This window comes from Salvia splendens, chromosome 19, assembly GCF_004379255.2.
Source record: "Salvia splendens isolate huo1 chromosome 19, SspV2, whole genome shotgun sequence".
Taxonomy (NCBI): domain Eukaryota; kingdom Viridiplantae; phylum Streptophyta; class Magnoliopsida; order Lamiales; family Lamiaceae; genus Salvia; species Salvia splendens.
In genome coordinates, this window is record NC_056050.1 from 7,119,222 (window position 1) to 7,189,998 (window position 70,777).

At 40.5% G+C, this 70,777-nt stretch overlaps 6 protein-coding genes, 1 non-coding gene and 1 pseudogene across 8 annotated transcripts in view; 3 read left to right on the forward strand and 5 right to left on the reverse strand.

The window, feature by feature from the left end:
* Positions 1-6,034: 6,034 nt before the first annotated feature.
* LOC121779361 (acetylajmalan esterase-like) lies at positions 6,035-7,995 on the forward strand. Its single transcript, XM_042176690.1, has 4 exons — positions 6,035-6,354; positions 6,442-6,654; positions 6,987-7,135; positions 7,461-7,995. Exons 1-4 carry the CDS (start codon positions 6,096-6,098, stop codon positions 7,929-7,931), a joined length of 1,092 nt encoding a protein of 363 aa, XP_042032624.1. The 5' UTR covers positions 6,035-6,095; the 3' UTR covers positions 7,932-7,995.
* Positions 7,996-10,992: 2,997 nt separating this feature from the next.
* Positions 10,993-12,158, reverse strand: LOC121778946. The gene is made up of 3 exons (XM_042176324.1): positions 12,057-12,158; positions 11,556-12,012; positions 10,993-11,258 (listed from the first exon to the last, which is right to left on the reverse strand). The coding sequence occupies exons 1-3, from the start codon at positions 12,156-12,158 to the stop codon at positions 10,993-10,995; spliced, it is 825 nt and encodes a 274-aa protein (XP_042032258.1).
* Positions 12,159-34,059: 21,901 nt separating this feature from the next.
* Positions 34,060-35,836, reverse strand: LOC121778947 (protein ACCELERATED CELL DEATH 6-like). Its single transcript, XM_042176325.1, has 5 exons — positions 35,725-35,836; positions 35,614-35,677; positions 35,397-35,478; positions 35,045-35,325; positions 34,060-34,636 (listed from the first exon to the last, which is right to left on the reverse strand). The coding sequence occupies exons 1-5, from the start codon at positions 35,834-35,836 to the stop codon at positions 34,060-34,062; spliced, it is 1,116 nt and encodes a 371-aa protein (XP_042032259.1).
* A 1,657-nt stretch (positions 35,837-37,493) lies between these two features.
* LOC121778948 (GDSL esterase/lipase At5g03980-like) lies at positions 37,494-37,952 on the forward strand. The gene has a single exon (XM_042176326.1). The coding sequence runs from the start codon at positions 37,494-37,496 to the stop codon at positions 37,950-37,952; it is 459 nt and encodes a 152-aa protein (XP_042032260.1).
* Positions 37,953-39,032: 1,080 nt separating this feature from the next.
* On the reverse strand, positions 39,033-42,754 carry LOC121778546 (floricaula protein-like). The gene is made up of 3 exons (XM_042175920.1): positions 42,209-42,754; positions 41,292-41,653; positions 39,033-39,508 (listed from the first exon to the last, which is right to left on the reverse strand). Exons 1-3 carry the CDS (start codon positions 42,615-42,617, stop codon positions 39,143-39,145), a joined length of 1,137 nt encoding a protein of 378 aa, XP_042031854.1. The 5' UTR covers positions 42,618-42,754; the 3' UTR covers positions 39,033-39,142.
* A 4,133-nt stretch (positions 42,755-46,887) lies between these two features.
* Positions 46,888-50,896, forward strand: LOC121778949 (annotated as a pseudogene).
* LOC121780479 lies at positions 47,449-47,555 on the reverse strand. Its single transcript, XR_006046023.1, has one exon. It is a non-coding gene; the product is annotated as a small nucleolar RNA R71 (small nucleolar RNA).
* Positions 50,897-68,508: 17,612 nt separating the features above from the next.
* The window catches only part of LOC121778193 (phosphatidylinositol transfer protein 3-like), an 8,002-nt gene continuing 5,733 nt past the window's right edge, over positions 68,509-70,777 (reverse strand). Inside the window, exons 1-5 of one of the 2 annotated variants that reach the window (XM_042175498.1) lie at positions 70,670-70,777; positions 69,380-69,638; positions 69,269-69,305; positions 69,074-69,179; positions 68,509-68,988 (exon numbers count right to left, since the gene is read on the reverse strand). The exon at positions 70,670-70,777 is cut by the window's right edge and continues 847 nt beyond it. In XM_042175498.1, coding sequence (XP_042031432.1) covers positions 68,761-68,988; positions 69,074-69,179; positions 69,269-69,305; positions 69,380-69,638; positions 70,670-70,753 — 714 coding nt within the window. In that variant the 5' untranslated portion in view covers positions 70,754-70,777 and the 3' untranslated portion in view covers positions 68,509-68,760. The remainder of the gene's footprint in view (positions 68,989-69,073; positions 69,180-69,268; positions 69,306-69,379; positions 69,639-70,669) is intronic. The other variant, XM_042175496.1, reaches the window with a different exon arrangement.

A 70,777-nucleotide genomic window follows, 5' to 3' on the forward strand; every position in this document is an offset into this window, starting at 1 on the left:
AATGATAGTTTTGTCAGATAGAATGATACTTTCAGCTGATAGAATTATGGGTATTTTTGGTGTATAAAATGACATTTTTGTTTAATAAAATGATACTTTTACCTGATAAAATGATAATCTAAGCGGATAAAATGACAGTAACCTTATAAAAATGATAGTTTAGCTGAAGAAATTGCATATAAACTGATAAAATGATACTTTAACGTGACAAAATGACCTAAAACTGATAAAATGATAGTTTTTCCGGATAGAATGATACTTTCAGCCGATAAAATGATACTCTGAATGATAAAATGATACTCTGAATTTCGCCAAATATCACGTAAAATGATAAAATGATTGGTTTATTGCATAGAATGATAGTTTTGCCGGATAGAATGATACTCTGAGTTGATAAAATGATACTCTGAATTTCGCCAAATATCACGTAAAATGATAAAATGATAGGTTTATTGCATAGAATGATAGTTTTGCCGGATAGAATGATACTCTGAGTTGATAAAATGATACTCTTGACTGATAAAATGATACTCTGAATTTCGCTAAATATCACGTAATATGATAAAATGATAAAATGATAGTTTTGCCGGATAGAATGATACCTTCAGCCGATAGAATGATAGTTTTGCCGGGTAGAATGATACTCTGAGTTGATAAAATGATACTTTTGACTGACTGATAAAATGATAAAATGATAGGTTTATTGCATAGAATGATAGTTTTGCCGGATAGAATGATACTCTGAGTTGATAAAATGATACTCTGAATTTCGCCAAATATCACGTAAAATGATAAAATGATAGGTTTATTGCATAGAATGATAGTTTTGCCGGATAGAATGATACTCTGAGTTGATAAAATGATACTGTTGACTGATAAAATGATACTCTGAATTTCGCCAAATATCACGTAAAATGATAAAATGATAAAATGATAGTTTTGCCGGATAGAATGATACTTTCAGCCGATAGAATGATAGTTTTGCTGGGTAGAATGATACTTTCAGCCGATAGAATGATAGGTATTTTTTGTGTATAAAATGACATTTTTGTTTAATAAAATGATACTTTTACCTTATAAAATGATAATCTAAGCGGATAAGATGACAGTAACCTTATAAAAATGATAGTTTAGCTGAAGAAATTGCATATAAGCTGATAAAATGATACTTTAACGTGACAAAATGACATAAAACTAATAAAATGATAGTTTTTCCGGATAGAATGATACTTTCAGCCGATAGAATGATAGTTTTGTCAGATAGAATGATACTTTCAGCTGATAGAATTATGGGTATTTTTGGTGTATAAAATGACATTTTTGTTTAATAAAATGATACTTTTACCTGATAAAATGATAATCTAAGCGGATAAAATGACAGTAACCTTATAAAAATGATAGTTTAGCTGAAGAAATTGTATATAAACTGATAAAATGATACTTTAACGTGACAAAATGACATAAAACTGATAAAATGATAGTTTTTCCGGATAGAATGATACTTTCAGCCGATAAAATGATACTCTGAATGATAAAATGATACTCTGAATTTCGCCAAATATCACGTAAAATGATAAAATGATTGGTTTATTGCATAGAATGATAGTTTTGCCGGATAGAATGATACTCTGAGTTGATAAAATGATACTCTGAATGATAAAATGATACTCTGAATTTCGCCAAATATCACGTAAAATGATAAAATGATAGGTTTATTGCATAGAATGATAGTTTTGCCGGATAGAATGATACTCTGAGTTGATAAAATGATACTCTTGACTGATAAAATGATACTCTGAATTTCGCCCAATATCACGTAATATGATAAAATGATAAAATGATAGTTTTGCCGGATAGAATGATACTTTCAGCCGATAGAATGATAGTTTTGCCGGGTAGAATGATACTCTGAGTTGATAAAATGATACTTTTGACTGACTGATAAAATGATAAAATGATAGGGTTATTGCATAGAATGATAGTTTTGTCGGATAGAATGATACTCTGAGTTGATAAAATGATACTTTTGACTGAGTGATAAAATGATAAAATGATAGGTTTATTGCATATAATGATAGTTTTGCCTGATAGAATGATACTCTGAGTTGATAAAATGATACTTTTGACTGACTGATAAAATGATAAAATGATAGGGTTATTGCATAGAATGATAGTTTTGCCGGATAGAATGATACTCTGAGTTGATAAAATGATACTCTGAATGATAAAATGATACTCTGAATTTCGCCAAATATCACGTAAAATGATAAAATGATAAAATGATAGGTTTATTGCATAGAATGATAGTTTTGCCGGATAGAATGATACTCTGAGTTGATAAAATGATACTCTTGACTGATAAAATGATACTCTGAATTTCGCCAAATATCACGTAATATGATAAAATGATAAAATGATAGTTTTTCCGGATAGAATGATACTTTCAGCCGATAGAATGATAGTTTTGCCGGGTAGAATGATACTCTGAGTTCATAAAATGATACTTTTGACTGACTGATAAAATGATAGGGTTATTGCATAGAATGATAGTTTTGTCGGGTAGAATGATACTCTGAGTAGATAAAATGATACTTTTGACTGAGTGATAAAATGATAAAATGATAGGTTTATTGCATAGAATGATAGTTTTGCCGGATAGAATGATACTCTGAGTTGATAAAATGATACTTTTGACTGACTGATAAAATGATAGGGTTATTGCATAGAATGATAGTTTTGCCGGATAGAATGATACTCTGAGTTGAGAAAATGATACTTTTGACTGAGTCATAAAATGATAAAATGATAGGTTTATTGCATAGAATGATAGTTTTGCCGGATAGAATGATACTCTGAGTTGATAAAATGATACTTTTGACTGACTGATAAAATGATAAAATAATAAAATGATAGGTTTATTGCATAGAATGATAGTTTTGCCGGATAGAATGATACTCTGAGTTGATAAAATGATACTCTGGATGATAAAATGATACTCTGAATTTCGCCAAATATCACGTAAAATGATAAAATGATAGCTTTATTGCATAGAATGATAGTTTTGCCGGATAGAATGATACTCTGAGTTGATAAAATGATACTCTTGACTGATAAAATGATACTCTGAAATTCGCCAAATATCACGTAAAATGATAAAATGATAAAATGATAGTTTTGCCGCATAGAATGATACTTTCAGCCGATAGAATGATAGTTTTGCCGTGTAGAATGATACTTTCAGCCGATAGAATGATAGGTATTTTTTGTGTATAAAATGACATTTTTGTTTAATAAAATGATACTTTTACCTTATAAAATGATAATCTAAGCGGATAAGATGACAGTAACCTTATAAAAATGATAGTTTAGCTGAAGAAATTGCATATAAGCTGATAAAATGATACTTTAACGTGACAAAATTACATAAAACTGATAAAATGATAGTTTTTCCGGATAGAATGATACTTTCAGCCGATAGAATGATAGTTTTGTCAGGTAGAATGATACTTTCAGCCGATAGAATGATGGGTATTTTTGGTGTATAAAATGACATTTTTGTTTAATAAAATGATACTTTTACCTGATAAAATGATAATCTAAGCTGATAAAATGACAGTAACCTTATAAAAATGATAGTTTAGCTGAAGAAATTGCATATAAGCTGATAAAATGATACTTTAACGTGACAAAATGACATAAAACTGATAAAATGATAGTTTTTCCGGATAGAATGATACTTTCAGCCGATAAAATGATACTCTGAATGATAAAATGATACTCTGAATTTCGCCAAATATCACGTAAAATGATAAAATGATAGGTTTATTGCATAGAATGATAGTTTTGTCGGATAGAATGATACTCTGAGTTGATAAAATGATACTCTGAATGATAAAATGATACTCTGAATTTCGCCAAATATCACGTAAAATGATAAAAATGATAGGTTTGTTGCATAGAATGATAGTTTTGCCGGATAGAATGATACTCTGAGTTGATAAAATGATACTCATGACTGATAAAATGATACTCTGAATTTCGGCAAATATCACGTAAAATGATAAAATGATAGTTTTGCCGGGTAGAATGATACTTTCAGCCGATAGAATGATAGGTATTTTTTGTGTATAAAATGACATTTTTGTTTAATAAAATGATACTTTTACCTTTTAAAATGATAATATAAGCGGATAAAATGACAGTAACCTTATAAAAATGATAGTTTAGCTGAAGAAATTGCATATAAGCTGATAAAATGATACTTTAACGTGACAAAATGACTTAAAACTGATAAAATGATAGTTTTTCCGGATAGAATGATACTCTGAGTTGATAAAATGATACTTTTGACTGACTGATAAAATGATATATGTTAGGTTTATTGCATAGAATGATAGTTTTCCCGGATAGAATGATACCCTGGGTTAATAAAATGATACTTTTGACTGACTGATAAAATGATAAAATGAGCGAAATTCAGAAATTAAATGAGCGAAATTTGGATACGTAAATTTTATCATGAGCGAAATGACATATTTACCCCCGCGCTTTTTTTTATGAAGTAAATCAAAGTTTTTATCTAGACCGCGTGATTTTAAAAATGTGTGGTCCAGATTTAGTTATAGGGTTATTACGGAAATTGGGGTTATCATTATAACGCACCCCTATATATATATATATATATATATATATATATATATATATATATATATATATATATTTGTCTCTTATATGACATAAATTTGAAGAATAAATTTTTATTATGTGATTACATATTTTATTATAACTACTATTCTTATGAGAAAACATTTTTAATTATCAAATGTGTAATCTAAAATATGTTGGCATTATCAAATATTAACTAAAACGACGTCATGTTTTAGGCTGCGAAACAATATAATACTCATACTAGAGTAAATAATTTCTTTTGTTGATGGTTGCGAAACAATATAATACTCATACGAGTAAATAATTTATTTTGTTGAGTTATGATTTATATTAATTTACGCTAAGGAGGGAATAACAATTAGTCAAAGAACGGATCAAACAGATCAAATTTTGATCTCCAAAGCAATTATCAAATACAAATCTAATACTATCAAAAGATAATTGTATAGACACTTCAACTTTTCTCCTTTTTATATATCAAAATATTCACAAGAATATAATGGGACATAAAAACCCTAACCCTAAATAACAAAAAGAATTCGAATTTTGCCTCCAAATAAAATTGCATTAAGTTTCACCAAGGGCAAAAGGAATGCAAGGAGGAGTTTTGGAATCTTGAGGAAGAACAGCGACAGGCGGCAGATTTGTTCGCTCGTACATCGTGTATACAACATCCAGTTTGCACAAGAAACACATGTTCCCGCTTGGTTCTAAAACAGAATTTTCTTCAAAACCTACATAATTAAACAAGATCAACACATGTGTATAGGAAGTTAATTAAATCTTGTTTATCATATTCTAGTTAATGCAAACAAGACGAATCATACCTTTCCATTTTACATGATCATGAGGCTTAGGTTGAGTAATACGCAGAGAGTTTTTCTCATATGGATCGTCCATGCTGTATTTCTCTTGGTTGCTTTGTTCTCTCCTGTATTGTTGTTAGAATTCTAGTTTGTTATAGATATGCTTTAACTAGTATTTAAATTAGACTCAAATATGTTTAACCTATTAAAATTCTGGCAGCTAATTATTAACTACTAGTATTTAAATTCTGACAGCTATTTAACCCCTTTCTGTGTTAGAAATGGAAAACATATAATTAAATAGAATAAATAAGTTGTATTTATTTTCCTTTTTAAAATACTTTTACATGTACTCGTAATGTTTCACGATCCCTTGTAATACGCATAAAAATAATACTAATACACACTATTATCTTCAACATAAAATTAAATACTATTTATCATTTAAAAAATCTAACTATTCCATATATCAATGCTAATCCTATCAAACTTCGAATTTGATAAGCCACTTATAAATATTGGTGTTTGTCTTTTTCTTGGGATAACTTGAAATTCGATAAGCCTCTTATATACATTAGTGTTTGTCTCTTTCTTGTGATAATCCACTTTAGGTTTTTGTCGATGGCGTTTAAAGCTATATTCAGTGTTTTGGTTATTTTTTGTTTGGTTTTTTCTGTTGGTGCTGTTCGTAACGTTTTGGGGTATTGCCACTTCAACGAAATTTATCAATTTGGTGATTCAATGAGCGATGTTGGAAATTTAATTAGAGAGTATCCCGTTGGGGCCTCCACAAACTTCGCGAGACTGCCGTACGGTCAAACGTTCTTTGAGGAAGCTACAGGGCGTTGCTCCAATGGCCTTTTAATGATCGACTATATTGGTAAGATTAATATTAATTTGTTTTGGTTAATTATTATAGTTGCTTTTAATTTAATTAGAATCACAATTGTTAATATATGATGAACAGCAATGGCTGTTGGGCTTCCTTTGCTTCCACCGTACAAACACATGGGGACTTGGTTCGGGAAAGGAGTCAACTTTGCTGTGGCTGGTTCGACCGCATTGTCGTCTGAGGCGTTGGCTGCTCATAACATAACGAATCCGGTGACAAATAGTTCTCTTGGCGTTCAATTGGATTGGATGGACTCCTACTTCAGTTCCACCAGCCTTGATGAGATAGGTAAATAATACTCCTTCCGTCCCATGCTACTCGCACTTTTCATTTTAGGCCGTAAATTTGGGATTGATTTTTTTGTGTAATTAAAAAAGAATTTTAGGTGTAATGAGACATCACTTAATAAAAGAGCTCTTAACTTAAACTAACATATTAATTAAATGCATTAATTATAACTTAAATTATAAATAGTGTAAGGACTTTGTGACGAGCCGAAAAGCAAACGTGCGAGTAGCACGGGACGGAGGGAGTATATATCCTTTGTTTTACTATCTACTCTATATATATGTAGTAGAATAATTAATATGGAGAGTATTTGGATTGGTGAGTATATATAGATCGTTTGAAGAAACTCCGGAGTGCTCTGTTCATGGTGGGAGAAACCGGTGGGAATGATTACAACTACGCCATCTTTCAAAGGAAACAAATGGAGGAATTAAAAAGCATGGTTCCTCAAGTGGTTGAAGCCGTGATTAATGGAACTAAGGTGAGTTGATATATTGATATTGCCATGCATCAATTAGAGAAAAGTTGCCATGCATTGTCATTTTTCAAGAATATCAAATTAATAATCACTTTTCTACCTTTGCAATTCCTGATTAATATTTCGTATCCAAAATTTTGCATTCTTCTATATTATGGTGGTAAGTTGGCTAGATGATTCATTGAATATATATTGATAAAACGAACAAAAAAAATACAAACAAATTTAATCAAAATTTTAATCAATTGTAAAAAGTAGAAAAGTTATGGTTTAATTTGCTATTTAATTAGTTATGGACTGAAAGTTATGATTATGAATATCTTTGCAGAGAGCCATAGAGATGGGGGCAGTAAGATTGGTTGTTCCGGGAAACTTTCCGATCGGTTGCCTTCCGATATACAAAACAGCATTCCAAGGCGCACCCCTTAACGAACAAAATTGCGTGACGGAGCTGAATGAATTTGCAGAGTACCACAACAAGCTTCTGCAAGAAGCCATCCTCAAACTCAAACAAGAGAATCCCAATATTGTCATAGTCTACGGCGACTATTACAATGCTTACCAAGATCTCCTCCGAAAAGGAAAAGAGAGAGGATATGAGGTCGAGAAGGCTTGCTGTGGAATAGGAGGGAAATACAACTTCGATTTGGGAAGAATGTGTGGAGGAGCTAATGTCAGCTTGTGTGAAGATGTTGATCGACATCTGAGTTGGGATGGCATCCACATGACTCAGCAAAGCTACAAACACATGGCCGCATGGTTGATACCACGCTTCTTTGCTCAACTCGCCTGCTTTTGATCATTTATCACTTTCTTTTCAATTTCTTGCTTTTTTATCATTCATTTTATTTTTCGATTCCAAATTTTTGTGCTAATAAATTAAATTTATTACAGTTTGTTTTTGGATATTTTTTGTGCATTACTCCTTTTTTTTCTCTATCCTCTACTATTTACTTTCTGCATGCTCCCAAACAATTATAACTACATAAAGAAATATATTCAAAACTAGTATGTATTGGTGTCGAGGGAATTCTATGTGTATAGACTCATGTATTAAATCTAAGTGATATTTTTAAGATAATGACACACTAAAAAAGTTACGGATCTCAGATTGAATGTATTATACTAGTCCTATGTCAACCATATTATGTGTAATTAAGAGTCAATGTCAAATTTTAGTTTATTTTTATGATTTAAACTTAGTAATTTAATATTTCAATTTCAAAATTTATAGGACAGACTAGATCTTGAACAAACTTCATGATTTAAATGACAATTAACCTAATTTTAAAATAATTAAAATTTTATTACTTCAAATTCAATTACATAAAATTATAACTACAATATATGTTGAATTTCATTATACATTATTTGTTCTCTTTAGTAGTGGGCTAATATAAGTTTGAATGTATAATTTGGAGGAAAGAAGAGGTTGGACTAAAAAAAAAATATGCGACGTAGAAATAGAGATGACAGTTATTCCCGTTAATGTGTTTCCTTTATCACAGCGCAAAGCAAAGCTGTTTCGTTTATTCTTGCCAATATGGTTAAGTAAAGCCCTTCTCTTCTTTAATTGCAAACCCTAAACTATATATATATATATATAAAAGCAAAGCCCGCTCTCTCTTTTATTCTTCAGAATTTGGTTTAAGAAGAAAACAAAACCCCTTTTCTTCTTTAATTGTAAACCCTAAACTATATATAATCCCTCGCCATCTTCATTACTTTCCCTTTTCCTTGAATATCATTGCTTCTTCAAGCTAATTTGTTAGCAATGTTAGGAGAGGAAGAGGCATTGAATTTGAATCCATTCGGAGATGGAATTGCATGGGTTAGGGCCGTGGGATATTTGATACACAAGCACTCAACAAGAATGAAATATGGAGGATAAGTATTAATAGGCTTCTCACACAAGGATTACAAAATACACAAAAGTGCTTCAGCACTACACGATTTCTTTCTCTCCATCTAACTATGAGCTACAGCTCTTTTCTTCTAACTCTCTCAATTCTTTTTCTTGATTGATTATACAATCAACAACTACACCCCTATTTATACATATTCAAATATAATAAAATAGTCAACTATTGCTAGCTACTATACACATCTCCATTACGTGGCTCATTAGCTTAATTAGGAAGATATTGCATGTAATCCACTAGTTCTACACATCTCCATTACGTGGCTCATTAGCTTAATTAGGAAGATATTGCATGTAATCCACTAGTTCCACCGCCTGATAGAAGTATTCACTAGTTTACACCACTAAGATAAGGTGGTGATGCAACAACTTCATCACCACTCCTTAATTGTGAAGTAATTGAGTTAATAATTTCAACATGCTCCCTTAAGCTCAATTGTTCACGGTTTTCATGCCGGGCATAAATTCCAATCTTCTGCTTGTATTCTTTCGCCACCAACCTCACCTTGTATCTTTGCACTTCACCATTGGCATTTTTCTTTGTTTTGTACACCCATTTCACACCAATTGCTTTTCGGCCTTCTGGTAGCGTTGTCAACGACCAAGTATCATTTTTCTCGATCGCATTGATTTCTTCGTCCATTGCAATCTTCCATTTCCTGTCTTGTGTAGCATCTGCATAAGCAATAAGATCAGCATTCATATGAAAACAAACAAGATTAACATTTTCCTCCACAGCTTCATCAACTTCTTCGGTAGGTTCATATATATCATTCAGACTGCGCATTCTTCTAGGCCTTACACCTGGACCTTGAGAAGATGTAGGTGACTCTGGTTCTTCAATTTCACGTGCATCTTCTTGCTGATCAAGTACAATTCCTGGCGTGCTTTCATTTTTCTTATCCTCTCAGTTCCATGTTTAATCTTCTTCAAACACCACATCGCTACTTATGATCACCTTCTTCGTAAGTGGGTTATACAACTTATAACCCATTACCCGATCACCATATCCCACGAAGATACACTTTTCACCTTTGTCATCAAGCTTGATTCTTCGAGCTTCGGGAATTTTGGCATAAGCAATGCAGCCAAAAACTCTCAGGTGCGCAAGACTGGGCTTGAACTAACTCCATGCTTCTTCGGGCGTCATGTTGCGAACACTTTTGGTTGGACATCGATTCAAGAGATACACTGTTGTTGCGACAGCTTCAGCCCAAAATTCTAGAGGTAAGTCCTTCCCTTTGATCATACTCCTCGCCATATCAAGAATTGTCCGGTTCTTCCTTTCAGCAACACCATTCAATTAGGGAGTATATGGAGGTGTAAGCTGGTGAATGATTCCATGTTCCTTGCAAAATTTTTCGAACAGATCGGATGTGAACTCGCCACCTTGGTCGGATCTGAGAACTTTAATATAGTGTCCACTCTGTCTTTCAACAAGAATTTTGAACTCTTTGAAAATATCAAACACCTCTGATTTCCTTTTCAAGAAATACACCCAAATCTTTATGGAATAATCATCAATGAAAGTAAAAAATTACTGATTACCTCCGGTAGAAACAGGCTTCAGAGGACCACAAACGTCTGTATGAACGATCTCCAATGGGCGTGATGCTCTCCATCTCATTTCTTTGGAAAAACTTGGCATGTGATGTTTTCCCAGTATGCAACCTTCGCAAACTTCTTCAGGATGATCAATATGCGGCAAGCCTTTCACCATATTCTTTGTGGATAGGAGCTTTAAACCACCAAAATTCAGATGTCCAAGACGCAAATGCCATAACCACAATTCATCTTTAACAATAGCATTCATGCACTTCAACGTATCATATTTCATATTCAATGCAAATAATCTATTTTTGGACATCTTCACACCGGCAACCAAATTACCACTAGCATCATTCATAGCAAGATAAGAATTCTTGATACTCACATCAAATCATTTCTCCAGCAATTGACCAAGACTCAAAATATTACTTTTCATGGCAGACACATAATAGACGTCATATATAAAACCATGATTTCCATTCTTCCGCTTAATCAAGATATTACATTTTCCTTGCACCGCAACTTTTGAGGAATCTTCAAAAGTAACATCCCCATAAGATGTCTTCTTCAGCTCCACGAAGAGTTCTTTATTCCCGCACATGTGATTACTCGCTCCAGTATCCAAGTACCACGTGCTACACTGATCACCTTCAAGCCCTTTATGAGTAAAAAGAGAGGTTGAAATTACCTACTCATCATCATCTCCACCTTCGTCATAATTGACTTGTTGATTGGACCTGGTATTTTCGGCTGTTGGACACTCATAACTACAATGCCCGAATTCGTGACAAGTGTAGCACTCAAAATTTGCTTTATTAAACCCTGGTTGATTGTAGGTTTGAGAATAACCGCCTCAGTATTGTCCTCTTCCTCGTCCTCGTTGTCCATAAGAATTTCGACCTCTGCCTTGATAGGTGGAATTTTGATGTCCTCCCTCGTTTTGATAATTCTGACCTCGTCCTCCTTCACACTGGTAATTCTGGTCGCGTCCTCCTCGACCTCGATTGTATCCACTACGTGATATCTCGGGCTCAAACTTCTTATCTTCTTGTATTGACATCTTCGCTTGTAGCATATGCTCAAGTGACAGAGTGGTCTTTTTCTTCATGCGTTGCTCGTGGACTTCCAAGCTGCTCTGCAACTGGTCGATAGACATGGTGTTGAGATCTTTTGATTCTTCGATAGCCGCCACGGCGTGCTCAAATTTCGACGTCAAAGAACGAAGAATTTTCTCAATGACACGAACATCTTCAATTATCTCCCCTTGCCTTTTCATTTGATTCACAATAACTAATATTTTTGTGAAATAGTCTGAAATGCTCTCTGTTTCAGAAATGGCCAAACTTTCAAACTCGCCACGTAGGATCTGCAGTCGAACTCGTATCGCCTTATCAACGCCGGTGAAAGAATTCTTCAGAATCTCCCAAGCTTGTTTGACATGATGGTTGCACTTACTTTCTCGAACATGGTTTCATCAATACCTTGATAGATATTGAACAATGCCTTCTTGTCTCGTTTCCTTGCGTCTCTGAGGGCGTTCTTCTGGTTGTTCGTCATGGCATCTTCGGCTTCTTGGGAGGCAGGTTCGGTGTAGCCATCTTGAACAATATCCCAAACTATTGTGATTGCAAGAAGACTCGCATTTGAATACTCTAATTTCCAAAATTGTGTTTCTCCATGAAACGATGAGATTTCTCCTCAGGGTGTTTAGGTGTCGTTCAAGCAAGGATATATCCTACTGGTCAGGATAGCGATCCTAACTAAGCCTAGACCCTGGTTTCGTTCAAGCAAGGATATATCCTCTTCTACTAATCAGTATAGTGGTGGTAAGGGTCGAATCCCACAGAGATGGTGCGTTAAAACTATTGTGGTGATATTCTGGATGGTTTGGTTAGCTACCACGCTCGGGTTGAGTCTTTACCTAGGCAAGAACTTAAAGGTAATTTCCTACTGACTAGAATGGGGAAAGAAGTGTAGGGGTGCAGCTGTGTACGTGGAAATAGGGAGACATTTTTGTAACAGAAAATATTTGGAAGGTACGGGATTCTATTTTGGGCTAGACAGAATATTCAGAGGGTGGTGGTAGTCAAGGTGACTAGGCTGACAGATCTGCAGGTTATAACTAAAAGTAAAGGACAAAAAGCAAAAAGCATCTAAAAAACAAAGTGGTCCCCAACATTAGACAGGGACATCATCTTCTTCAACAACACAAACTAAAATCAGAAAATAATTCCAGATTCAACACGGAAACACAGTTTATCAATTCGCGAACACAGATCCACAAATAAGAACACCAAATCTGAAATCAAAACACAGAAAATACAACTCCGCGTACTGGTCAGCAGGAAAATGAAAATGAACTCAAACAAGACTTCACATGCAGCGATTCACTCACGATCAATAGTTCCACATTTAACTAAAGGAATTTTGACGGAAACAAAGAAAGGAAAGTTTCGGCACTTAAAACACCAAGGAATCTTAGATCTGAGCTAACCAGGCGGAATAGAAAGGAAAATAAATCAACACAATAACCGAAACGGAAATCAACTTCATAGCATAAACACGTTCAGATCTTCCACAAGTACTTCAAAAGCAGAAAATATCTAAAAGCAACAAAGATCCAACGTGAAGAAAGCAAGTAAATTAAACTACGAAAGCGAATAAAAGTGTTTCGCCACTCCGGGCGATGAAATCCCTAAGCTACGGTCTTGCTGGCTGGAACGGACGATTTGGAACTCCGGGAACATCTAGATCTTCAAGTGACCATGGCAGTGGCGAGAAATGAGATTCTGGACTGGGCTGAAGGACTGAACTCCGAGAGAATTCTACCTAAGAGTGATGATGATGATTCCGATCCTCTTTTCTTTCTCCAAGTGGCTTCCTTTTATAGGGAGGCTTACCCTTGATTTTTAGGGTAAGACCTTGCGGTGAGATGACTTCTTTGCCCTTAATTGTGATCGAGCAGTCCCAGCTATCCTCCTTCTCCATCTCGAGCCATATTTGCATGTATACCGGTCAGTACGTAATCGTCCTGACGCCCTTTTCACTTGAAGTGTCTGAAACTCTGCCTTCTGGCTAGAATGCTTACCCTGCACGCTTAAGCAACTAGTTTTTGCAGATATAATTCAATTACGCACATCATACTGACCAGTAACCTAGGCCTAGAATACGACTTATCAAACTGCTCACACTTACCACATGCTTGTCCTCAAGCGTGAAGAACAAACAAAAACGAATAAGTCGAATTCTAGCCTGGTTACTCCCCTGACCGACTCTACCTAAACTAGACTCGACGTAAAGAAAAACACTTGGTCAAACACAGAAACACACAAACACAAATAAAACAAAAACACAAAGATTTGGGCTATATTTTCAACCATCCCTTACCTCGGGATCTGGTGCAATCCGGCCTTAGACAGCCTTGAACTCCTGCCACCCCCCCATTCCTTCCTGGTCAGTACATCTGTTTGTCAAGATCGCCCAAACTCTCGGCCAAACACTAGATTCACTCGGTCTCTCATACCTCACCAGGAATGTTAGGACCGCATTCTCTCAATATGCTCAACCACACTTGCTTCGGACTTAGATCTCACGTGCAGCTACTGAAGGACTTAAAGGCTTGTAATGGGGCTATTGGGTTGCAGCGTTTTGGGGTAGATGTTCCTAAGGCTCTAAGTTTTCAAAATTTCTACTTTATTAATGCGGGAGAACTGTGTGCTGTAGGCTTTTGATTAGTTGCTTTTTAGCTGGCGCTTCTGGCTTGGGTCTCCAACTGTTCAGTATCATCTTGTGGCTTTGCCACCCTTATTCCTTCTCTTTTTTTGTGGTCAAGTTTCTGACCATTTTTCTCCACAATCTTCTCTCTCTCTTTTTTTTTTTGTGGTTTCGCCACCCTTATTCCTTCTTCTTCTCCCTTTTTTTTTCTTTTTGTGGACCCGGGATAACTCCCTGGTCGATTTTCTTCCGAACCTTCTTGCCCAGCTGGAGTCTGCTTCCTTGTACATCTTTCTGGCCAGTAGGCTTCATTCGCCTCACGCACAGTCCCAGTGGCTAGGGGTATTTATCTGGGTAAAAGAGTTAGGAAAAAAGGTTCTAAGGGTGGTTTTTTTTTTTTTTTTTTTTTTCAGATGGGGGGTTTCCTACTGCCTTCAGTCTTTGCTACCCGTGGTCACTTCATCCTAGGCAATTTGTGGCAGCCTCTCTTTCTTTTCCATATATGTGGAAAGTGGTTCCACTTAAAGCTTATAACTCACATTTTAAGAGGGCTTTCGCGCTTGGCTCTAAGTATGGGCTTTTCTCTCATACTCACATCATCTATCCTGACTAGGAGGTACTAGGGAGGGTGGTTTCGGTTTTCCAGCACGTCTTATCTCCCTCAGTTCCCTTCACCGTCAGCTCAAGACGGATGAGTTTTAAGCCCAATCAACACGCAAAATAAAAAAAAACTAAACCTAACAGGACACTAACACAAGCACGAACACAAAAACTACACATATACACATACTCATCATACTGGTCATTGCGTCCCCCCTCCCACTTCACAAGTGTCTGCCCTCAGATAGGGCTGTGAAGTGGAAAAGGTAATGGCCAGTATGATGAACACATAGACAAACAGACAAAAACAACAAATTAAAACTAAAACTTCTCACACTTAGACTATGGAATAGGCTAAGTGTGAGATTTTGAAAACCTAAACAGCAACCAACAAAACACATATATATACAAAACTCCTCACACTTAGGCCGTGCAACGGACTAAGTGTGCGTCAATCATGCTTACGAAAAACAGAAAACACAACACATGCGTCAAAAGACAAACCCTTAACTTCTCACACTTAGACTATAGAATAGGCTAAGTGTTATGAACGGGGTTTGCGCACAAACAGAAATTATACTACCTAGACACACAAAACACAATTAAAAACGAAAAGCTAAAAATGAGAAAATAAAAAGAAAAACTAACTGGTCAGATGGGGGTGGTCTTAGCGAAGTCTCCTGCTCCTCCGTGGGGCAGGTGGTGTAGGCTGCTTTTCCAGGGGTTCCTCTTCCGTTCCAGTGTGATCCTCACTCTCCTTCGCCGGTTCCTCGGCTGCTGCCGGCACCTCAGCGTTCTCTTCCTCGGGCTCGTCTATCATTGTCTCTGGTGGGTGGGTCTCATCGTCCTGGCCTCCATGGCCGCTTGTTCCTGTAGCTTGTTCTTTCTTCCGGCTGGTCACTTCTTCCAACAACACATCTATCACGGATGCCATCCGGCCCATCTCCGTGATCAATCGATGGTTTTCCTCTCCCAAAGTAGTCACTAACGTCTCCATAGCGTCTTGCTTTTGAGCCAATGTCTTCTGCTCTGCAGATCTCTCCAACATCCTTTCCATCATTGCCGCTAGCTTGACCATCTCTGCTTTCAATTGCTTATTCTCCTCTCTAACTGCATCCATTTCCTTCTCCATTCTGGCTTGACGCTGTTCCTGGTCCGATGCCAATCCGATCATTTCTGCCCTTATCTGTCTGCTTCCCCCCGCTATCTTCTCCACAGCTTTTTCCATCCCCTCTTGTCTCTGGTCGTGTGCCGGTGCTTCATGAGCTGCTGTCAACCGAGCAGTGGGTGTAGCTTCCTCTCCCATCGCGTAGAAGTGTGGCACGCCTTGCCTCATGTATACCGCATTCGTCCGGACGAATAGGGGGGTATCAAACAATCCTGGGGCGTCCACCATCGTCAAGGGGGTTAAGTCTTTGTCCTCTGAAACGGTGACGTTGTTTCTCACAAAGATTCCCAATATATGGCAGAGGGAAATATTCTGTGCTGGGTGGGTAGCGATGAGGTGACATGTGTATGCAGTCCAGAACCCTAAGTGCAACTTCTTGCCTCTCTTGGCACACCACATAAGATACAATTCCGTCATCGATGTCCGGACTGCCGAATTCGACTATCCTAAAAGGTTGTAACCCAAGAAGAGTTGAACCAGGCGTAGATTAGGATCGTTGAGATGGATAGATCGGGAGATAGTGGACTGAAACCGTCCTGCCCCGGGGTGAGTAAGCTCTTCCCAAGCTACCTGGGGCTCAAAGTCCACATGCCTGCGGGGAATCCCCCGCTCCCTATCTCTCCACTCGGGCCCTATGGCCTCCTCCAAACTGCATATCCCTAGCCGAACAGTCCATTCAATCAAATTCATCCTAATCTCTCCTCCAAATACTCTGAAACTGATGCACTCTACATCCAAATCCGTTGTGACCTTGAATCGAAAGGTCGCGAAAAATTCTTTGGCCAAATCGACCGGAACATTCAAATTCTCATTCCTTAACAGCCATTCAAAACCCAATTCGTGGAAAAGGGCGAGAAACGATTCCCGAACCTTCAATTCATCTAACGAGGGGAGATGAATTACCTTTCCACACTTAACCTTCTTGCCTTTTGCGTTCTTGGTGTGATAGATGGATTGGAGCTCCTTGGAGTCAAAAAATTGCATCCCCTCCACCACGTCATCTGTGAGCTCCACCGTCCAACGCTTATATCGGAGTGGTTCTGCAGGTGGATGCAATAGTTCCCGATGATCGTTAGGGAGTTGCTGCTCCTTGTACTCCTCATCTTCCATGGTCGTATCGCTATCGGATTCAGATTCTTCACTGATCTCATATTCACTGTCACTCGGTGTTTGCCGGTTTGATGGGGTCCTCTGGTCAGCCTCAGTGATCACGATGCCTGTGTTCACGGTACGCGGTTTTTTGGTACTCGGCTTGTTCTTCACAACGGCTTTTCCTTTCCTTTTTCTTTCTATCTGGTACCTGGCTTCCTCCTCAGCTTCACTCATGATTTCCACGGGATCTGCCTCTGTGTTCGGCTGATCCCTACTAGCTGCCCACTTTCCCAAGCATCTCTGCGAAATTCTCCGCGGTTTGGGCGAGTCTGCCTTGGGGTCTGCTTTCACCACCAGTTCCCGCTTTATAGGCTTGGGCTTCACTACCGGAGGTGCCACCGGTTCTGGTTCATTGGTTTCTGCAGCTGTTTCCTCCTCTCCTACCTGCATTCTACCATCCCCTACTTCTACTCGGGGATCTACTGGCTCTTTTTCTTTACTCGGTGCTTCTCCTTCCCCTCCTACCAACTGGAAAGGTCGGCCTTCCGGTATGTTTCCTGATGTGGCTTTCTCCCTGTTTCCTACTGCCCCTAATGCGAGGTCTAGACCCTCAGCCATTGGTGCAGTGTCCTCTTCTCTCTGGTTGACCCTGTTCAGAATCGAGTCAAATTCTTCGTCTGTCATTAGGCCTTGTTTTCTGGCCGATTCATTCAAATCTATTTCCGGCCTTCTCACTTCTTGAACTACCGGCTCCGCTTCGGGCGTTTTCTCTGTTCCTTCGCTCCCCTCCGGAGTTGTCTTGCCTTGACTCGACTTTTTCGTACGCTCCTCAGAGTCGGAGTCGTAATGTCCGGTGATAGCGTCGAGCTCTGCCGAATTCGGCACTGAATCTGCTGCATGACTGTCCGGCGCAGGCGGGAGTTCACTGGGTGTGGTTCCTACGCCCTCCATTTGATCAAAACCAGTCAATGCCGCCGTCCAGTCCCGAGTAGGGTCCTGTTGACGAAGAAATGCCATCATGGCATCCATGGAAATCATAGGTGGTGGCTGAGCTGTCGGTGCTGGTGGCGGTGGATTTTGCTGTGGTTGCGCCTCCTGGGTTTCTTGGCGGCGCGGTTTGATTTTCCGGGCGAAAGCTTTCTTCCCCATGAGTGGAAATCTGCGATTTAGTGGTGAAAAGTTAGGGTTGATGGTTGAGAATGATGTTTCCGCAAGAGAGATGGACAAGGATTTCTTGAAAGCGAATTGAAAATGAGGGTTTGTGAGGGAAAAGTGTTGGGACGGTAAGTTTAATTCGGGTGAGAGAGAGCAGTTGCAGGTGGTTGTAACCGGTTATCAGGGGTAGCCGGTCGCGACGTTTCAGACGGGAAGGGCGGTTGAGGTTGCTGGCCTCTGATTGGTCCGCGCGTCTTTTCCCTCTGCTCACGCGCCATTTCTCTTGCTGTCACCCTGCAAAAGCTGCACAAGCTTTAATTCAAATTTTTGTCCTTTCCATAATTCCTCCTCTACTTGCCTAAAAAAAGAGACTAATTTAAATGGGCACTTAAATAACATTTTGAAATAGCACCAGATAAGCAATCCTTTGGTCAATGCGCACTTCAAATTAAAATTAAGGCCCGAAAATATTTTTTTGGATTTTTAGGAATTATCTAGCGTGCAAATATTAATTACGTATTTACAATATTTACAACTTTCTTAGGTAATTTGGAATTCAACTTGGCCAGTATATGCATACTATTCAAAGGGAAACTGGCCGCGCGGAATTCCAAATTCCTATCTTACTGATCAGTATGAAACCGATGTAAGTGGCTGTAGTGGAATTTCATCCACTACACCCACCTCGCTATTATCCCTGAATATTTTCAACCTATGCCCATTTACTATGAAAGGTTCAGAGTTAGAAAAACTCCCTGAAATTTCTACTGCCCCGTTGGACCGGAGTGCAGTTATGATGTAAGGTCCTGTCCATTTGGACTTGAGTTTCCCTGGCATAAGCTTCAATCTTGACTGGAAGAGTAGTACTTTTTGGCCAACATGGAGCTCCTTAGTCCTCAGATTTCGATCATGCCATAATTTAGTTCGTTCTTTGTACCACATGGCGGAATCGAATGACTCCAATCTAAGTTCCTCAAGCTCCTGCAGTTGCAGCTTCCTTTCCTCTTCACAGGCGGTAGCATCCATATTCACTTTCTGTACTGCCCAGTATGCTCGATGCTCGATTCCAACTGGTAAATGGCACATCTTTCCAAAGACAATCCGGTAAGGGGACATGCCTATGGGAGTCTTGTAGGCTGTTCGATACGCCCAGAGAGCATCCTCTAACCTTACACTCCAATCCTTCCTAGAAGTGTTCACCGTCTTCTCCAAAATTTTCTTTATTTCGCGGTTAGAGATTTCTGCTTGACCATTTGCTTGCGGATGGTAAGGGCTGGATAGTCTATGGTGCACACCGTATTTCTTCATTAAAGCTTCAATTGTGCGATTACAGAAGTGTGTACCTTGATCGGATATGATCGCCCTGGGCACACCGAATCGGCTGAAGATATGACTCTTTAAGAATTTGGCCACTTCCTTGGCTTCACACGTGCCTGTGGCCTTGGCTTCCACCCATTTGGAGACGTAGTCTACAGCAACTAGGATATACAGATTCCCATAGGATGAAGGGAAAGGCCCCATGAAATCCATTCCCCATATGTCGAATAACTCGCAAACTATTACGGGTACCTGTGGCATTTCATCCCGGGCAGATATTCCACCGGTCAGTTGGCAACGCTCACAACTTCTGCAAAACTCGTACGCATCTTTGTTGAGGGTTGGCCAGTAAAAGCCGCTATCCAAAATCTTCCTAGCCGTCTTCTTGGACCCGAAATGTCCTCCGCATGCTAACGAATGGCAGTGGGTCAAAACATCCCGCTGATCCCAGTCAGGAATGCACCTCCTTATCACTTGATCGGACCCTATCCTCCACAAATAGGGGTCGTCCCAAAAGTAGTATTTCGCTTCACTCTTGATCTTCATTCTCTGGGCTTTGGTAACACTTGGCACTTCTGGAAGCTCTCCAGTTACCAGGTAGTTGGCCAGGTCCGCGTACCAAGGCTCTTGCCCTACCTTCTCTTTTCCTTTTGCTGTATCATTCTGACCAGTAAGCTTGAACACTTCTTCCCAATCAATTTTTCTAGGCACAAAAATCACCTCACACAAATGTTCCTCTGGAAATTTATCATGCACTTCGTCACCGTTTCCATCTTGCACTATTCTGCTCAAATGGTCCGCCACTTTGTTCTCGACTCCTCGCTTATCTTCTACCTCCCAGTCAAATTCTTGTAGCAAGAGTACCCATCGGATCAAGCGTGGTTTGGATTCCTTCTTGGCAATCAGATACTTAATCGCCGCATGGTCAGTATACACTATGACCTTAGATCCCAACAAATACGGCCTGAACTTCTCGAAAGAATACACCACTGCCAGCATCTCCTTTTCAGTGGTATCGTAATTCCGCTGGGCTTAATTTAAAGTCTTGGACGCATAAAAAATTACGTACCTCTTCCCGTCGATCTTCTGACCCAGCATGGCTCCTACCGCAAAATCGCTGGCGTCGCACATTACTTCGAACGGATGGTTCCAGTCAGGAGCCCTTATGATAGGTGCGGATATCAACTTTTCCTTGAGAAGGTTGAAAGCAGCCTTGCATTGCTCATCAAAGATGAATTCCACGTCATTCTGAAGTAATCTAGTAAGGGGCTGGGCGATCTTGGAGAAATCCTTGATAAATCTTCGATAAAATCCGGCGTGCCCCAGAAAACCCCTTATCCCCTTCTGATCAGTAGGGAATGGTAATTTGGATATAACATCTACCTTGGCTCGATCCACTTGGATACCTCTCTCTGAGACCACGTGTCCTAAAACTATCCCTTCGGCGACCATAAAATGGCACTTTTCGAAGTTCAAAACCAAACTCTTTGCTTGACATCTCTCCAAAACTATATCTAAATGGTGAAGGCAAGAGTCGAACGAGTCTCCGTAAACCGTAAAATCGTCCATGAATATCTCTATGCAATCCTCAATCAAATCAGAAAATATGCTCATCATACATCGTTGAAACGTACCTGGAGCGTTGCACAGGCCGAAGGGCATGCGACGGTATGCATAGGTTCCAAACGGGCAAGTGAAAGTAGTCTTGTCCTGGTCCTCAGGATCTACGTAAATTTGGAAATACCCGTTGTACCCATCTAGAAAGCAGAAAAACTTCTTCCCAGCTAATCTCTCCAACATTTGGTCGATGAACGGCAGGGGAAAATGGTCCTTCCTGGTCGCATTGTTCAGCTTACGGTAATCGATGCATATTCGCTAACCCGTGACTAGCCTCGTTGGGATCAGTTCATTCCTCTCATTCCGAACTACTTGGATGCCCGATTTCTTTGGGACCATGTGGATCGGGCTGACCCACTCACTATCCGGTACTGAATAGATAATCCCTAGCGACAACAACTTCAAGATCTCCTTCAATATCTCTTCTCGCATGTTAGGGTTTACCTTCCTTTGAGCATCTCGATGTGCCTTCGCTCCTTCCTCCAACCTAATGTGGTGCATGCAGACGTCGGGGCTAATCCCCACTAAATCTGTAAGACTCCATCCAATTGCCTTCTTGTTCTTGCTCAGCACGGTCAATAGCCTAGTGATAAGTCGTATTCTAGGCCTTGGTTACGGGTCAGTATGATGTGCTTAATTGATTATATTTGCAAAACAGTTGTTTAAAGTGTGCAGGTTAAGCATTCTAGCCAGTAGGGAAGTTTCGGAATGTTCAGGTGAAGAAGGCGCCAGCATGATCTCATACTGATCAGTATTCGTGCTAAAACGGCTTGAGATGAAGAAGACGGATAGCTGGGACGGATTACCCACAATTAAGGGCAAAGAAGTCAAATTGCAACGAGGATTTACCCTAAAATCAAGGGTAGCCTCCCTATAAAAGGAAGCCAAATTGGAGAGGAGAGGGGATTGACTCATTCAACACCATCTTTAGGTAGAAAGTTCTCTCGGTAGTTTCAGTCTTTCAGCCGTGTCCCGCTTCTTGCCTCGCCGTAGCCATGATCACTTGACGTTCAGATGTTCCCAGAATTCCAGTCATCGTCCATTCCAGCCAGCAAGATCGTAGTTTAGAGTCTCATCGCCCGGAGTGGCAAAACACTTTTACATTGCTTTCGTAGTTTTAAATTTCTCGCTTTCCTTACGTTGGATCTTGTTTACCTTTGGATATTTTCTGCTTTTGAAATACTTTGTTGAAGATCCGAACGAGTTTATGCTATGAAGTTGATTTCCGTTTCGTTTATTGTGGTGTTTCTTTATTCCCTTGCCTAGTTAGCTTAGATCTAAAGTTTCTCGGTGTTTAAAGTGTTGATTCTCTCAATTCCGTTTACGTAACAAATTTCTTTAGGATAGATAAACAAGTACTGTTTGATCGGAAAGTAGGTCGTTGCATGCAAAGCTTAGTTTAATTTCTGAATCGTTCTTTCATATTGACCAGTATGCAGAAGTCCAGTTTCAGTATTTGATTTCGGATTTGATTTCTTAGTTTTGGATCTGTGTTTGTAAGTTGTTAATCTGAGTTTTTCCGTGTTGAATCTGGAATTGTTATCTGAATTTTGGAAGTGTTTGTTGAAGAAGATGATGTCTATTTCAATTGGAGGGGACCACTCACTTTTCAAGATGCTTTTGCTTTTGTCCTTCACTTTTAGTTAAGCCCTGTCAGCCCAGTCACAAAACTTCCACTACACTCTGAATATTCTGTTTAGCCCGAAATAGAAACCCGTACCTTCCAAATATTTTCTGTTACAAAATTGTCTCCCCATTCCACGTACACAGTTACATTCCAAATGTTTTCCTTACCGTCTGACCAGTAGAACACCTCCTTCAAGTTCCAGCCTAGGTAGAAACTCAACCCAGCGTGGTAGCTAACCAAATCTTTCGATTGTCACCGCGGTAGTTTAAGAACGCACCATCTCTGTGGGATTCGACCCTTACCACCACTATACTGATCAGTAGAAGTGGGTTGAGGAATCTTTGAAACCAAGGTCTAGGTTAGTTAGGATTTCTATCCTGATCAGTAGGATATATCCTTGCTTGAACGACACCTCCGCACCTTAGGTCCTTTCAAATGGCGCCGTTGCCGGTATGCATAAGTTCCAAATGGGCAAGTGAAGGTGGTCTTATCCTGGTCTTCAGGATCCACGTAGATTTGGAAATATCCGCTGTACCCATCCAAGAAGCAAAAGTACTTCTTCCCAGCGAGTCGCTCCAACATCTGGTCGATAAAAGGCAGAGGGAAGTGATCCTTCCTTGTTGCATTGTTCAGCTTGCGGTAATCGATGCACATTCGCCAACCCGTGACTAGCCTCGTTGGAATCAGCTCATTCCTCTCATTTTGGACGACTTGGATTCCCGACTTCTTTGGAACCATGTGGATTGGGCTGACCCACTCATTGTCTGGCACTGAATAGATAATCCCTAGCGACAACAACTTCAAGATTTCCTTCAATATTTCCTCTCGCATGTTAGGGTTTACTTTCCTTTGGGCATCTCGATGTGCCCTTGCTCCATCTTCCAGCCTGATATGGTGCATGCAGACGTCGGGGCTAATTCCAACTAAATCTGTAAGACTCCATCCAATCGCCTTCTTGTTCTTGCTCAGCACGGTCAGTAGCCTAGCTTCTTGTTCCTTCGTAAGGCTGCTGCTGATGATCACTGGATAGGAGTCCTCACCTCCGAGGAAGGCATACTTCAAATTCGAGGGTAACTTCTTCAGCTCAACTTGGGGTGGAAGTGTGTCTTCGGTTAGGGGGTTTTTCTCGGACTCTTTCCCTTTTTCTAAATCTCCTTCTGATGGTTCTTCTATACTGACTGGTAGCTGAGCCCCTGCGGCTCCTATGAACTCCGACTTTTGACAAAAATCCTTGATTGCTCCTTCAATTTCTTCATCGGTCAAACCCTGGCTACTGATCAGATCACACCATGCAGCAGCTTCTACGTCAGCCTGTTCATATACATCTAAAGCCTGGAGTCTCTCCTGCAATAGTTCGGTCTCAAGAAAATCTTGGACTAAAGGGTCAATCACATCAACATAGCATAGATTTTCAGAATCAATAGGTTTCTTCATGGCATCATTGATATCAAAAGTAAATTTCTCTCCATGGAAATCAATGCAAATTGTCCCCTCAGCCATATCCACGATCGTTTTGGCCGTTCTCAAAAATGGTCTTCCTAACAAGACTCCACTAGACTCCCTCACTTCATGCTCACTCATTTTGATCACATAAAAATCAGCAGGGTATGTAAAATCATGCACTCTAACTAATACATCCTCTAAAACTCCCTCCGGACTTATGCATGACCTATCAGCCAGTTGGATCAATACTCTAGTACTTGACAGCCTCACTCCCTTCAACCGGTTATAGATAGACAATGGCATGACATTTATAGATGCCCCCAAATCACACATTGCATGTTCGACCTTCATATCTCCAACAGTTATTGGTAAGGTAAACATACCTGGGTCGGCTCTCTTGGGCGGTAACGTCTCTTGCACTATTGCTGACGCTATCCCTTCCACCATAATCTTGCCATCTTTCTGGGCTCTCCCGGCTATGAAATCCTTTATGAATTTCCCAAGGGGGGGGTAGTTTCACGGCTTGGAGAAATGGTATGGTGACATCCAACTTCCCAAAAATCGACAAATAGTCAACCGGGTTCTCTTTCTTCCTCTTTGTAACAAATCGGAATGGGAATGGTTTCTCCCCTTTTTTCTCATCTACTTGTCCCTTAGCAACCTTCTTGGAGTCTTTCCGGGGTAGTTCCTGAGTCTGGGCTTCCATTCTGAGCTCTTCCTCTCGATGAGGTTCCTTTCTGGTCAGTAGGGTTTCGGGTTCATCTCCTGCAATTGGTGTAGCATCCAAGAAGAATGGATCCTGCATCTGAGGCATAGGCCTCCCTAGTTCTTCCGCTGAAACGGTATCGCCTCCTATCTTCGTTCCGTTAGATCCTCTACTAGGTCGTTTGGGTTGAGGCGCGTCATAAGTAGTTCCTGACCTCAACGTAACCTTACTCACATTTGCCTTTTCGGGTATTTGGACTGTAGATGGTAGTTTCCCTGCATTTCCCTTCAAATCACCCACCGAACTGGCCAGTTGGGCTAACTGCCTATTCATCATATCCATGTTCGCCTTATGTTCTTTCTGGGCATTTTGCATCCCCTGCACGACCTCGTTATGGGATTGCAATTCTCCTTTGATGCTCTGTTGTGACGCTAGCATTTCACCCATCATGTCCTCAACGGACCTCCTTGGCCTGTTCGGATTTTGGAAATGATTTGGCCCTTGGTGTTGGTAGTTCTGGAAGTTTTGCTGGCCTTGATTAGGCGGGTATTGGTTATACTGGGCAGGAGGGACGTACTGATCTTGAGGATATTGATTCTGGTGCTGGGCTTGAAACTGATTTTGGTTCTGATGGTGTTGGGGTGCATGATTTGGCTGATTTTGGAAACTGTGGAAGTTTCTCTGGTGGGGTGGTACATAAACAGGATTCGGGTTTTGGCTTTGTGGGTTTTGATTTTGGGTTTGTTGGTTTCTTCCTGACCAGTTGGGCTGGTAGTCTGGGTTTGCTAGTCCACGGTTAGGGTTTTGGTTTGGATTGGGGTTATACTGGTTCTGTCCTTGGTTCTGATTTTGCCCCCGTCTCCCCATCGAAAGTTTGGATGATCCCTCCATGGTGCATCCCGTTGTCTACCCTGAATCCAATGCCCACTGGAATTGAAGTACCCCGCAGCATTGACCTGTTCCATATTCACGTAGTCACTAGGCTGTTCATAGTTCGGTCCTTGATTTCCCTGTTCTGCACCTTTGTAATTCCCAGCTGGGGGAGGTGGTGGGGTGCTCTTCTCGATCGCACTCAGAAGTGACTTCTTCAGCTCATCCATCTTCAAGTCCATTTTCTGCTCCAGTTTATTTTCCTGATCAGTAGACAAGACAACAGCAGCCCGCTCTCGGTTGTATCCTTCCCTTGAATGGTCATACTCTTTCTTTGCATTCAGTAGCTTCCTTAGGACTCTCTTCGCTTCGCTGACCCGTAATTGTGTGAAGCTTCCTCCTGACGATGAATTTGCTAGATCCTTGGTTACCGCGTTCATACCTTCGTAGAAAGTATGATGCACTTCAATGTCCGCCATGCGATGGTTGGGACATGATTCCAAAAGACCCATGTATCTTGCCCAATAATCGCTCAAGGGTTCATCATATCCTTGCTTCACATTAGTTATTTCCCTTTTCAGTGCGCTTGTCTTTGATGACGGGAAAAACTCGCCTAGGAATGCTGACTTGAAATCGGCCCAAGTCTCAATGGAGTTGGGGGGCAGGCGCATGAACCAGGTGTTGGCTTCCCCCTTGAGCACAAATGGCATGGCCTTCAACCTATAATCATCCTCATTCGCTCCTGCTGGTCTCCTCTGCGCCCTACAAATTTTACAAAACTCATGCAGAAACTCATACGGCCCTTCATAGCTCTTCCCACAGTATGTAGGCAGAATCGCGATCACATGAGGCTTCACATCGCAGGCGGTTTGCCCTGGAGTGACGACTATGGCTTGCGATGGTTCTCCCTCGGTATGCGCGTTAAGGGTACCGATCTCTGGATCCTCATCTCCGTTGGCGGCCATCAGAACTGGGATGCCTTCCAACAGTGGTATCTCCTCTGGTATTGGTCCTTCTATATTGTATTGTTCTTCGTCGCTACTCGAACCTAAGTCAGATAAAGCCGTCGACAACCCGGATCGAGTGGTTAAGAGTATCGATCCTCGCTGAAGTATCTTCGGCCTCCACTGGTCAGGAGCCGAACTGCTTCTCATAAACTGAAAAGAAAAGAAAAAAAAAGAAAGGTTATGCACAATATATACACCGAAGTATCACTCACAGTAATTGCAAATAACGCAAAGAAAATCATCGATTGATCACGGAGATGGGCCGGATGGCATCCGTGATAGATGTGTTGTTGGAAGAAGTGACCAGCTGGAAGAAAGAGCAAGCTACAGGAACAAGCGGCCATGCTGGCCAGGATGTTGAACCACAAGTCCCAGAGACCGTAGTGAAGGAGCAAGAGGAAGAGAAAGCCGAGGAGCCGGCAAAGGATGATGAGCACCAAGCTGGAATGGAGACAGACCAACCGGAGGACCAACCGATAGAACGACCTGCACCACCTGCCCCACGAAGGAGCAGGAGACTCCGATAGACCCCCCCCCACTGACCAAGTTAGTTTTTCTTTTTAAGTTTCAGTTTTTCTTTTAACTTTTCGTATTGTTGTTATAATTTGTTTAGGTAGTATAATTTGTGTTTGTGCGCAAACCCCACTTCAAAACACTTAGCCTATTCTCTTTGGAGCATGTTTTCTTTGTTTTGTTTGTTTTGATTTCTTTGTCGCATGCATGTTAGCTCACACTTAGACCATTGCATGGTCTAAGTGTGAGGAGTTTGTATATATGTGTTTGTGGTTATGTTTTGTTGATCTCTGTATAGGTGATAAAACCTCTCTCACTTAGCCTATTCCATAGTCTAAGTGTGAGAAGTTTTTGTTTTAGTTTTGCTGTTTGTTGTCTGTGTGCCATCGTACTGGCCATTACCTTTTCCACTTCACAGCCTTATCTGAGGGCAGACACTTGTGAAGTGAGAGGGGGGACGCAATGGCCAGTAAGATGTATGTATATATGTGTAGTCTTTGTGTTTGTGCTTTTGTTTTGTTTTGTTAGGTCTAGATTTATGTTGTTTGTGATTGGGCTTAAAACTCAACCGTCTTGAGCTGAAGGTGAGGGGAATTGAGGGAAATAGGACATGCTGGAAAACCTAAACCATCCCCGTTAGTACCTCCTAGTCAGGATAGATGAGGTGAGTATGAGAGAAAAGCTCATACTTAGAGCCAAACACGAAAGCCCTCTAAAATGCGAGTTATAAGCCTTAAAGTGGAACCACTTTCCACATATATTGAAAAAAAAAAGAGAGAGGCTGCCACAATTCGCCTAGGGTGAAGTGATCACGGGTAGCAAATACTGAAGGCAGTAGGGACCCCCCCCTCGTAAAAAAAAAAAAAAAAAAAACCACCTTTAGAACCCCTTTTTTTTCTTAACCTTTTATATACCCAGATAAACACCCCAGCCGACTGGGACTGTGTAAGGCATGAGACAATGGAGCTTACTGGCCAGGAAGAAGTGCAGAAAAGCAGAAACCAGCTGGGCGAAAAAGTTAGAAGAAAATCGACCAGGGAGTCATTCCCAGTCCAATCGATCTATGAGTTTTCAGTTTTTTATGTGTTTATGTTTCTCTGTGTTTGTTTGTGTTTTTCTTTGCGTCCTAGTTTAGAGTCTAGGTTAGGTAGAGTCGGTCAGGGGAGTAACCAGGCTAGAATTCGACTTATTCTTTTCTTTGTTTGTTCTTCACGCTTGAGGACAAGCCTGTGGTAAGTGTGAGCAGTTTGATAAGTCGTATTCTAGGCCTTGGTTACGGGTCAGTATGATGTGCTTAATTGATTATATTTGCAAAACAGTTGTTTAAAGTGTGCAGGTTAAGCATTCTAGCCAGTAGGGAAGTTTCGGAATGTTCAGGTGAAGAAGGCGCCAGCATGATCTCATACTGATCAGTATTCGTGCTAAAACGGCTTGAGATGAAGAAGACGGATAGCTGGGACGGATTACCCACAATTAAGGGCAAAGAAGTCAAATTGCAACGAGGATTTACCCTAAAATCAAGGGTAGCCTCCCTATAAAAGGAAGCCAAATTGGAGAGGAGAGGGGATTGACTCATTCAACACCATCTTTAGGTAGAAAGTTCTCTCGGTAGTTTCAGTCTTTCAGCCGTGTCCCGCTTCTTGCCTCGCCGTAGCCATGATCACTTGACGTTCAGATGTTCCCATAATTCCAGTCATCGTCCATTCCAGCCAGCAAGATCGTAGTTTATAGTCTCATCGCCCGGAGTGGCAAAACACTTTTACATTGCTTTCGTAGTTTTAAATTTCTCGCTTTCCTTACGTTGGATCTTGTTTACCTTTGGATATTTTCTGCTTTTGAAATACTTTGTTGAAGATCCGAACGAGTTTATGCTATGAAGTTGATTTCCGTTTCGTTTATTGTGGTGTTTCTTTATTCCCTTGCCTAGTTAGCTTAGATCTAAATTTTCTCGGTGTTTAAAGTGCTGATTCTCTCAATTCCGTTTACGTAACAAATTTCTTTAGGATAGATAAACAAGTACTGTTTGATCGGAAAGTAGGTCGTTGCATGCAAAGCTTAGTTTAATTTCTGAATCGTTCTTTCATATTGACCAGTATGCAGAAGTCCAGTTTCAGTATTTGATTTCGGATTTGATTTCTTAGTTTTGGATCTGTGTTTGTAAGTTGTTAATCTGAGTTTTTCCGTGTTGAATCTGGAATTGTTATCTGAATTTTGGAAGTGTTTGTTGAAGAAGATGATGTCTATTTCAATTGGAGGGGACCACTCACTTTTCAAGATGCTTTTGCTTTTGTCCTTCACTTTTAGTTAAGCCCTGTCAGCCCAGTCACAAAACTTCCACTACACTCTGAATATTATGTTTAGCCCGAAATAGAAACCCGTACCTTCCAAATATTTTCTGTTACAAAATTGTCTCCCCATTCCACGTACACAGTTACATTCCAAATGTTTTCCTTACCGTCTGACCAGTAGAACACCTCCTTCAAGTTCCAGCCTAGGTAGAAACTCAACCCAGCGTGGTAGCTAACCAAATCTTCCGATTGTCACCGCGGTAGTTTAAGAACGCACCATCTCTGTGGGATTCGACCCTTACCACCACTATACTGATCAGTAGAAGTGGGTTGAGGAATCTTTGAAACCAAGGTCTAGGTTAGTTAGGATTTCTATCCTGATCAGTAGGATATATCCTTGCTTGAACGACACCTCCGCACCTTAGGTCCTTTCACCTAGCCTCTTGTTCTTTCGTGAGGCTGCTGCTGATGATCACTGGATAAGAGTTCTCCTCTCCAAGGAAGGCATACTTCAAATTTGGTGGCAACTTCTTCAGCTCAACTTGAGGTAGAAGTGTGTCTTCGGGTAGAGGGTTTTTCTCAATCTCTCCTTCTTTTTCTAAACCTCCCTTCGATGGTTCTTCTATACTGGCTGGTAGCTGAACCCCTGCGGCTCCAGTGAACTCTGATTTCTGACAGAATCCCTTGATTGCTGCTTCTATTTCTTCATCAGTCAACCCTTGGCTACTGATCATTTCACACCATGCAGCGGCTTCGATGTCAGCCTGCTCATAAGCATCTAATGCTTGGAATTTCTCCTGCAATAGTTCGGTCTCAAGAAAATCTTGGACAAGGGGGTCAATCACGTCAACATAACACAAATTTTCAGAATCAATCGGTTTCTTCATGGCTTCATTGATATCAAAAGTAAATTTCTCTCCATGGAAATCAATGCAAATTGTCCCCTCGGCCATGTCTACTATTGTCTTAGCCGTTCTAAAAAATGGCCTTCCTAACAACACTCCACTAGATTCCCTAGCTTCATGCTCACTCATTTTGATCACATAAAAATCCGCAGGATAGGTAAAATCATGCACTCTTACTAACACGTTTTCTAAAACTCCCTCAGGACTTATGCACGACCTATCAGCCAGTTGGATCAACACCCTAGTATTAGACAATCTAACTCCCTTCAATCGGTTATATATAGACAATGGCATAACATTTATGGACGCCCCCAAATCACACATTGCATGTTTGACCTTCACATCTCCTATAGTTATAGGCAAAGTGAACATACCTGGATCGGCTCTCTTGGGTGGTAACTTCTCTTGCACTATTGCTGACGCTATTCCTTCCACCATAATCTTGCCATCCTTCTGGGCTCTCCCGGCTATGAAGTCCTTAATGAATTTCCCGAGAGGGGGTAGCTTCACGGCTTGGAGGAATGGTATGGTGACATCCAACTTCCCAAAAATCGACAAGTAGTCAACCGGGTTCTCTTTCTTCCTCTTTGTAACAAATCGGAATGGGAACGGTTTCTCCCCTTTTTTTTCCTCTACTGGTTCTTCAGCAACCTTCTTGGAGTTTTTCTTGGGTAGTTCCTGGGTCTGGGCCTCCATTATGGGTTCTACCTCTTGAGGGGGTTTCTTCCTGGTCAGTAAGGTGTCGGGTTCACCTCGTAAACTTGGTGTATCATCCAAGAAGAATGGATCCTTCATCCGAGGCATAGTTCTCTCTAATTCATCCACTGAAATGGTATCACCTCCTATCTTCATTCCATTAGATCCTCCACCAGGTTGTTTCGGTTGAGGCGCGTCATAAGTGGTTCCCGACCTCAACGTAACCTTACTCACATTTGCCTTTTCGGGCATTTGGACTGTAGATGGGAGTTTCCCTGCATTTCCCTTCAAATCACCCACCGAACTGGCCAGTTGAGCTAACTGCCTATTCATCATATCCATGTTCGCCTTATGTTCCTTCTGGGCGTTTTGCATCCCCTGCACGACCTCATTATGGGATTGCAATTCTCCTTTGATGCTCTGTTGTGATGCTAGCATTTCACCCATCATGTCTTCAACGGATCTCCTTGACCTGCTCGAGTTTTGGAAGTGACTTGGCCCTTGGTGTTGATAGTTCTGGGAGGTTTGCTGGCCTTGATTAGGCGGGTATTGGTTATACTGGGCAGGAGGGGTGTACTGATCTTGAGGATATTGATTCTGGTGCTGGCCTTGGAATTGATTTTGGTTCTGATGGTTTTGGGGTCCTGGGTTTGGCTGATTTTGGAAGTTTTGGAAGTTTCTCTGGTGGGGTGGCACATAGACAGGGTTCGGGTTCTGTGGGTTTTGGTTTTGGGAATGTTGGTTTCTTCCTGACCAGTTGGGCTGGTAGTCTGGGTTCGCTGGTCCACGGTTAGGGTTTTGGTTCGGATGGGGGTTATACTGGCTCTGACCTTGGTTCTGATTTTGGCTTCCGTCACCCCATCGGAAGTTTGGATGATCCCTCCATGGTGCATCCCGTTGCCTACCTTGAATCCAATGCCCACTAGAGTTGAAGTACCCCGCAGCATTAACTTGCTCCATATTCCCGAAGTCATTAGGCTGATCGTAGTTCGGTCCTTGATTTCCCTGCTCTGCACCCTTGTAATTCCCAGCTGGGGGAGGTGGTGGAGTGCTCTTCTCGATCGCACTCAGAAGTGACTTCTTCAGCTCATCCATTTTCAAATCCATTTTCTGCTCTAGTGTATTTTCCTGATCAGTAACCGAGGCAACAGCAGCCCGCTCTCGGTTATATCCTTCCCTTGAATGGTCATACTCTTTCTTTGCATTCAGTAGCTTCCTTAGGACTCTCTTTGCTTCGCTAACCCGCAATTGCGTGAAGCTTCCTCCCGACGATGAATTTGCCAGGTCCTTGGTTACCGCGTTCATGCCTTCGTAGAAAGTATGATGTACTTCAATGTCCGCCATGCGATGGTTGGGACACGATTCCAAAAGACCCATGTATCTTGCCCAATAATCACTCAAGGGCTCATCATACCCTTGCTTCACATTAGTTATTTCCCTCTTCAGCGCGCTTGTCTTGGATGACGGAAAAAACTCGCCCAGAAATGCTGACTTGAAATCTGCTCAAGTCTCGATGGAGTTGGGGGGCAGGCGCATGAACCAGGTGTTAGCTTCCCCTTTTAGCACAAATGGCAAAGCCTTCAACCTATAATCATCCTCCGTCGCTCCTGCCGGTCTCCTCTGCGCCCTACAAATTTTGCAAAACTCATGAAGAAACTCATACGGCCCTTCATAGCTCTTCCCACAGTATGTAGGCAGGATTGCGATCACATGAGGCTTCACATCGCAGGCGGTTTGGCCTGGAGTAACGACTATGGCTTGCGGGGGCTCTCCTTCAGTATGCGCGTTCAGCGTCCCGATCTCCGGGTCCTCATCTCCCTGGTTGGCCATTTCCCTTGGGTTGCCTTCCAACAGTGGTATCTCTTCTGGTATCGGTCCCTTGGATCGCTCGGGTTGAGTCTTTACCTAGGCAAGAACTTAAAGGTAATTTCCTACTGACTAGAATGGGGAAAGAAGTGTAGGGGTGCAGCTGTGTACGTGGAAATAGGGAGACATTTTTGTAACAGAAAATATTTGGAAGGTACGGGATTCTATTTTGGGCTAGACAGAATATTCAGAGGGTGGTGGTAGTCAAGGTGACTAGGCTGACAGATCTGCAGGTTATAACTAAAAGTAAAGGACAAAAAGCAAAAATCATCTAAAAAACAAAGTGGTCCCCAACATTAGACAGGGACATCATCTTCTTCAACAACACAAACTAAAATCAGAAAATAATTCCAGATTCAACACGGAAACACAGTTTATCAATTCGCGAACACAGATCCACAAATAAGAACACCAAATCTGAAATCAAAACACAGAAAATGCAACTCCGCGTACTGGTCAGCAGGAAAACGAAAACGAACTCAAACAAGACTTCACATGCAGCGATTCACTCACGATCAATAGTTCCACATTTAACTAAAGGAATTTTGACGGAAACAAAGAAAGGAAAGTTTCGGCACTTAAAACACCAAGGAATCTTAGATCTGAGCTAACTAGGCGGAATAGAAAGGAAAATAAATCAACACAATAACCGAAACGGAAATCAACTTCATAGCATAAACACGTTCAGATCTTCCACAAGTACTTCAAAAGCAGAAAATATCCAAAAGCAACAAAAATGCATGAATCAATAAAATAACCACCGACAACGGTATAAGACCCAATAGAGGTGCGGAACCATTTTAGATACTTTAAATTTTAGAAAAACAACAACAAACTCATGCAAAGCGCGCGTGATGTGTATATTTAAGTGAAGTTAGTGAAATGGACGATCACTCTGTTTGCCGAAAATTCGACGACCAAAAGTGGTAGAAATGACATCTCTGAGAAGTTGAAACTGCAACAACACGAATGAAGAAATGGGAAGACATGTAAGTGCACCCACCAGCAATAGAATCCATGCCTTTTTCTGCCCAAACACTAGATACAACGTCGGACTAAAGGCAACCATCATGAACAAGAAGGACAGGAAAAGGGTAAGCAGACCAATGCAAAGTCGCTTGGGCAGTGCATACAGAAAGTCTTGCTCTACATAACACGAGGTGAAGAGCGAAACTGCATCTGAAATTGCAAATATTGTGAATGCGCTTGACTTGTAGAGCATCGGATAACCAGACTCTGATTGGTTGCCGCCAGGAACCGTGATAGCGGCAGCGAACACAACTGTAGCAATCAATGCTGCAGTAATGGTACATGAGTTAGCCGTATCTTTCATCCATTTCTCCCCTTCTATTTTCAGCTCTCTATGTTCTCTAGTAAATATCATCTCAGCTGCTTCACCATTTCTTATTTGGATGTAGCCTGGTAAATGGATTAAGAAATTTACAAGCTTCCTGGTTAAAAACCAAACAAAAATAAGATTGATTACTTCTATTCTACTACTAATATGCTACTATAAATATGAATGACATAGAGCCTGATTAATAAAGCTAAATCAAGAGTCTAATGGTCAATCCAAGAGTCTTGAAGTGTTTTAGTTTCTTTATTCAATGTTTTAATTAAGTGTAAGAGATGCTTCACATTTCTATATTTAATAACCAAGTCTAGAAAGTTCTCAATACTTGGAGGGTTGTTCCAAGTTTGGCTATATATAGGCTACGATCTACATATTGAGGAGGAAGAACTTGATCAAATATATTATATTTTGAGCTATTTGCTTGTTTGAGAAGAGGATTCTTCTTAATTCTTGCTCTAAATTCTTAGGTGGATTCCTAGTGAATTGAGAGTGTTTCTTTTAAGTGATTTCTATATCATATCCTACTAAATTGAGCTTGATAGGAGGTGCCAAACGTGCGGCCAAGTGAAGGATTGAATTACAAGAATTGTCGATTTCTTGTGAATAGTTGATTCTGTAGTTGCTCGTACGATATATGAGATTAAACCCTTTCTCACAACGGTTCTTGACGGCCACATGGAGAAAGTTCTGATTCAAATAATTCCTAGTATGAATTGCAACAGGAAGTGTCCTTACAATTTCTTCTACAACATCATTATTTCCTGATTCAGCTGCTGCTATAATGGCCTGTTTGCAGATAGTTTGTTTTGTGTTTGTCTGTAGTCTAAAGGTTCTATAAGGTTGCATAAATATTTCACAAGCTCCAGCGCTTTCTCACGAATCAATTTCTTTTCATGAAACCTATTAAATGCAAACACCATGCGAACATATATAGATTGCCTGAGAGTAATAAGATTCAATTATTACCTAAGTATTTGATAACATGGCAAAGAGTTGAGTGCATTTTTAGGACAAGTTACCGAACCCATTTTAGATAAGAAATTAGTATTAGTTTTGAATGTCTACATGAATCACTTGCCTAGAATAGTTTGGTTCTCAATGTCCAAAGATTGTGGCTTCATATCAATCTTCAAAATACCTTCAAAATTTTAAGGTAATACTCAGCTAAAATAATAAAATACTCACACCAGTATATGGGATGTTTCCAGAAGCTGAGTTGATCGTCCTCGTCCGTGGAGAATGTTGTCGCTCTGGAGGCTATCTTCTCCAAAACTCTACCAATGAACTCAGGGTTCATCGTAATCCAACGCTATATCCGCAGCTTAGGAAATCTGGTGACCAGCATTTCCGCAGCGTGATAGTTCCCCGCGGATGCAGCAACGTGCAGTGGGTTATTCCCGACCGAATTCGTTAAGGTTAATGAGGAGTCATCAGTGATCAAATCAAGTAGGTTGGACACAAAGCTTTCTGTGCATGGCTGTTTCTGATTACGAGCTCACCCTCCTTTGCACGGCCGCGGGATCCTGATCCAAATGTTGTTTAGCCATGTCCCAATCACCCACAGCGCAGCTCTGTACAATTATGCCACTCTTCTCCTATTCATCACCATTACTAACTAACCTTAACTAATTTCATTTTAATGCCGTGTGCCATGTGCTTTGTTACGTTTGCATTTGAGTGCAGAGTGTGTATTGTGTGTACTATATTATGATCCGTTTGTTTTGATAGGTAAATAGTTTTATAACTATTTGAAATTCTATATAAGGTTATATTAGTGCGTTGACTATCTTAATGTGCTACTTACTAACTAATCAACACATTATATTAAAAATGTCAACACATTAACGTGAGTATGTCAGCATAAATTTATCTTGACAATTTGCTCAATTTGCTACTAGTTCACTAATCAACACATTCAGGGGCGGACCCATGTATAAAATGGGTGGGGCTAAAGCCCTCAATAAAATTATATTTTAAGTATTTTTCTTTTTAAAATTTTATAATTTATCTAAATTTAAGGCAAATTATTATTTAAAAGCCCTTATAAATAATCTGAAACTCTAAAAAATATACTTTAAAATAAAATTTAGAAATCACAGCCCTTATTGTTATTTATTTCTGCGTCCGCCCCTGAACACATTCTATTAAAAATGTCAACACAATAACATGACTACGTGACAACACAAATTTGTGTTGACATATTCATATCAAGGGGAATTTATCTATCGTCAATTTTGGAACAAATCCAAAAATTTATATTTGTACCTAGTAAAAAAGATTTATTTGTTTTGTGGAATTAACCATTTACTTTCTTTTGGAAAGAAATTATGTTCAAACAAGCAAATATGTCATGGTTACAGGAGTCTATCCATCGTGTATAGGCTTTAAAGGCATCGTGGCAGAACCATCGAGGTTAAGTAGGGACCTAACAGATTAAAATGAATCTTAAGGATTCAAGACACATATATTTACCCCATACTTGTTCTGGTAAATATTTCAACAACCCAAACAAACTCAACAAGAAATAAAACAATAGAAAGGTGGAAAAGGAGAAGAAGATGATAAGTGTTATGATTTAGATTAAAGCTCAAGAAAGAAAACTCAATGGCTACTTTCACAAACAAAAATCTAATGGCTCCACAAAACTAGCAAGACAAGAACTAGAATTGCATACCTTAATATTTAATCTAAGCCCATGAATCAATTAGAGAAACTTGTTCCTAATTACGAAAATATCAAATTAGAAAATCACTTTTCTACCTTTTATAATTCCTGATTAATAATTCTTATCCAAAATTTTGGATTGTTCTATATGACGACCGAAAATTATGAGATGATTCATTGAATTAATCAATATTTTAATCAATTAAAGTAGAATAGTTATGCTTTAATTTGCTATTAAGTTATGGTATTGAATGTTATGAATATGATTAATGTTGCAGAGAGCCATAAAGATGGGTGCAAGAAGATTGGTTCTTCCCGGAAACTTTCCGATAGGTTGCCTTCCAATACACAAAATAGCATTCCAAAGTGCACCCCTTAACAACCAAAGTTGCGTGACAGAGTTGAATGAATTTGCGAAGTACCACAACGAGCTTCTGCAAGAAGCCATCCTCAAACTCAAACTAGAGAATCCCAATACTGTCATAGTGTACGACGACTATTACAATGCTTACCTAGATCTCCTCCAAACGGGAATAGATAGTGGATATGAGGTAGAGAGGGCTTGCTGCGGAATAGGACGGAAATACAACTTCGATTTGGGAAGAGTGTGTGGAGGAGCTAATGTTAGTGTATGTGAAGATGTTGATCGACATATAAGTTGGGACTGCATCCAGATGACTCAACAAAGCTACAAGCACATGGCCGCATGGTTGATACCGTGCTTTTTTACTAAACTCGCCTGCTTTTGATCATTTATCACTTTCGTTTTCTATTTCTTGCTTTTTTATCATTCATTTTATTTTTCGACTCCAAATTTTTGTGCTACTTAATTAAATTTATTACCTTTTGTTTTTGGATATTTTTGTGCATTACTCCTATTTCTGTCTCTCCTCTTCTGTTTACTTTCTCCATGCTCCCAAACAATTATAACTAAATAAAAGAAACATATTCAAAACTATTATGTATTGGTGTCGACGGAATTCTAGGTCTATAGGCTCCTATACTAAATCTATGTGATATTTTTAGGATAATGACCCACTAAAAAATATAACGGATCTTAGATTGATAGTATTATAATTTTTGTAGTCCCATGTCAAATTTCAGTTAATTTTACTTACCAAAAAAATAATTTTATATTAAAATGCAATTACATTATTTACTAATTAATTTTACCTAAAATTCTAAAGGGATTGTAGTAAATTAAATCACTAAGTTTGGTCCAATTCCGGTGTGTCCCATTAACTTTCATATTGGAATATTAAATCGTGACGTTTCAAATTTTATGAATTATCCATCCATGCACAAATCGATATCTTTTTTTTGTTGTTGCAAATTACAATATTTCAATAAAATTAGAAGTGAAATGATGAAGATGAGTATACTAGTGACTCATCAACAGAGGAATGGAGTTAATTAGATTTGTAGTAGATGATGATAATAGAGTTTATTTTCCTTAACTGCATATGTTCAATTTATAGTTCACATAATTTGATTCATATGTTCAATTTATAGTTCACATAATTTGATTCATATGTATTTTTAGAAAGGAGAAATCCATAACAATTTTGTTGTTGGCAAATGTATACAAAGAGTCAACATTTATGATATCAATTTTTTCCTTGAAGAAGATCTCTTTGTTAGTCTTGTTATAGTTAATGAGGCACTATTAGTTGAAATTGCAGCCAACTAACAATCACTATAGATAATGGCAGTGATGACTCCACTAATTCAATTCTTTACGATGTAAATTTGAGACTAATTAATTTCGATCTGATTAATTTTAGTTGATTCCAATATTTAATCATCAGCTCTCTTCGAAAATGGCAGCATGATGCAAGAAAATCCCATTAGACAGAAAAATGTAACCAAGACATTACTAATAAAAACTAGCATAATCAAAAGCATAGGTCAAGTTAGTCCAAGCAAACACTGGACAAGACTAGAAAGGGAGGTGATCGACTCCCGCCGCGGTGATTGAGGTGGATGCGGCGGTGCTGCTCCGCTCGGCATGGCAGAGCTGGCGGAGCTTGGTGGGGACGTACCAAATGGATAGGCGGGGATGGGCGTTGAAGATGGCGTCGATGTCCCATCCCTGCCTTGATGCAACCGCAACCAACGGCTTGTAACACGCTTGCCTCCACGCGCCCACGTTCTCCCCGCGCTCCTTGAACGCTCGTCGCAGCGCGTTCGACGTCTCCTCGTCGAGGCAGTGCAGCGCATAGCAGTGGACGTAGTGGCGCATCTTCGGCTTGTTGATGTAGTTGGCTCCCGCCTTCTTCGCGTACCGGAACACTTGGTTCGTCACCTATGTATGTCACATTAATCAGTATCTATCTACTCCCTCCGTACCAACTAAAATGACACACTTTCCTTTTTAGTTTGTCTCAACCAAGATAACACATTTCTATTTTTGATAACCTTCTCTTTCCAATTAATACATCCAACTTACGCCCACTATTTCTCTCTCCAATTAACCACATTAATCAACAACTCATAAAATCTCGTGCCGACTAAGAAATGTGTCATCTCAGCCTAGCCGGGACAGAGAGAATATCAAATAGCTCAATTTAAACAACACCAAAATTAGGACTTGCATGAGATATTATGGTTCTTGTAGCCACGTATATACATATCTTATAGCATCATTGATATGTTCTATTTTTTAAAATAATACTCCATATGTTCCATTCAAGATGTCTAAATTCTTGAAATAGCCTGAAATTTTTGGTGTAGTTGTTGAGTATGATAAAGTAGAGTGAAAAAGGTGATTAAATATTTTAAGAAGAGATAAAAAATATGAATTTATTTCTAAATATGGAAGTGAACATCTTGAGTGAAACAAATCTAAAAGAAAATGTGGACATCTTAAGTGTGAGAGAGAATACATATCTTTAACATTAAAACTAAAGTAGTTTATCATAATTAATATTTAAAACCAAAAATTGATGAGATTATATTTTGTATGTTTTCCATTTTGATAGTATACCCCTAGAAATGTGCATGCATTTGTTTGTGTATATAGACGTAGACATAGTGCACCAAGCATGACATGTTTTTTTCTCGTACTTAAATGACAGCAGGAATATTAATTTTGTCATACGTCGGTGAAATCATAGTCAGCTGAGGAGCAACAAAAAACAAAAAGATTCCACCCTCTCTAGATTTGACAACTAAACAGATGAGAAGTGAGAGGGAGAGGGAGAGGGAGAGGGAGAGGGAGAGTTTCGAAGCAAGGAAAGATGATGATTTTGTTTGGACCAAGAAAAACAGGTGTCACTTATTTGTTTTATGTGGAATGATGTGCATTGATTATTTTTTGGGCCCCTCTTTTATTTTTTGATTCAGAGAGGCCCAGCAGCAGTTCCGTACGCAAGCTGTCGAGTTCTCATGTCGACACCTGCTTCTGCAGCCCAACTCTCTCAATACTTCCAAAATTTATTTCTCTACTTTCCTTCTCACTCCATATTCCTTTTTTCTTCCCAATATATATTTATATACATTTTCCACCAACCTAATATTCTTTCATACTATTTCGTTTATTATATAGTGCAAAATTGCATTATCCTGAAATTTTATAGTACTATTTCTCACGTGTCCCATTGATTTAGATCGGAGGGAAATTATGTAATAATATGATTTTGAAGCCAAAAAACTTTAATTTAAATGAGTGATATATAAATTTGCAAAGAAATCATAGATTTCAACTTCCAATTCATACTAGATAATTTCCCACTAAATCTAAATCAATTTAATAATTGTAAATGTTAAAACTATAATACATAGTCATTGACTGTTTATTAAAAATTGCGGGATTGACCAAAATTTTACCAAACTTCCTTCAATTTCAAAACCAAAACTATTTGATACTAATGTAGCCTTACTATAGCTTATAGATATACTATTTGAAACTAGCCTTGATAAAATAGTAGAAAGGTGAATAAAGCCGTACGTATAGTGATAACAGTCTATTAACTCACATGTCTTGAAATAGAATATAGTTTGTGAATTGTGATAATAGTAGATTTGTAGATATATGCAATGAATGATAGCATTTGAATTTGAATTAAAAGGAAGTTGGAAGTAGTTACCTTGGTGGGACATTTTTCTCCTCTCTCCTTGGATATGTTTTGGACTTGGATCAAGAAATCGCGGCATTGCTCATACAAATGGAATAGATAATCCAGGCCGTTCTTCTTCCCACGCGCCACCTCCCCCGGCTCCGTCACGATAAACGGGTGCTCCCTCTGCCTCTCGTTCCCCCCGCCCTCCTCCGTCTCCTCCTCATCCTCCTCCTCCTCCTCATCCTCCTCCATCGACGCCATCCTCGACCTCCCCTTGCAACTCTTCCTCCGCCTCTGCTTCCTCCCGTTCGCCACCACCATCTCCCACACCCCTCCCCCCCCACTTCCCGCCGCCTCCTTCTCCTGCTGCACCGGCTCCTCCGACAACCCTACACACAATTATTTTCTTCCATAATTAATTCTTTTAAGTATATACTACTCCATCATTCTCTGGAAAAAAATATAGACACTTGAGACAACACGAGAATTAATGTATAATTGGTATAGTAAAAGAAATGAGGAGAATGGAAATTAAAATAGTTTTATTGGAGAGTGTGACCCAAATTATTATCAGTGTTTAATGATATAAGTTGTAAATAAATTGATATATATGAGTAATGCGTTTGAAAGAACTTTCAATAAATGAAAATGAGATATTTTTATGAGACAAACAAAATAGGAAAGTGTCTTTATTTTTATGAAATGAAAAGAGTATTAATTTTTTTTATAGATAAATCAATTTAAATTTAAAGACTCGAACTCTCCCACTGGCAACTCACAAGCACATTATCTTATTCTAATTTCATGCTCATGCAACATAAAATCAATCAATTTCTTAGAAATTACTAACAATTTTTCAAATTGATGCCTAGAAATTAATAAAATTAACCAATATTTTTTTCTGCGTCCGCTCGAAGCAATGATAAAAAGAGTTAGAAACTAACCTTCTTGCGAAAGAGCGTCGAGAGCGTGCGACGCGTCGCCCGAGAGGAGGTGGCGTCGCCGCGCGTCCTCCTCGTCAAGGCGTCGGCGCTCGGCCCTAACAGCAGCGCGGATGCCGTACCTCTCCCCGACGAGCAAGTCCCACCGGAAAATCTGGCAGAGGCTGTTCATCATCTCATCAAGCTCCTCATCCCTCATGTCCACAAGCGTGTTCACCGTGAACCCCAGCTCGGCTATCTTAGCCACCGTGAAATACCTTATCCCGTACGCTTGGAAAAGCTCCTCCAGCCCGCCCAGCTCCCGCGGCCGCATCGGCGGGGGGACCACAGCCTCCAGGAGCCGGTTCGGGGGAGCGAGGCCGGCCCGAGGGTCCCACTTGAACAAGCTCGCGGAGAAGGCATCAGGATCCATTTTTTGCCTCCAAAAAAAAAAACTAAGTAGTAGAATTGAAGAGAATATATTTTGGTTGTTTGTTTGGTAGTGAACAGTGATAGTTATAGTTGGAGGTTTGTGGTTGGGGAGAAGGCTTCCCTTTTAAAGATTAAGAGCTTTCCTTTTACTTTTGTAGTACTTATTTTTTTAAATACAGTTGGATTCATATCTTTCTATATTTTCAATATTAGCAATTAATGTCTTGACGTCCATTTAAAATGTGGTCAAATACATGTGACATGCATAAGCATATATATATTCATGTGTGTTACCACTACGGACCAGGGGAGCAATGGCACTCAGTCTCATGCCCACTGGGATTTTGAAGACTAATTGCTAAAGCTATTTATTGTCAGGAAACCCAAGCTTAAGCAAAGGCAAGAGAAGACACACTCTACATCTAAAGCTAGGGGTGGTGAAATATATCGAAAATATTGATATACCTGACCTGACCTATTGTACCGAAAAGATACTGAAAATGCCCGAATTTTTTGTATGGTATGATACCTTGTTGAAATACTACTCTCTCATTGTGGCTCTTATTGTGGGCACGAATTTAAAGAAATGTAAAGAAAAGTTGATTGAAAAAAGTTAGTGGAATGTGAGATCCACTTTTTTACATTGATTTTATAATAAAATGTTAGTGAAGTGAGTTATTGCAATGTGAGACCTAGTTACCATTTATGGCAAAAATGAAGTGTGACAATTATTATGGGACAGACCGAAATAGAAAAGAGTGACAATTATTGTGGGACGAGGGGAGTATTATTTGAATGTGTTTTAACATTGCTATAGTTGGCGCCCCCTCGATGTTCGTCCCGAGAAAGTGAGTTAGAAGACTAAGAACAGTGTTTCAAGTAGAAAATCAATAATAGTAGCAAGATTATGTAAATACTCCATCTATTCCTTGTTAATTGAGTCGTTTTCCTATTTTGAAAAGTTTCAAGATAATTGAGTCATTTTTAGTTTTAGCAAGAAGTAACAAACTCTCCTACTTTATTCTTTCTTCAAATCTCTTACTTTATTTATTTTTACTTTATTTTTTCTTACTTTATTTACCATCAAATTAACATTGTCAAAACAAATCAAAGGGGATATTCCCGCCAAGAGAGAAGATTGTGGAGAATAATTAATTGATTGTTAGGATTGATTCAATTGTATAAAGTCGTAGAATAGATTAATTACATTTATAGCTTTTCCATATAAAGGTTGTACATCTTCAAATCATCAAGCAATATACGCATCTTCTACTCTCAAACATCTACTACCTTTCTTTCGCCTAAATGTGCATCGCCTCTCTCGATTACCATCGTTAAGATGGTATCAGAGCAGGTTGATTCGGAAGTGAGACTCATAACAATATCATCATAGTCTCGTATACCTTCCTCGACCTTTTTTAGCCCTGCAAAAGAAACCAACAAATAAGATGTCAGAATCTGAACCCAAAACTCCCAAATCACAAACCAACCCATAATTCTGTCTGCAGAACAATTTGCAGAACTTATGAGACTGAGTATGTCTCAAGACTCTCCAAAACAACCACCAAGAACCGATCCCCAACCAGAATCGTTGGGTGAAGTACATGTGCAAACCAAGCTCAATGGGGAGAACTATCCCCTACGGGCGAAACTGATGCAGAGGGCCATCGGGGGGAAGGGCCTGATTTCTCACATCTCTAGAGTATCGAGCCCTCCCTCTCCGACTGACCCGAACTACACAAGATGGATACAGCGAGACCACTGCTGCTTTAATTGGATTATCAACAGCATCGATGCCAGCCTCGTAAACGAGGTATCTTAATACGAGACGACTCAAGATTTGTGAGAAAACTTGGCCATCACGTATGGAAGCGGCTCCGATCCATTCCAAATTTCGGACCTGCATAGACAAGCATACGGGATGAAACAAAGGAACTTGTCGTTAGAAAATTTAAGGCAAAAGTTTCAAGACTTATGGATATCTATTGACAGCAGAGATCCCAACCCGATGGACACCCCTTCCTCTATCGAAAAGTATAATCAGAACACCCAACGCCACCGACTGTACCAGTTTCTATGGGCCCTCGAAGACCGATACGATACAATTAAACGGGAGATCCTAAACATGGACTCGATTCCAACAGCCAGGAAAGCTTACGGAATGGTCAGACGGGAGTCCATCAATGAACGACTGATGAATCCAGAAACAAAGGACGCTGGAATTGGCGTCGGTCTCACCACATTTGACCTGAACCGAGTGCACTCAACCCAGAGCGCCGGACACCCACCTCCACCAACGAAACCCTACCGGCGGGATACTGAAGACAAGAGCAAGCTATTTTGCAGCCACTGTGGGGAAAAAGCACACAAAGGAAACATGCTTTCACCTCCACGGATTTCCCGAGTGGTAGGAGGAGATTAAGAAATCTCAGCAACAGAGAAATGCCCGAAACAACGGCGGTGGCGGCGGAAGAGCGGCGGCGGCCGTGACAATCGGAGACCGAGCCACCTACGCCGATACCTTGGCGGGCGGCTTCGGTCCGACAGTGGTAGACGAATGATGTGAATCAAATTGTACATTTTTATTCCCCTAACTTTACATGATTTATATAGTTTGATGCTTTCAAAAGTATGTTTTGTGGTGTAGGAAGAGGAATAAATGGTGAAACAAAGAATGAAGCTCGGATTGTGAAAAAGCTGTCCAGAAAGCTCTCAAAATTGGTCACCCGGCCGGGTGTATTTTATGCCTAATAATTCACCCGGCCGGGTGATTTTCGCGAGGCATGGAAAGTCCAGGAGGGGTCGATTTCAAGTCACCCGGCCGGGTGATTTTTCAGTTAAAAAATACCACCCGGCCGGGTGGATAAATGATAACTGCAAAGGCAGTTTCTTTCGGCAGTTGCAGAGAGGAGAGAGAGTGATGGGACGTTTCTGAGGGGAGTTTTTGGAGAGAAAAAGACAGAAGGTAAAGGGCGGCAGAAAAAAGGGGAGGTGACGTTTTTGAAGATTGGCAGCAGGAAGAGAAAAAAAACAAGGAAAAAGAAAGGAGGAGAGAGAGAGAGTTGGTGGCTGGAAGAGGGAAAAGGGAGAAAGAGAGGAGGAAGAAACTTCATCCAACATTCCGACGATCCGTCTCCATATTCCAATTCCACTCAACGAGAGCATGCTTCCTACGGTTTTTATTGCAAATATCACCATCTTTTTAGGCTAAACTCTCTATGTTGCTCCAAGTTGTAATCTAGGCTTTGTATGGATGTTTTTACACCATTGAACTCATGTGTTTGATGCCAACAAGATGCTTAATGTTTTTCACTATGTTTTTGGCTAATAACGTAGTGATGTTAATTCCTTTGCTATTGTCTCTTTAACATAGTTTAGGAGTGATTGATTGTTGGTATGCTATAAAATTAGAATTGTTTAGAGGATAATTTAATAGTGGATTAGGTAAGTTCGCATAGTAGATGATCTATAATTCCCGTGCTTCCGCAGGAATTTAATATCTTCGAAAATTAATTCATGGAACAAGTGTTCAGCTGACTGTGAATTATACGTCGCAAACATGTTCAGTGCACGCGATTAGGTTGATTAATTAATCCCAAATATGTGCTTTTAATATAGGTGTAGAACAATACAAGCCTAATAAGTAACTTGGAGTGACATATTTCCCCATTCAAAGAGTCCGTCTTTCGTTAACTTGTAGCTTTAGATCATCATTAATTTGTAGAAATCAAAACCTTCAAATCAAGATCATTTTTAGTATGCTTTTCCTTTGTTTTGGAGTTAAATAAACTTTCCCTTCCCCGTGGATCGACACTTGAAGTGTTGCAAACGACACTGTATTCTTGCAGAATTGTTGTAATATTAGAGTTAATTAATTAAACTTGTGTGAGCTTTACACTTGATATTTAAACTCAAAAAATACACACCAAGTTTTGGCGCCGTTGCCGGGGAAGGCAATAGATTGTTTAACTTCTAGCTTGTGTTTTGTGTTTTATTTGATCTTTCTTTGTATTCTTGTAGGTACTCATTTTGTTTTCTTTGGAGGTGATAGTCGTCTACCACTTCTGGAATTGAAGACGAAGGAGTATATTTTTAAGGTGATTTTTTTTTCTAACTTAGTTTAGGTTAGATAGTTTAGTTTTTCACTAAAGCACACACGTTTTATAGGACTTACCCCGATGTTGTCGAGAGGTCTCGCTTTCGGTAATAGGAAATATATTGTGTTTGTGCTTGGTGTATTTTATGTTGCGCAGGGTAAAAAAAAACAGTGAATGCACACACGGTCACAGGGTACACCACCGTTTGGACTACTCTGTTATCAAAGAAGGGGAAGGTTTAGAGGTTCAGCAACTGAGATCTTTCCGGACTATCCGAGTCCAATCAGAAGTAACTCAATATTTGGGTTAAGTGCAGAAAGAGATCAAGAGTCGGATATTGAATCAATGGAAGGCAACAACAATGAGGTTCCACCACCCGTGGGAAGGTTTGGCGACACTCTTATATCGGGAATTGAGTACCCAGGGGAGTTTGCCTACGCAAATGACAATGTCAACATTCCACCTCACTACATTAGTTTGGTGAATGGAGGAAATCTTTTCCACGGACGAGATGATGAAGATCCGGTGAGTCACCTCAATGCCTTTTATGAGCTTACCAACTCTCATAGACCTCCAAATGTGGAACACCATCGAATTAAGAGGGCATTATTTCCGTTCTCATTGAGGGAGAAAGCAAGAGCGTGGTATGACTCATTGCCGGGCTACAACATAGCAACATTCCAAGAGCTGAAGACATTGTTCCTTTTGGAATACAACTCTCCAATGAAGATCGAGAAGTTGAGAGAGGAGATCACTTCCTTCCGACAGAAATATGATGAGTCCTTTGCAGAAGCATGGAAGAGATTCACTGAAATGATAAGGAAATGCCCAAGTCATGGCTTAGCTCCGGGGCATGACCTCCTGAAGTTGTACAAAGGGCTCAATAGTGAAGCCCACAGGAATAGTAGAGGATGTCTTGGTCAAGGTAGACAAGTTCGTCATCCCCGTTGATTTCATAGTATTGGATATGCCCGAGGACAAAGAGGTACCAATTCTGTTTGGTAGACCGTTTCTTGCCACAGGAGATGTGTTGTTAGGAGCTAAAGACAACTCTGTCACGTTTAGAATTAATGGTGAGCAAGTGACCATTAATGTGGAGAAAGCGATGAAGCATCCTAGTGATGCAAAAGCGTGCTTTAGAGTTGATGTCCTTGACAAGTGCATCTTTGATAAGATGCGTTGCTCGGCAAGTATAGAAGGAAGCGTATATGAAAAAGGGAGTTTGGAAAGAGACTTTGGTTCGACAATTAAAGTTGATTTTGATTTTGATGAAAGTGAAGATGCTCAAATTGATCAACCAAGTCTCGAGAATGAATGTGTGGTGGATACTTTTGTGGCAGATGTGAAGCCTTCAATTGAAGTACCACCTAAGCTAGAATTGAAGCCACTCCCGACAAATCTGAAATACGCCTTTCTTGGTGATGATGAAACATTACCGGTTGTGGTATCGGCTATGTTAAATGATGAAGAAGAATCCAAATTAATAGAGCTACTAAAGTCACACAAGAAAGGTCTAGGATGGTCCATCGCTGATATCAAAGGGATTAGCCCCACTATATGCATGCATAAAATCTTGATGGAAGATGGAGCTAAACCGGTAAGAGAAAGACAAAGAAGGTTGAACCCACTCATGCAAGAAGTGGTGGAAATGGAAGTGAAGAAATTGTTGAAATTTGGGATGATTTATCCCATTTCCGATAGTGAGTGGGTTAGCCCGGTGCAATGTGTACTGAAGAAATGAGGAATAACCGTGACTGTTAATGAGAAGAATGAAGTGTTGGCAACTCGATTGGTGAACTCATGGAGAGTTTGCATGGACTACAGGAAGTTGAACACGACGACAAGAAAAGATCATTTTCCGTTGCCATTTCTAGATCAGTTGCTTGATAGGATTGCGGGTTATTCCCATTATTGCTTCCTAGATGGATACTCGGGGTATAATCAGATTGCAATTGCCCCGGAAGATCAGGAAAAGACGACATTCACATGTCCTATTGGAACTTATGCCTTCCGTCGGATGCCTTTTGGGTTATGCAATGCACCGGCTACATTCCAACGTTGCATGATGGCAATTTTTTCCGATATGAATGAAGACATTATGGAGATCTTTATGGATGATTTCTCCGTCTTTGGATCCTCATTTGACTTGTGCTTAGAAAATTTGAGACGGGTCTTGCAAAGATGTGAGGAATCGAATCTCGTGCTCAATTGGGAAAAGTGTCAATTCATAGTCAAAGAAGGCATAGTGTTGGGACACAAGGTGTCGGAGTTGGGGTTAGAGATGGATAAGGCTAAGATTGATGTGATTTCAAAGTTACCTCCCCCAACGAATGTGAAGGGCATCCGTAGTTTCCTTGGACATGCGGGATTCTACCGACGCTTTATAAAAGACTTTTCAAAGATTGCAAAGCCACTTTGCAACTTGCTTGAAAAGGATGCCAAGTTCATCTTTGATGAGAAATGCCTTGAGGCATTTGAATTGCTAAAGAAAAAGCTAGTCGAAGCTCCTATTATTATCACACCCGATTGGTCAAAGCCATTTGAGCTGATGTGTGATGCTTCGCACTATGCTGTGGGGGCTGTTCTAGGCCAAAGGAGAGACAAGGTTCTACACGCCGTCTACTATGCTAGCAAAGTATTCAACGAAGCTCAACTGAATTACACCACGACAGAGAAGGAAATGCTAGCAGTAGTGTATGCTTTCGAGAAGTTTCGTGCTTACTTACTTGGCACGAAGGTGGTAGTGTTTACGGACCATTCGGCTATCAAGTATCTGATGAACAAGAAAGATGCAAAGCCTCGGTTGGTGAGGTGGATCCTCTTACTACAAGAGTTTGATGTGGAAATAAAAGACAAAAAGGGGACTGAGAATTTGGTAGCCGATCATCTGTCTAGATTAGAGGGTTTGGAAGAGACGGAAGATGAAAGAAAGAAAAGGATAAATTAGAAATTTCCCGACGAGCAAGTGTTGCAAGTGGAGGCTCGGGAAACATATGTGCCGTGGTTTGCTAATTTGGCAAACTACATTGTCACGGGCGTTGTACCAGAAGGATTGTCTTCTAATCAAAAGAAGAAGTTTTTGAGTGACACCCGCACATATGTTTGGGAAGATCCATTTCTCTTCCGTATTTGTAGTGATGGAGTGATTCGAAGGTGTGTTGGAGAGCATGAGCACCTTCAGATTTTGTCTGCATGCCATGACTCGTTGTATGGCGGCCACTTTGGAGCACGTCGAACCGCTTTTAAGGTGCTTCAGTCCGGATTCTTTTGGCCATCGATCTTCAAGGATGCAAAAGCCTATGTAGAAAGATGTGACAGTTGCCAAAGAGCCGGCAATATCTCGTGGAGAAATGAAATGCCGATGAATAATATTCACGAGGTAGAACTTTTTGATGTTTGGCGAATAGACTTCATGGGACCGTTTCCCAAGTCTAATGGGCAGCAATACATCCTTGTAGCTGTCGATTACGTTTCTAAGTGGGTAGAGGCAGTGGCCTCGACAACCAATGATGCCAAAGTGGTGTTGAAGTTTATCAAAAGCCACATCTTTAACCGCTTTGGGACACCACGAGCCATTATCAGTGATGGAGGGACACATTTTTGCAACAAATTGTTTGAAAACCTCCTAGGAAAGTATGGTGTCCAACACAAGGTTGCTACCCCTTATCATCCCCAAACAAGTGGTCAAGTTGAAGTCTCCAACCGTGAGATTAAGCGGGTACTTGAGAAAATGGTAAGGCCATCTAGGAAGGATTGGGCTCAAAAGTTAGATGATGCTTTGTGGGCATATCGAACGGCGTACAAGACCCCGATTGGAACTTCACCATACAAATTGGTCTTTGGGAAAGCTTGCCATTTGCCGGTAGAGCTTGAGCATAATGCTTTTTGGGCTTTGCAAAAGCTTAATTTGGATTATGATGATGCGGCCGAGAAGAGGATGTGCGACATGAACGAGATGGATGAGTTTAGGCTCCGTGCGTATGAGAGCGTTGACCTCTACAAGGAGCGGGCTAAGAAGATACATGATGCAGCCATTAAGCCTCGTCAATTCCATGAGGGACAACTGGTCCTTTTGTACAACTCTCGGCTCAAACTGTTTCCGGGCAAGCTCAAGTCAAGATGGTGGGGTCCTTATGTGGTGCACAAGATGTACCCCTATGGTGCTGTGGAGATTCGAGATTAGAAGAATGACACTATGTGGAAGGTGAATGGCCAACGCTTGAATGCCTATGTTGGAGTTGAAGAGAGCATGGAGGCAAGAGAAGAGGCTACACTTGTGGACTCAAAAGTGTAGATCAAGGATGAAGAAGGTCGAGCCAACGACTATAAACAAAGGCGCTGATTGGGAGGCAACCCAAGTTTTTATTTTTCTTTTATTTTTGATTTTATATGTTGGAGGTTTTGTTTGCTCAATTCTTTCCTCTAACATTTATTTTGAATTGAGTGTTTCTTTTTGTAGGTTTTGTTTCTTTTTGTAGGAGCAGCGTGGAGATAGGATTCACATTCGAGCTTATGAGGAAGCACACCTACAAAGGAAAATACACCCACCCACCCACCCGAATGTACTTTGGATATCACGCCAAGTTTGGGGGAGTCTTCTTTCCCTTTACTTTTTATGTTCTCTTTTGCATACATTGAGGACAATGAAGCATTCAAGTTTGGGGGGGTTGTGAATGATTTGATGCATGTTTTTGGGTGTATGGTATGCTAAAAGTGTTTTGAATCATGTAATTGACGGATGCATGCTAGATCTTCGACTTTCTGGTTGGGAATGCTTGCTTGATTTTTCTTGATCTTTGAAGCCTAGGATGAATGGAATTTGTGCATGATTTATTTGAAAGAGCATGTTGTGATTACATCCGATTTCTTGAGTTGAGGAGAGTATGAAAATTACATGTCTTGTGGAGATTATCTTGGATTGAATTGCTTTATCGAGTTGCATGCTTGCATTCATTTGTGTTAATGATAGGGGAGGATAAGGCACTAGGATGAACTCCATGGCCAAATGATCACATGCCTAGTCCTATACATGATCTCCTAGAAGCCACTTTGAGCTTAATTTCCTATTATTTGTGTAAACACTTAGCCAATCACTTAGCCACTTAAATAAGTCTCATTTTAGCCTCATCAATGGACCTTGCTACTATTTGGGTGCTAAAAACAAGTTTGAGCTTTGGTGATTTGAGTTTTGAGTGTTGGGTGGTGAATTGTAAAGTGTAGACATTTTTAGACTTTATGTAATGTATAGGTGAAAAGAATGAAGTTCTTAGAGAAAAAAAAAAGAAACAAAAAGAAAGAAAAAGACGACCTCCAAATTTGCAAGAGTCGAGGTCTTATTTAGAAAAGAAAAAAAAAGAAATGAAAGAAGAAGAAAAAAAAAGTTGTGAAATAAAGTAAGAGCTTCTATTTGTGTAATATGTAATCTTGTCTAGATTTGATCTCAAGTTTGGGGGAGTGAGAATTTGGTTGTAATATTTTGTTGTTTGATCTTTGGAAGGAAGTTGTAGGATGGAAGAATTTGGCACTCAAATGTGTAGCTTTTGATCTCACTATCCACATTTATCCTACCTCATCCATAGCCCCATTACAACCTTTAATTAAGACCTTGGACCTTATTGTTGATGCTTGTGGATGTTTTGTAAATAACTTGGTAGAGTTTTTGAAGTTTGATTTGAAATCCGCAAGTCTATGTGGTAAGTAATGCTTGACGAGTCAATGATGACGGTTTGAGTTGTATGATCACATGTTTGGACTTACTTTGAAATGCACCATGACTTGAAGTTCTAGGTTGATAAGTGATGGTTCATGAGAGTGAGAAATCTTGAATGGAATTGTTGGGGGTTTAGATTTTGTCATTCATGTCTCTATGTGATTCACTCTTATGAAAACTTTTGTGAGCTGAGCTTTAAAGTTTTGTGTTTATTGTGATCTTGCTCGAGGACGAGCAAGCAAATAAGTTTGGGGGTATTTGATGTGAATCAAATTGTACATTTTTATTCCCCTAACTTTACATGATTTATATAAATTGATGCTTTCAAAAGTATGTTTTGTGGTGTAGGAAGAGGAATAAATGGTGAAACAAAGAATGAAGCTCGGATTGTGAAAAAGCTGTCCAGAAAGCTCTCAAAATTGGCCACCCAGCCGGGTGTATTTTATGCCTAATAATTCACCCGGCCGGGTAATTTTCGCGAGGCATGGAAAGTCCAGGAGGGGTCGATTTCTAACCCGGCCGGGTGATTTTTCAGTTAAAAAATACCACCCGGCCGGGTGAATAAATGATAACTGCAAAGGCAGTTTCTTTCGGCAGTTGCAGAGAGGAGAGAGAGTGATGGGACGTTTCTAAGGGGAGTTTTTGGAGAGAAAAAGACAGAAGGTAAAGGGCGGCAGAAAAAAGGGGAGGTGACGTTTTTGAAGATTGGCAGCAGGAAGAGAAAAAAAACAAGGAAAAAGAAAGGAGGAGAGAGAGAGTTGGCGGCTGGAAGAGGGAAAAGGGAGAAAGAGAGGATGAAGAAACTCCGTCCAACATTCCGACGATCCGTCTCCATATTCCAATTCCACTCAACGAGAGCATGCTTCCTACGGTTTTTATTGCAAATATCACCATGTTTTTAGGCTAAACTCTCTATGTTGCTCCAAGTTGTAATCTAGGCTTTGTATGGATGTTTTTACACCATTGAACTCATGTGTTTGATACCAACAAGATGCTTAATGTTTTTCACTATGTTTTTGGCTAATAACGTAGTGATGTTAATTCCTTTGCTATTGTCTCTTTAACATAGTTTAGGAGTGATTGATTGTTGGTATGCTATAAAATTAGAATTGTTCAGAGGATAATTTAATAGTGGATTAGGTAAGTTCGCATAGTAGATGATCTTTAATTCCCGTGCTTCCGCAGAAATTTAATATCTTCGAAAATTAATTCATGGAACAAGTGTTCAGCTGACTGTGAATTATACGTCACAAATATGTTCAGTGCACGCGATTAGGTTGATTAATTAATCCAAAATATGTGCTTTAATATAGGTGTAGAACAATACAAGCCTAATAAGCAACTTGAAGTGACATATTTCCCCATTCAAAGAGTTTGTCTTTCGTTAACTTGTAGCTTTAGATCATCATTAATTTGTAGAAATCAAAACCTTCAAATCAAGATCATTTTTAGTATGTTTTTCCTTTGTTTTGGAGTTAAATAAACTTTCCCTTCCCTGTGGATCGACACTTGAAGTATTGCAAACGACACTGTATTCTTGCAGAATTGTTGTAATATTAGAGTTAATTAATTAAACTTGTGTGAGCTTTACACATGATATTTAAACTCGAAAAATACACACCAACGAAGGAATCAACGACAGAAGCAAGGCGACACCGGAAGTGACAGTCGTCATCTCTGCATCGACGGCAAAGACTTGGTCTGAAGGTACAGGGTTTAGAGACACCATCACCGGCGACGCCTGAACGACGAAGGCTCGGGTCCCCACTGGAGAGGACCCAACGACGGCTAGGGTTCTGGAGATGGAGGCGGCTAGGGTTCGAAACAAATGGGCCGAAACTCAATTTGATGCCACAAACTTTCGGAAATACCAAACCGACCCAAATTGATCCTCAAATCCCGCTCTGAACCCCCAGATCATCCTAAATTCCATACTGACCCCCGAGCCAGAAATATCTCCCACAAAACACCCCATACCTTCCGCAAATTACACTCTGACCCCAGAACTCAGAAGACATCCTGTTTTAACCCCCAGAAAATTCAAAAATTCTAAAATGACCCCTCCAAAGCAAAAATTCCTTCTATACCGTGCAAAAAATCTGGAAAACCTACCCTCTATACCGTGCAAAAATTCCTTCGATGCCTTAGCCTGTTCCTCAATGTCCCAAACCGGTCCAAAAGATACCCATTGGATTTTTGATTGCGGAGCCACAGACACGATGTCATTTGATGCATCCGTCGGTTAGGACATCCATCCATAGGATATCTTCGTATGTTGTTTCCTAAGTTAGTTACTTCCATGCATTCCTTTAATTGTGAAACTTGTCTGATAGCCAAAAGCCACAGACACACTTTTAAGTTGAACAATACAAGAATGAACCACCCTTTTGCTTTGATACATTCTGATGTTTGGGGCCCTGCTCCTATTAATGGGAGACAAGGTTTTAGGTATTTCGTGCTATTTATTGATTATTATTCTCGCATGACTTGGATTTATTTTTTGAAAAATAAGTCCGACGTTTTTGAAAAATTCTCCGAGTTTTATACTCTAATCCTAACCCAATATCACCAACAGATTAAAATCCTTAGGTCAGATAACGGGGGGGAATTCGCCAATACAAAAATGCAAGATTTTTTCTGGGAAAAGGGATTAGTTCACCAGACATCATGTGCCTACACCCCCGAACAAAATGGGGTTGCAGAAAGGAAAATCGATATATCCTTGAAATTACCTGAGCCCTTTTAATCGACTCCAAAATACCAAAATCCTTTTAGCCCGAAGCCGTTGCTACCGCGGTCTATCTTATGAACCGCTTACCCACTGGAATCCTAAACTTCAAATCTCCCCTAGACACGTTCTCTAAACACTTCGAGCTCCCATCATCCTTATCTTTGGAACCTAGGGTATTCGGGTGTACTGTTTTTGTTCATATTCCTAAACACGAACGGACTAAATTTTCCCCTTGTGCTACCAAATGCGTCTTTCTGGGGTATGGAAAAAACCAAAAGGGGTATAGATGTTATGATCCAACCACTCGACACATACACACCACCATGAACTGTGATTTTGTGGAAGGAGAGTACTTCTATAGCCAACCTAGTAGTCAGGGGGAGACACAAACTTCAGATGATCATTCGAACAGTGACCTACTAAATTGGCTGCCTACATCTATACCTAACACTGGCCCAAGGGAAACACAGCCACAGCCAAGCCCTGTCACAGATGTTGGTCCAACAGAGGAGGTCGACGGCACCACCGGGCCTTCAAACCCTGTAGTACAGGACGATGAACAAAGTGACATTGACCAAAGATCAACCCCGACCTTGAATCCTGAGGTAAATGGTTCTAATATTGATGAAAGTATATCTTCAGAGAATACTAACATTGATAGGAACAATGGAGTCGAGGGTGAAACCAGTGGCGGTAACAGAGAACAACAGCAACACGAATTACCTCCTAGGAGTACAAGAGGAGTTTCACCCCGCAGATACTCATCAGAATGGAAGGGGAGAAGGGTCAGATATGCAGTTGCAAATACAACACAGGGACAACTGTCAGAAATGGCCCGAGCATTTGAGGCCGCCCTGTATGACGAAGAAGAATTCCCTCAATCATTTGAAGAGGCATCAAAACATAAACACTGGCGAGAAGCGATGAAGAAGGAGATAGATGCCCTCATCAAAAATAAAACATGGGAAAAATGTGCACTGCCTGATGGGAAGAAGCCGGTTGGATGTAGATGGATCTTCACGATCAAAAGGAGAGTCGATGGTTCAATCGAGAGGTATAAGGCAAGACTTGTGGTGAAAGGATACACGCAAGTGTATGGAATAGACTATGAAGAAACCTTCTCTCCAGTCGCAAAGCTCAACACCGTCCGAGCACTTCTGGCCGTTGCAGCATGCAAAGACTGGCCCCTACACCAGTTCGACGTCACCAACGCCTTTATCCATGAAGAATTAGAAGAAAACAAGGAAGTCTATATGGAGGTGCCAACAGGATGTTTAGCAGAATTTGGAAAAGGCCAAGTATGTCGTTTGAGGAAAACCTTGTACGGGCTAAAGCAGTCTCCAAGAGTTTGGTTCGGAAGGTTTTGTCTGGCAATGACCAAACAAGGTTTCAAACAGAGCCAGTCAGACCACACACTCTTCACGAAGAAAAGAGGAAACAAAATCACTTGTCTAATTATCTACGTAGACGACATGATCATCACGGGAGATGACAGTGAAGAAATTCAAACTCTGCGAGAGAACCTATTCAAGGAGTTCGAGATGAAGGACTTAGGAGCATTGAAGTACTTCCTTGGAATAGAAGTGTTGAGATCCAGACACGGAATATTTATAAGGCAAAAGAAGTATGTCCTAGATCTGTTGGCAGAAACAAGCCTATTGGAATGCAAACCAGCAGAAAGTTGACCCATGATCCCAAACCACGGCTTGAAAGTTGAAGAAGGAACTGCACTTGCTGACCTCGAACGGCATCAGCGGCTAGTGGGAAAGCTTATCTACTTATCCCACACTCGGCCAGACATTACTTATGCGGTGGGCATCGTAAGTCAGTTCATGCATCGACCACAAGCTGACCACATGGAAGCAGCCTTGAGAATTGTCCGGTATCTAAAAGGAACGGTGGGCTACGGAGTATTCCTATCTAAGAGAGAGACCCTAGAAATCGACGGATACACTGATGCAGATTGGGCAAGTAATCCTGTCGATAGAAAGTCCATAGGGGGCTACTTCACGTTCGTTTGAGGCAACCTTGTCACGTGGAGAAGTAAGAAACAAAAGGTGGTTGCCCTATCTAGTGCTGAAGCAGAGTTTAGGGGAATCAGGAGTGGACTCATGGAAATCATGTGGTTAAGGAGGTTGTTAACCGAAATTGGCTACCCACCTACACGGACAAGTCAACTATTCTGCGACAACAAGGCAGCAATCAGTATTTCAGAAAATCCAGTACAACACGATAGAACTAAACATGTAGAAGTCGACCGACACTTCATTAAAGAAAACCTTGAGGCAGGTACCATTGAGTTCCCATTTGTATGTTCGGAAGACCAATTAGCAGACATCTTAACTAAAGCAGTTCATCTGAAAGCCTTCAAGGAGATTTTGGGCAAGTTGAGTATCGGGGATACCGTTTCTCAACTTGAGGGGGAGTGTCAAAACAAATCAAATGGGATATTCCCACCAAGAGAGAAGATTGTGGAGAATAAGTAATTGATTGCTACGATTGATTCAATTGTATAATGTCCTAGAATAGATTAATTACATTTATAGCTTTTCCATAGATAGGGAGGGTCCTACTCTATATAATGTAAAGGCTGTACATCTTCAAATCATCAAGCAATATACGCATCTTCTACTCTCAAACATCTACTACCTTTCTTTCGCCTAAATGAGCATCGCCTCTCTCGATTACCATCGTTAAGAAAAATGAATATAATAATATCTCACATCGGTGTACACAAAGAGTTTAATCCACTATATAAGTCTCATGGGCCTCTCCTCTTATCACCAATTGATTTTAAGATGGAACCCATGGATTTCTATCAAATACATTATTCTTAATATATATGTCCAAAAGAAGAAGTATCTCAATTAACAAAGAATAAAGAGAAGTTAAAATTAGTAAAGATATTTGAATAGTTTTTGTAAAATTTGGGTTTTGGTAGTATAGAGGGAAATGCATAAAGTAGGGAATAACAGAAAAGCAATGTGGGTTATGTACGTGGGTTGAGAAGAAACACTGTAGTGTAGCAGTGGGCACTGTTGTATTGGCTTCCGCTGAGTCTGAAGGGGTCTGTCGTCTGCTGAAAAGTGTGATTCAATGTTTCCAACTGTATACTATAAGAAAAATTGTCCTTATTCCATGCTCTCTAATTTAATGATGCTTCCATTTCTCTATCATCTCATGACATCAATCATGTACCTGCTCTTGGTCAATCCGTCTTTTGTGTTGTCACTTTTGCTAATCCTCCTCCCTTTAAATTTAAATCAATTCTAATTAATGTCCTTCAAATTTTATAATGTGGAATTAAACATTTTATTATTTATATTACTAGCAGAGCATCACTAGGAAGTTGCTCAGCTATACTGGGATCCTATTTGAAAATGCGTCACCAATTCTATATTTTATTGGACTAGTATCATACATCCCCGTCTTATAAAAAATAAAACAGTAGTTACTTTCAAGCATGAGATTTTATCTTTTTTGTTTCGTAAATTAATGAAAAGAGAATAAAATAAGAGAGACGAAAAAGAAGAAATAATATTATTTTTAATTTCAGAAATGTTTCATTTTAATAGGACAAAAGGAATATTTTAAATGTGTGTTCACAAATGTAAAATAAAGGCTATACGATAATGCAATGATCAATATGTTGTTTACTTCAACTGTCCCTTAAAAATATAATACATTACCATTTTTGGATGTTTCTTAAAAATATAGACCAATTATATTTAAGGAAATTTTTTCCCACTAATGAGATCGGCCTCATATTCCACTAATAATACTTCAATCACTTTTTCGTTCTACATTTCTCTTACTTTACCAATTGTGCATTAAAACTCGTGTCATTTCAAATGTTGTCTAATTTTTGAGAACGGAGGGAATATAATAAATTCTAAGAGGATGCATTTTTTTTTTGGATGAATGCAGTTTTTAGGTTCAAAGCAGTGGCAATGAGTTCTGAAATTTCGTTACTTAAAGTTAATTAATGGTAAATTTCGTAACTTTATTAGGGTAGTAATTATATATTTGCCTTTTAAGTTAGTTAAAATAAGAATATCTCTTATTGTCCAATTTAAAATTAAAGCATATCTTATATTTGTCCAAATGTAAGAACATTGCACTGAAACTCTGAAAGTATAAAATCAATTGTTCTCCGCCAATTTAACTGCACTAAAAACAATACTCTTTCCGTTCCTCTAAGTATATGTCTAACTTTGAAGAAATGTACTCCCTTTCTCCCGGTTAAGATAAACCCTTTCGTTTTTCGCATGTGTTTTGGAAAAATCATTATAAATACTTCCTCCGTCCCTGATACGGTTGCCCCCCACGTCTCGACGGAGCCGGACGACAATCCTGGAGTGGAAGATGAACCGGAGGAACTACATGCCCCGGAACTGAACTGTGAGACGGTGGAGCGCGGAAGGCCGTCGCCAAGAGAGAAGAGGGATAAGAGGAAGTCGGCACGGCGAGCCAAGCCGCCCGTAAGGTTCGGAGACTACATTCCCAAGTAGAGCACGAAGAGAGGACGCGTAGAGTAGGACTTTTCTTTTCTTTTATTTAAAGCTTATTGAACGTTTTTAATTATTATTTTTGAACTATTGGGTCGAGCAATTTATAAGCTCCGTTCCGGGTTTTCTTTGTTGGTTCGTTCCCGGGCCGTAAGTCGAACCAACCCTAGGGTCCGTAGATTATAAATAGGCGCTGAAATTAATAAAAGAGGATGAGAAATTTCGCCTACTTTTGTTTTCTTTATTTTCGTTCTTCTTCAACCCTAGTTGTCGACGGGATTTCGCCTCCCGGGACTCCTAATCTTGATCTCGGCGTCACGTTGGGGAGATTATCCTTAACAAATTGGTGCTTTCACTGAACTCATGGAACTTGTTTCATCTGACGCCGTCCATTCCGAAGGGTTACCGGTGAACCGGTTCTCCGCGCCGCCGATCAGCGCGGGATTGCCGTCAGGGTCGTCCGTTAGGGGCCCGGATCCGGTTTCCACGATGTTCGAGCACGTACTGGCATCTTTGGCGCGTTTTGAATCACGAATGGATGATTTTGATCGCAGATTGGTGCCTCCGCGATCGGACCTAGAGCGGAGCTTCGGCCTCCCTTCTCATTAGTTTACCGATGCCATGCCTCGTTCAGTCCCGGTTTCAATTCCGACTCAATCGGTTATTACAACCGTTCCTTCGATGGCGGCGTATTGCTCAGGGGGGCAGCCGCGGGGGCCGCCGGGGATGAGTGGCGGTTTCCTCCCAATCAATCCCCTGCCTACTCAATTTTCGATGCCGAGCCCGTTGGGGGTGTTGGGGGCCGGATCACAGTCAGGGTCGGCCCTGTTATCGTCGTGGGAACCATCGGGGACCCGCCAGGGGTTAGCGTTACCATCACATCGACATCCTACCTCATGGGATAACCCGGCGTGGCATAATCTCAGGGGCCACCGGGCATGGGACGAACCGCGGGACGTGAAGATGAAACCCCCGCGCTTCGATGGATCGGATGCGGTGAACTGGATTGCCAGAATTCAGTACTATTTCAATCATCTGTTGATGCCGGAGGCGTATCGTTTGCACTATGTCGTCATGCTTTTCGACAAACAGGCAGCAGAATGGGTTTTTAACTATCGGGCGAGCAACCCGGTTGTTCTCTGGAGTGATTTTTTTGAGGATGTACGGCAACGTTTCGATCCCCAGTGTTTTGAGGATTACCTGGGTCTAATTGCAAAGCTGGTTCAGACGGGGTCGCTAGTCGAGTATAATGCAACGTTTGAATCAATGCGAAATCGGATACCTAACGTCCCTGAGTCCACATTCTTACCTATCTATGTAGCGGGTCTGCAGCAGCCAGTGCGAAGCCAGGTCAAACACCAACATCCGAAATCTGTAGCGGCAGCAATGGCTCTTGCGATAGAGTTTGACAGTGAGAAGCTCGTGCCTCAATCAGGGTCCCAGCGTCGCCCTTGGCCGCCGAGGGATCAGAAAGGGCCGAAGACGTCAGGCCCGCCGCATCTGCAACAGTCCCAGCCAGCGACGAGGCCGGTTTATGCTAGGGGCGCAAAATATTCGAAGCTTCCGGTTATCCACTTGACCACGGCCCAACAGGCAGAGCGCACCCGCCGCGGTGTCTGTGTTTATTGTGAGGAGAAGTGGATGCCGTCTCACGCTTGTAAACGGCCCTTCTTGGCGTATATGGGTGCCGATGTGGACGACGAGGTCGAGGAGCTTGAGACAGCTGATGAACAGCAGGAACCGCCAGAGGTGATAACGGTAGATCTTTCGCACATTTATGCGTTAGACGGGAGACAGCGGCCTGAAGCGCTCGAACTGTGGGGAACGATAGGAGCTGATTCGGTGGTCATTCTAGTCGATACAGGCAGCTCTCATGACTTCCTACATCCCAGAGTGGCGCAGAAACTCGCGCTCCCGCTTACGGCAGTGAAACCATTTCGTGTCTATGTGGGAAATGGTGCATCGTTGGTATGCTCGCACGCTAGCATGCAAACCCGTGTGGTGATTCAATCGCACGTGTTTCTGGTTGATCTGCATATCCTTCCGATTCATGGGCCGGAAGTGATTCTCGCTCAAGACCGTATCTACCCTACTATCACTCAGAGGAGAGGCCGAGGTGTTTGAGCTGGTGGGGTCCCCCGGCCCTGAGGAGCAGGTGGCGAGCAGCGCCGAGCCCCAGTTTCCCGCGGACTTGGACCCCATGATTTTGTCAGTTTTGCGGTCCCATGAGGCCGTCTTCCACACTCCGTCGGGCATGCCACCGACCCGATCTTTCGACCACCGCATTCACCTACTTCCGAACTCGAAACCGGTGAATGTGCATCCATACCACTACCCATACTTCCAGAAGAATGAGATTGAACGCCAGGTAAAGGAAATGCTGATTTCCGGCATCATCTGGCCTAGCCAGAGCCCGTTTTCATCTCCGGTACTGCTGATCCGGAACAAAGATGGAACGTTTCGGTTCTGCATTAACTATAGAGCCCTGAACACTGCCACGGTGCCTGATCACTTTCCTATACCGACCTCAGATGAATTGTTTGACGAGCTGGGGTCTGCTCGGTTTTTTACAAAGTTGGACCTACGTTCAGGGTACCACCAGATTCGGATGCACACGGACGACGTCTTCAAGACAGTCTTTCGAACCCATGACGGCCATTTTGAGTTCCTCGTCATGCCGTTCGGGTTGACAAATGTGCCTTCCACGTTTCAAGCGGCTATGAATGCCATCTTTAGACCACTGTTGCACACCTTTGTTATCATTTTCTTTGACGATATCTTAATCTATAGCTCGACACTGGAATCTCACGTGCGACACCTGCACGAGGTACTTACCATTCTGAAGTCTAATCAGTTTTTTGTTAAACTGTCAAAATGTGTTTTCTGCAGCGCTACAGTTGATTACTTGGGGCACTTAACTACGGCGGGACAATTATTGGCCGACCCCAATAAAATAAAAGCCATGGTCGCGTGGCCAGTGCCGACATCCATTAAGCAGCTGCGCGGTTTTCTGTGCCTTACAGGGTATTATCGGCGATTTGTCGCGCATTATGCGACGTTGGCGGGTCCACTGACAGAGTTACTTAAAAAGGACGCTTTCGCGTGGTCCCCAGCAGCGGAGGAAAGTTTTATCGCCCTCAAGGCAGCAATGACATCAGCCCCGGTATTACGACTACCGGATTTTTTGAAAGTCTTTAGCATTGAGACGGACGCGTCAGATTTCAGGGTGGGCGCGGTCCTCTTGCAAGAGGGACATCATGTGGCCTACTTTAGTAAGAAATTGGGCCCTCGGTGGCGGGTGTCGTCGACGTATCACAAGGAGCTATACGCCATCGTCGAGGCGGTCCAGAAGTGGCGCCAGTACTTATTGGGGCGCGAATTTGTGGTCCGCAGTGATCAGAAGAGTCTCAAGGAATTATTGCAGCAGATGATTCAAACTCCGGATCAGCAATTCTATGCCCGAAAACTGATGGGCTATAAATTTCGAATTGAATACAAGACGGGGGCCTCCAACAGGGTCGCTGACGCACTATCACGTCGCGATATGGAGCCAGAAGAGGGGGAAACGGAGCGGGTTCAGGCGCAGGCTGCGCTGCTGACCTTGGCAGCTCATCCGGTACCGGATATCTTGGAGCTCTTGCGGAGGAAAGTTGAGTCTTTGGTTGATTTGACGGACTTGAGGGCGGCTATTGAGAAGGGCAAGGCGGCAGGTCATCTTTCGTTTGTTGGTGGGCTCATCTATCATAATCGCCGGATATATGTAGGCGAGGGGTCAGCCGCGAAGTTGCCTTTGATCGCGGAGCATGACTCCACTCCGCAGGCGGGACACCCGGGTGTTGACAGAACCTTTCGCCGCCTTGCTACCCAATTTTATTGGCGGGGAATGCGGAAAGAAGTCAGGACGTTTGTGGAGGCTTGTGTGGAGTGCCAAACGACTAAGTATTCAACACAAAAGCCGGCGGGGTTGCTGCAACCGTTACCTGTCCCCTCACAAGTTTGGGAGGGCGTGTCTATGGACTTTGTGAAATGCCTTCCCCAATCTCGAGGTGTCACTACAATCATGGTGGTGGTGGATAGACTGACCAAGTATGCGCACTTCGCGCCGCTACCGCCGCACTTCAATGCTCTAAGAGTGGCGAATCTTTTCATTGAGACGGTGGTGAAGCATCATGGGTTTCCAAAAACCTTGGTGTCGGACAGGGATTCAGTGTTCTTAAATGATGTATGGGAGGATATGATGCGCTTGAGTGGTACTAAGCTGCATTTCACAACGGCTTATCACCCCCAATCTGATGGGCAAACGGAGGTACGGAATCGTGGTCTAGAGCAGTACTTATGGGCATTCGTGGCGGACAAGCCGAACAAATGGGTAAATTTCTTGCCTTGGGCAGAATTGTCGCTGAATTGTTTTTTTCACGAGGGGCTAGGAACGTCGCCTTTCAAAGCTCTGTATGGGCGTGAGCCGCCTCCACTGGTGGCGACAGAACCGTCGCGGTCCACTCCGACCGAGGTGGCGTCCTTGATCAGACAAAGGGGCGAATTGATTGTCACGCTGCGTGCTAACCTCGAACGGGCACAGCAGCGTATGCGAGCGACCACAAACAAGCACCGGCGGCATGTGGAGTTTGAGGTCGGGGCCGAGGTCCTTTTGAAACTACAGCAATACCGGTAGTACTCGGTTGCCAAGCCCTTGTCTTCCAAATTGGCGCGCCGGTACTTCGGTCCCTTTGAGGTCTTGGAGCGGATTGGTCAGGTCGCATACCGGCTGCGCTTGCCGGAGGGCAGCCGCGTACAAAACGTGTTTCACATTAGCCTACTTCGGCCGTTTGTGCAGGGGGTTGTCGGGGCCTGTGAGTTTACCACCTTTATTCGCGCGGGGACGCCCTGTGTCTAGACCTTTGAAATGGGTGGGTGTACGCACGGTTTGGCGTAATGGAGCGGCGGTGGAGGAGGCATTGATTCAATGGGATGATGACGGGGGAGAAAATCCGACGTGGGAGCCCAGGGAGATTGTTAGCAGGCGCTTCCCAAGCCTCATCCTTGAGGACAAGGATGCTCTTATCGGGGGGAGTTGATACGGTTGCCCCCCACGTCTCGAGTGGAAGATGAACCGGAGGAACTACATGCCCCGGAACTGAACTGTGAGACGGTGGAGCGCGGAAGGCCGTCGCCAAGAGAGAAGAGGGATAAGAGGAAGTCGGCACGGCGAGCCAAGCCGCCCGTAAGGTTCGGAGACTGCGTTCCCAAGTAGAGCGCGAAGAGAGGACGCGTAGAGTAGGACTTTTCTTTTCTTTTATTTAAAGCTTATTGAACGTTTTTAATTATTATTTTTGAACTATTGGGTCGAGCAATTTATAAGCTCTGTTCCGGGTTTTATTTGTTGGTTCTTTCCCGGGCCGTAAGTCGAACCAACCCTAGGGTCCGTAGATTATAAATAGGCGCTGAAATTAATAAAAGAGGATGAGAAATTTCGCCTACTTTTGTTTTCTTTATTTTCGTTCTTCTTCAACCCTAGTTGTCGACAGGATTTCGCCTCCCGGGACTCCTAATCTTGATCTCGGCGTCACATTGGGGAGATTATCCTTAACAGTCCCACAATAATTGTCACTCTTTTCCATTTTGGTCTGTCCCACAATAATTATCACACTTCATTTTTATCATATATGGTAAGTAGGTCATGCATTCCACTAACTCACTTCACTCACATTTTATTATAAAATCAATATAAAAAAGTTGATCTCACATTCCACTAACTTTTTCAACCAACTTTTCTTTAAATTTCTTAAAACCCGTGCCCTCAATAAGAGTGACATATATTGTGGGACGGTTGGAGTAATTAAAGTAGAGGAAAAGTAAACTAAGAGAGAGAATAATGTAGAAGAGACTCTCTTCTACATTATTATCTCTCTTACTTTACTTTTCTTCCACTTTAACTATTTATTACTTCCTCCGTCCCATAATAGATGTTACACTTTCCTTTTTAGTATGTCCTACAAAAGACGTCACATTTCCTTTTTTGGAAAAAATTTTCTCTCACATTAATATAAATATACTATTTTCTCTCTCCACTTAACACACAAAACAACGCCCCCTAAAATCTTGTGCCATTCCCCAAAGTGTCATCTATTATGGGACGGAGGGAGTATGATTTTTCCAAAATATATGCGAAAAACAAAAAAAGTCATCTTAAATGGAACAGAGGGAGTAATAGAAAGTGGGTCGAAAAAATTAAATGAATATGAATCCTACTTTTATATATCAGTTTTATAATAAAGTGTGAGTAGAAATGAGATAGTGGAATGTGAGTCCTCTATCAAAAATGATAAAAATAAAATGAGACAATTAATATGCGACGGGCCAAAATTGAAAACTGAAACACATGATGAGGGACGAAAGGAACGAAACGAATAACAAAATTCTGAATATGAGATTTGGACCCAAAACCTCTATTCATCTATAAAGTAGATACATTTCCAGTCTTTAGATGGACAAAATCTATGGTAAATGCATATATGTGATAGAGGAATGGATGTATAAATATATACTCCATCCGTCCCACTCAGTCCACATTATTTAATGGCACGGGATTTTAAAAGAAATTATTAAGTGGAGTAAATAAAAAGAAAAAAGTAGTTAAATATTTTAATAAAGAAAAAGGATGGGAGAATTTATAGAAAATGATATTTTAATCCACACAAGCTAAAAATGAAACATGAAGATCTTGATTGCTACGGAGGGAGAAGTTGTGATCTAGTGCTGCGGTGAAGTGTAATGGTGCAAATGAGATATGTCAACCACCTTTATTTATCATGGTAGGCTATATGCTTGCAATGTGATGATACATTCAATGTTATGATAAAAGTTAATTCAATGTTTTATAAAAAAAAAATTACGTTTTTGACAACCATGCTCAATTTTAGATAATTTTGCCCATTTAATATGTTCCAACGAAGCTAATAATAATACACTTTTTAATTAAATTCACGTCTTACTAATTTAATCCAGTAAATGAGATTTGACCTCGGTTATACAATAAGATTACTAAATACACATAAGCATGCGACTTGACACCTTTAGTCATTAATCACTGCTTCAACCTACATTTTTCTTGTTATCAAATGTTTAAAACAAGATGAAGATTAAAACTCAACCAAAATTTCAATTCGATTCAGTTAAAACCTTGATTTGTATGAATAGAAGTAAAGAAGGAGGAGGCGAGGAGCCAGCAGGGGCAGCGCAGTTGGTTCGGAGGAGCAGAGTTGCAATAAGTAAAGAAGGAGGTGGGGACTATACACGTATGTTATAGATAATGGACATTTAAGATTTACTCTTCCTTGGCAACGTGAAAGCAGACAAAGTACAAAAGATAGTCAGATTTGTCATATGGAAAATAAGCAGCCAAGGACTGGCCCCAACCCTTCTCTCTTCACCCTCCTTCATTTACTTTTTTATTTTCACCTATTTATAGAGAGAGAAGCAAACAAAAAAGAAATTTCATGTGTTAATAAATAAACCAATATAGACAAGACAATTGAATTTTGCATTGCGATTATTATAATGAAAATTTATAAATGTGATCTATAAAAAGCATGGTTAGTAAGCTAATTGATAAAAACTGATTTTGTTGTGAAGAATATGATGAATAATGTTTGTATATCAGTATATGTGTATTTGTCCTGTCCAGCCAATTGAAAGTGTGAATGCAAAAGCTAAAGAATATCTGAGGCATGCACTGTATAAGAGGCCAAAATGGATTTAACTTTTACATAAGTGTAGAGCAAATTAGAATACAGCTTTTGCAGGGAAGATTATCCTTAAACAAGAAGGGCCAACCTAGGTAACTTAATTATGATAACGGTCTTTTGCATCCACTGCATTAAAAGATTAGTTGATTTAACAGCTCACAACTGCATCTGTTTTGTTGTTTGCCATATTATCTATTTCACTACTACTCCCTCCATTTCTTAAAATATAAAAACTTTGGAAACAAGAAGAGAGAAAAATGGTAAAATAAAAGAGAAAAAAAAAGTAGTATAATTAATGTTAGTGGACGGTGAGGTCCATTTTTTGAAATGAAAAGTTTTTATTTTCAGGAAACAGACTAAAAAAGAATAAAATTAGATTTTTAGGAAACTGATGAAGTATTATTTTCTCTTTGAGTCGTATTCATTATAATTTAGTCATATTCATTCTTGGGTTGTCTTATTACAAGAGTTATTTACTTTTATTCCAAAATTCAACACACTTAATATCTCTAATTATTTATTCTCTCGTATTTTGTCATTTCTTTAGTTATTTATTTCATATTTCTACTTGATTCTCAATTTACCTAAGTCACTAAATATTTTAGTTCTTAATTTTCATGTTTAAAGAAACGGCTTGTTGTAATGAAAAATCAGTAAATTAATGGAGCATGCTAAATTTAACATGGTCCATTAATTTTTGTAAAATATGTTTTGGTATTCCACTTAAGTGTTTATTGTCTCCATTATCTCAAACTAACACAACTGATTATAATCAATCAATTAATCATGCACTATACAAACGATCAAACCATTAACATGAAAAGGGGAAAAAGGCCATTGTCAACAACAGAAACCATGTCCAAAACTAATCATCAACCCACCTCCATGTCCAAAACTAATCATCAACAGTTGTTCAGTATTTTTATGTCAACTTAAAAATAATTAATTTTACAATTGTATCTCACTAGGATTTGATTGGTTTATTTCATTCTAAGTATGCTCGTTCCTCTTAAATATTTTGACCTAATATTTCTAGAAATTCGATCAAGACAATAAAGAAGCATCACATTTTCCAAAATTCAGAAATTCAAAGTACAAAACTTATTTTAAAATATGTCTTTCTAAATAAATTGGACCTAATGCAATCCCAGTATGCAAGTATGTCAACTCCCTAAATCACTTTTCTTCCTCAAACAAAACCAAGATAACAAAACAAACATGGAAATGTGAACACATGATAAATTTAGCATAAGAGTTTTCAGAACATTAAATTCACTCATGCAAATTAACATCTACCACACTCAAACACATGCATTATAAGTTTCATGTTAATTTGTTCTCTGAATGAAGTAACTAGGCATTTTGAATCGGAACAAGCTGCAGTTTGCCTCCATAGATCTCCGGCAGCTGGTTTTCTTCTATGTCCTCCACCAGAGTCTCCTGCAGTCTCTTATCTTCAACGAACACGACCTTGTTCCTCGTCTTTTTGTCGATAAACGGGTACACAAGCTTCCACATTGTCATAAATATATACGGTGCATGAACAATGAACATTTTCCCTAGCCTCTCTGGGTAGTATTCCTGTGCTCAAACATCAATATTCACACACTAGCAAATAGTACTAATAATTATTCTTATGATAATTATTGCTATGCATAACTTCAACCTGTAAAATGGTGATAGCTGCAAGATTTGCACGAACGTCGCTGTTGCAATATCCGTATCCTTGCAGATCTCCGATGATCGTGAACTTCCCCACTCCATCAGGAGTCCTGCTCAATTTCAACAAGCAGATTTTGATTAATTAAACTTGTTCATACCAACAATTAATTCAAATAGTGAAGGAAAAATGAAGCAGTACCTTTGACACAGTTTATCAAGGGCAAACACCAAGAAACCTGGAAATTCTAGCATGTTAGAAATGAATAGTAACAATCAAGACTACAAAATAATAGGAAGAAGCAAGACGGACGTCTGAATTCGTCGAGGCCTCCTTTCCTGGAAAAGTGTCTAGCACCAAAGACAACGGAAATGGGGAGGCCTTTCTTGTCTGTTCCTTGCAGAAACATCTTGTTCTGAGCTATCTCATTTGGCACCTCTGATTCTGAAACGCAGCCCTTTGGAACGAAGGTTCGTCTCCACGTTAAGCAGTTGGCTAGCATTGTAGATGCTTTCTCCACGTTGAGATCTCGCGCACGCAGAAACCGTCTAAGCGTGTGCTCATCTACATCCTGCTTATCAGTTGAGTAGCATTACATACTCTGTTAATAACTGGTAATTTAAGTAAAAGGAAAACACTCTTAAGAACTGAAGATGCTGGCTAGATCAATTGTTAGAATTGGTTTTAATTACTCTACAGACTACATTGGAGAAAGTTAGTTATTTTTATACTCTTTCTGTCCCCTGAAAATAGGAAATTTTGAAATGGTACGGGTTTTAATACAAAATTGGTAAAGTAAGAGAGAGATAGAAAGAGTGGTGCGTTAGAGCATCCCCAACCATGTTCTTCTATAAGAGCATGGTTGTGGGCCCAGTCCCACTTTTATTCATTTTTTATTCCATGCCCTTAGATAAGGCACAATACCCACAATCGTGCTCTTAGCTTAAGGCATGCTTCATGGGTCACACTATTCTATTATTCAATTTAAATACTTCAATTATTAAAAACACTTCCATGATAATAAAATACATTAATAAATCCGAACTACAATTACAAATCTGACGGCACGGACAAGGACGCTGTTGGGATTCTTTTTAGTGGAAAATGGGTTCCACCTTATTAGAGAGAAAGAAATTTCCTAAAATAAAAAGTTTTTATTTTCAAAGGACATATCAAGAAGGAAGAATTTCTATTTTTAAGGGACGGAGTGAGTACTAATAATTTTCCTGACCCGTTGTACAATCCTTTAATTTCAGTTGCATGTTAGAATGTTAACAACGTTAACATAACATGAGCCTTATATTTCTCATATGTTATTATTTAGTTAGTACTCCCTCAGACACAAGAAAGTTGAAGCAAAACTTTTGGGCAAAGAGATTAATATATTATGTTAAATGTATAAGAGAAATAAATAAAGTAAGAGTGATAATATGTTTTGTCTTTTCTCAAAAAATGAAATGACTCAACTTTGTTGAGACCGATTAAAAAGAAATATTACTCAACTTTATTGAAACAGAAGAAGTATTGATTTACCATATCTGTATTCCATATTAATTAATTAATCAAGAAATAATATATTCACTTTTATTGACAGAAACTCACCCGCGACTGACTTTTATTGATCGCCAAGCTCAATATCCGTCGATCACCCACGATAAGAGACTTTACCCTGATTATCCGGTTCATTCATCGTGGTCTCATTCTCCGAAT

What these genes read in the sequence shown, in the direction of transcription:
- LOC121779361 (XM_042176690.1), top strand. Translation starts at nt 6,096, where the DNA reads ATGGCGTTTAAAGCTATATTCAGTGTTTTGGTTATTTTTTGTTTGGTT. An exon ending in TTTAATGATCGACTATATTG is followed by an intron (nt 6,355 to 6,441) that starts GTAAGATTAATA and finishes TATGATGAACAG; the next exon opens with CAATGGCTGTTGGGCTTCCT. An exon ending in CACCAGCCTTGATGAGATAG is followed by an intron (nt 6,655 to 6,986) that starts GTAAATAATACT and finishes GAGTATATATAG; the next exon opens with ATCGTTTGAAGAAACTCCGG.
- LOC121778946 (XM_042176324.1), bottom strand. Translation starts at nt 12,158, where the DNA reads ATGACGAACAACCAGAAGAACGCCCTCAGAGACGCAAGGAAACGAGAC. An exon ending in ATGAAACCATGTTCGAGAAA is followed by an intron (nt 12,013 to 12,056) that starts GTAAGTGCAACC and finishes GAGATTCTGAAG; the next exon opens with AATTCTTTCACCGGCGTTGA. An exon ending in CCAGTGTGAAGGAGGACGAG is followed by an intron (nt 11,259 to 11,555) that starts GTCAGAATTATC and finishes TTACTCATAAAG; the next exon opens with GGCTTGAAGGTGATCAGTGT.
- LOC121778947 (XM_042176325.1), bottom strand. Translation starts at nt 35,836, where the DNA reads ATGAACCCTGAGTTCATTGGTAGAGTTTTGGAGAAGATAGCCTCCAGA. An exon ending in AACCAAACTATTCTAGGCAA is followed by an intron (nt 35,479 to 35,613) that starts GTGATTCATGTA and finishes TATTACTCTCAG; the next exon opens with GCAATCTATATATGTTCGCA. An exon ending in GTAGGATATGATATAGAAAT is followed by an intron (nt 34,637 to 35,044) that starts CACTTAAAAGAA and finishes GTTTTTAACCAG; the next exon opens with GAAGCTTGTAAATTTCTTAA.
- LOC121778948 (XM_042176326.1), top strand. Translation starts at nt 37,494, where the DNA reads ATGGGTGCAAGAAGATTGGTTCTTCCCGGAAACTTTCCGATAGGTTGC.
- LOC121778546 (XM_042175920.1), bottom strand. Translation starts at nt 42,617, where the DNA reads ATGGATCCTGATGCCTTCTCCGCGAGCTTGTTCAAGTGGGACCCTCGG. An exon ending in CGACGCTCTTTCGCAAGAAG is followed by an intron (nt 41,654 to 42,208) that starts GTTAGTTTCTAA and finishes AATTGTGTGTAG; the next exon opens with GGTTGTCGGAGGAGCCGGTG. An exon ending in GAGAAAAATGTCCCACCAAG is followed by an intron (nt 39,509 to 41,291) that starts GTAACTACTTCC and finishes TGACATACATAG; the next exon opens with GTGACGAACCAAGTGTTCCG.